Source organism: Quercus lobata, chromosome 12 (genome assembly GCF_001633185.2).
Source record: "Quercus lobata isolate SW786 chromosome 12, ValleyOak3.0 Primary Assembly, whole genome shotgun sequence".
Classification (NCBI taxonomy): Eukaryota; Viridiplantae; Streptophyta; class Magnoliopsida; order Fagales; family Fagaceae; genus Quercus; species Quercus lobata.
In genome coordinates this window covers 29,418,107-29,489,288 of record NC_044915.1, presented here as the reverse complement: position 1 = coordinate 29,489,288, position 71,182 = coordinate 29,418,107, and the positions used below count along the sequence as shown (strand labels likewise).

General features: G+C 35.6%; 6 protein-coding genes and 1 non-coding gene across 12 annotated transcripts in view; 3 read left to right on the top strand and 4 right to left on the bottom strand.

Annotated features, from left to right (window-relative positions):
* Positions 1-3,769, bottom strand: part of LOC115971648 (protein tesmin/TSO1-like CXC 5) — an 8,783-nt gene extending 5,014 nt beyond the window's left edge. Inside the window, exons 1-4 of the mRNA XM_031091646.1 lie at positions 3,521-3,769; positions 3,030-3,428; positions 1,705-1,812; positions 241-418 (exon numbers count right to left, since the gene is read on the bottom strand). Of these exons, the coding sequence (XP_030947506.1) occupies positions 241-418; positions 1,705-1,812; positions 3,030-3,415 (672 nt within the window). The 5' untranslated portion in view covers positions 3,416-3,428; positions 3,521-3,769. The remainder of the gene's footprint in view (positions 1-240; positions 419-1,704; positions 1,813-3,029; positions 3,429-3,520) is intronic.
* Positions 3,770-12,824: 9,055 nt separating this feature from the next.
* LOC115971115 (protein EMBRYONIC FLOWER 1) lies at positions 12,825-20,970 on the top strand. 4 transcript variants are annotated; one of them, XM_031090808.1, is made up of 7 exons: positions 12,825-13,097; positions 14,061-14,260; positions 14,930-15,354; positions 15,433-15,543; positions 15,628-17,081; positions 18,502-20,249; positions 20,359-20,970. In XM_031090808.1, the coding sequence occupies exons 2-6, from the start codon at positions 14,100-14,102 to the stop codon at positions 20,218-20,220; spliced, it is 3,870 nt and encodes a 1,289-aa protein (XP_030946668.1). In that variant the 5' UTR covers positions 12,825-13,097; positions 14,061-14,099; the 3' UTR covers positions 20,221-20,249; positions 20,359-20,970. The 4 variants fall into 4 exon arrangements, with proteins under 4 accessions (XP_030946668.1, XP_030946669.1, XP_030946670.1 ...); XM_031090809.1 differs by having other exon boundaries at positions 14,052-14,260; positions 20,362-20,970; XM_031090810.1 differs by having other exon boundaries at positions 14,052-14,260; positions 18,502-20,253; positions 20,362-20,970.
* A 7,375-nt stretch (positions 20,971-28,345) lies between these two features.
* LOC115969929 (L-gulonolactone oxidase 3) lies at positions 28,346-31,132 on the bottom strand. The gene is made up of 3 exons (XM_031089570.1): positions 30,185-31,132; positions 29,380-29,635; positions 28,346-29,264 (listed from the first exon to the last, which is right to left on the bottom strand). The coding sequence occupies exons 1-3, from the start codon at positions 30,872-30,874 to the stop codon at positions 28,426-28,428; spliced, it is 1,785 nt and encodes a 594-aa protein (XP_030945430.1). The 5' UTR covers positions 30,875-31,132; the 3' UTR covers positions 28,346-28,425.
* A 2,120-nt stretch (positions 31,133-33,252) lies between these two features.
* On the bottom strand, positions 33,253-35,129 carry LOC115970027 (E3 ubiquitin-protein ligase PUB23). Its single transcript, XM_031089684.1, has one exon. The coding sequence runs from the start codon at positions 34,606-34,608 to the stop codon at positions 33,559-33,561; it is 1,050 nt and encodes a 349-aa protein (XP_030945544.1). The 5' UTR covers positions 34,609-35,129; the 3' UTR covers positions 33,253-33,558.
* An 83-nt stretch (positions 35,130-35,212) lies between these two features.
* Positions 35,213-43,170, bottom strand: LOC115970026 (ER membrane protein complex subunit 1). The gene is made up of 12 exons (XM_031089683.1): positions 42,939-43,170; positions 42,605-42,732; positions 42,420-42,482; positions 41,728-41,849; positions 41,125-41,240; positions 40,225-41,032; positions 39,202-39,933; positions 38,240-38,461; positions 38,067-38,162; positions 37,767-37,961; positions 37,438-37,551; positions 35,213-35,772 (listed from the first exon to the last, which is right to left on the bottom strand). Exons 1-12 carry the CDS (start codon positions 43,037-43,039, stop codon positions 35,512-35,514), a joined length of 2,958 nt encoding a protein of 985 aa, XP_030945543.1. The 5' UTR covers positions 43,040-43,170; the 3' UTR covers positions 35,213-35,511.
* A 3,804-nt stretch (positions 43,171-46,974) lies between these two features.
* On the top strand, positions 46,975-51,434 carry LOC115971974 (probable beta-1,4-xylosyltransferase IRX9H). Of its 3 annotated transcripts, none has more exons than XM_031092102.1 (5): positions 46,975-47,269; positions 47,629-48,793; positions 49,485-49,734; positions 50,134-50,341; positions 50,896-51,434. In XM_031092102.1, the coding sequence occupies exons 2-4, from the start codon at positions 47,892-47,894 to the stop codon at positions 50,302-50,304; spliced, it is 1,323 nt and encodes a 440-aa protein (XP_030947962.1). In that variant the 5' UTR covers positions 46,975-47,269; positions 47,629-47,891; the 3' UTR covers positions 50,305-50,341; positions 50,896-51,434. The 3 variants fall into 3 exon arrangements, with proteins under 3 accessions (XP_030947962.1, XP_030947963.1, XP_030947964.1); XM_031092103.1 differs by having other exon boundaries at positions 50,134-50,345; XM_031092104.1 differs by having other exon boundaries at positions 50,134-50,345; positions 50,876-51,434.
* Positions 51,435-53,402: 1,968 nt separating this feature from the next.
* On the top strand, positions 53,403-53,484 carry TRNAS-CGA. Its single transcript has one exon. It is a non-coding gene; the product is annotated as a tRNA-Ser (tRNA).
* The last annotated feature ends 17,698 nt before the right edge of the window (positions 53,485-71,182 follow it).

Here is a 71,182-nt window from a genome sequence, read left to right as displayed (position 1 = left end):
TATGGTTGATGTACACTGAACTGTGTTCTATTTCTTTGCATTTGGAATGAAATCTTCTCATTCATCATAAAAATAAAAATAAAAGAGTAAAATCTCTGCACAAATCCACATAAATGATATTTCTTGTACATATCAAAATACTTAGAAAAGACACTCCCGTCAACATTTAATTCAGTTAAAGTCAATGCAAGAGCACTCATCATGCAATATTGTTGCACAAGTTGGAGTCAGATTATGTACCCTACTATCTCGAGGTTCATGTGGACTACTTGCTATCTTTGGCCTGAATGCATTTGGATTACGCTCTAAGGTCACTCCAACTGCCTCCTGCCTAGCAGCCTCATTCTCCACATTATTCTGACAATTTAAGCAGTTGCAATTATCACAATAAATCCCAGCTGCGAAGCACTCACAATACCTACAATTACATAACTTTGCTTCTTAATACTTTAGAATATGTGGGAAGAAAAGATGATGCACCACATACATAAAGGTTAAAGCTACCAGTAAACTATGATAAATCACTAAAAGACCAAGCAGTTGCACTCCTATTAAGTCATATAGAATTTGAAAATGGATTCAACAAATTAACCAATAATTTAACCAACCAAACCCATTCAAGATACATTTGGAAGAGACCTCTGTCATATTGAAGAGAAGAAACAGGGAGGACTTTATTACAACTCCAGGGATGTTATATGAGGATTACTTCATGTCTCATCGTGTGTCCTAAGAAGATTTGGCTTGTATCCTTTCATTTACATTTTAATGGACCACAAAAGGCTCAATTATAGTGAAGAGGAGAAAAAAAGCGTAATGAAGGAGAGAGAGAGAGAAGTGAAGATAGGGGAGATTAAGAGGGGAAAATCACTACAAAACTCGTTACTATCATGCATATGATACTTCCAGAATAGGAAACTTGTATAGCCATTATAAATTTCTCTAACCTATGTCATCCAATTATTGAGCAATTTGGCAGCTATCCCTCCTTGAGGAAACAAGTTATTAGAAAGAGGACAATTGGAGACCCCTACAGAAGATAGCTTTCAAAAGCCTTATGCTTAATGCAAATTGCATGACAAACCCATCAGTCGACTTCAAGTTGCACTCCTGCCCAAGTCTTGGTTTGTGAAGGGGAATTAGAAATGAGGATGCTGAACAAGGAAAATGGAAGCCTTATATTGTTCAACTCAAACTTGAAGATGATCTCCTATTTATATTTGGCAGCTTAAGCCTTGTTTGAACTCCAGTTGAAGAGGTGACTCAGCTGGAACATAGTTTTGCAGAAAAATCGCCTAGTCCTTCATGATCAAGTGTCAAGGTCAGAAGAAAATAATTCAAACAAAGAGATACACCAGATTAAAAGGAGCAAGTGGTGTTGCTTGTTCTTTATACTTGCAGCTTTACGGTCTAGTGGCAGGACCATTGTCTAGTTTATATGGTATAATAATATCTACAAGACATACGGGCCCAGAAATGGCTAAAGTTCTTTAGAAGCAAACATGAAAAGTAAAATAAAATCACCTGCCCCGTCTGGACGGGCGGTTAATTAATCCTCCTCATAAAGGCAAGGAATTGATGCCCTTGAGTTCAATCTAAAATAATTCCATGTAGGGAGGCAAGTTTTGCAAGAGCACAAAAGCATTGCTACAACCCAAGTGCATTTCATGCTAAAAATGTATGAAAAGGAGTCTATGCACTTACAGCTTCAAGCATCGGGAACTTCTGCAATTACATTGTTTTTGTTTCTTTGGAGTACTATCCTTTGCTTCAGCATTAGCCCGCGGTTTTGGTCTAGGGGACTCTTGCTTGCTGAAGAAAAATCACAAATGTGCAACAGTTAGAAGAACAAAACAATAGAACTGAATTCATAATTGTATAAAATGTTTCCAATTCCATGAAGAAGCAATGGCATATATAATTAAAAGCATGTATGCACAATATAAGCTTCTCAAAAGATATCTTCATTAAAGAATAAAGTAATAATTAGCAAAAGGTGAGACCGAGAAAGGAAAAAGAAGAAGAACAAGAAAGTCATATGGGTTAAGTTTTCTGCTAACAAAAATGTTAAGGATTGGGAAAATCGATTATCTTGAGCAACCCAAATATAAGAAACCCCTTGTAGCAGTGGTGAGAAGATCAGAAGACTTGCTCCAGCTGTTGCATCTATGTCCAATGAGAAGGGAGCAAAAAGAACATCTTCATGACAGGTAATACAGAAATTACCAGTCTACTGTGGAACAATGAAAGAGATATCAAGAGCAGGGTTGTTTCTTTCTCTAGATATATAGCCCCTTTACTGGATTTAGATGTTCAAAATGGGAAGCAGTTCTTAAAATTTTGTCCTGTAACTTTCCATGTGGACTATCCTGTAGCATTTTGTGGCGTAGCTTCTTGAGGAGTGTGTGTGGTCACGGTCATCCCTCGATTCTTCATTATGTTTCAAAATTATTCTGTTGACAAGCACGTAGATCACATATGACAACAACAACAACAAAGCCTTAGTTGCTAAGCTCTCTTCCTAATACAATTTCCATCCCATAACCCATCTCACATTCCAATCCCTTTTAAAAATTCCGATTATCCCAAAAGCTTGAGCCGTTAAAAAAATGGCAAATTTAATCATTTAACAATAATTCTAACACCCTTGAACGATAAACAGATTCATCATTACAATAAAGCCTCCTGAATTTAGTTTTATTTGTTGTACAACGCACATGATTGCTGTTTTACAATGTTTTTGAATGCTCAATCATGCTGCCTCTTTAAATATTCTTGAAATCCCATTAATTTATGCTCTTAATTCTACTATTCAAACATATCAAACCTATATTTGGAAAAAAAAAAAAAAAAAATCCATACCAAAAATGAATTAAAGTGAATCTTTTAACCAATATTTCTAAACTAAGACATATCTGATATCACCTCCCAAATCAAATCTTTTTCAAGAAATAAATTTTTTTTTTTTTTTAAAAAGCTTATATTAATTTGAAAGAAAGATGCTATAAAAGTAATGGAGCAAGACTCACGTCACTGCCGGTATTGGAAGTTTATGCACTGGATGAGAGCGGAGCACTGGCTGCTGCGACGGCCGCGGTTGCAATTGCGGCGACAAAGGCGGCAGCGGCGGTCGCACACGCCACTGCGGCGACATTGGTGGAGGCGGCGGCCGCGGTTGCAATTGCGGCAACATTGGCGCGTGCGGCCGTAACTGTGACTGTGACTGTAACTGTAATTGTAATTGTAATTGCAATTGTACCGGTGAGAGAGGCTGCGGCTGCGGCTGTGACGGTGACTGTGACTGTGATCTCATTTGCAATTGTGGCTGTGGCTGTGGCTTCTGCGGCGAGAAATCCAATTGCCTCGCCGATTTCTTGGGCGCCGAATCTGAATTCGTTTCGTCGTCCTTCTCCATTTTCAAGAAAAATCTTGAAACACAAACACAAACACAAAGTTCAGAACCAAATCTACATGATCGAATTCGAATACACAGAATATATTAAACAAACTGTTTCAAAACCTCAATAAATTTTTAGCGCAGTGACATTGAAACCGTGAAACGCCGCCGTCTCTTGGCCAAAATTGGCGCCAAAGAAATCCCCTCTCTCACACACTGACTGAGACGAAAACAGTGTCGTTTTGAGTCCGAAACACGACGACGATCGGAATCGGAAAACGTAGAATTGTACGGAGGAGATAAGCGTATCAGCTTATTATAGCTTAGCTTTAGCTTAGGATTTGTCTCAGTCTCTCTCTCTCTCTCTCTCTCCCTCTCGAGGTTTTGAAAAATTGAAATTGGATAAAATTTGACGGTTCGATGAGTGGACTAGGAGATCTTACGGATGAAATTGAAAGATTGTTTTGACGGCTGAGATTGGGTAATAAGTGGATTAGGAGTTTATAGCCGTTGGATTGAGAGATAAAGGGTTCTTTTTACCTGGGAAAGTGACGAGAGAGGAATTTGGCGCTAAGAAGTCTGAAACTGTTGTGAGTGTTTGTTTTTTGTACACGTGTACAGATATGTAGATTCTGACATCACCGCTATAAATGACCAACGATTTTTTTTTTTTTTTTTTTTTATCAAAATGAACGGACGATATTTGGAATCAAATATCCAAAAACTTTTTGATTAAAAAAAAAAATCCAACGGCTAAGGTTATGTTTGTTTCATTATAGAATATTTTTTAGATGTATAAGTAAAAATAATATTATTTTCAGTATTTGGTTATGTTTTTGAAAATACTTTGTAAATTATTTTCGGTATTTGGAACAACATAAAATAAATTAAAAAATTCCATAAAAAACAACTCATTCACTTGAACAAAAAGATAAGACTTGAACTCAAGCTTTAACAAAGAAAAATAATAATTAGAGATGATTGGTTTGATGCACTAGTATAGAGTAAATCGAGTGATAATTCTATTCAAAATTATGTCTAAGAAGCTAGTGTTTTGCATTCAAGGCCACTTGTCTCCAAGGTATATTTTACTAATTGCAGTGCACATCTAACAGGAGTCTATCACCTAAAGATTGCAGCCACTAATCAAATTAGTATGAGATGCTACACAATAAGCATTATGCTCTCAAACAATGATTACTAAGCATACTAAGTCTTCTTTCATAGCAATATCAACATCCAACTTTAAGCAATCTAAAATGGGAGAGTCGATTTTGGTACTAAATGGGTTGGTTGCCTTTAGAGATTGGTATTGAGTATGAGTTAAGTATGCAAGAGTTGATCTTACGTATGTTGCTATATACATTGAAATGAGCGATGTGTACACAAAATTAGGGTTTTTTCAAAATATTTTGACAATCTTTTGTTTTGTTTTGTTTGGCTAATACTTTCACTTCTTCTTTTTTTCATTGAGAACTAAGGGTTTAAACTGTGAGGGTATAAAATTAGGTGCCTACAACAAGTAAACTTTAACTATATAAAGTATGATTGTTTGTAAATTAAAAATTGACAAATCAAATTTGAGATAGATCAAACAAGTACAACATAACTGTTGACTGACCTCCCCCATCTCCCCCCCCCCCCTCTTTTCTGCTTATAAATGTGGCCTTAGAGTTAGGTTATTTGGTTGGACATGAAAATTCAACGTAATGTGTGAGTGACAAATGCTAAAATTTGTAATTAGATATAACATATAAAATGAAATTCAACATTATTAATTGATATAATAATATAAATCTTGATATTAATGGTGACTAGTTTAACTCATTTTCATTTCAATCTTTAGAATGATTTTTTTATTTGTTTATTCTAATTAAAAATAAATTAAATAAAAATGAGTTTGGGATTTTTTGGTTAACTTTATACTTTTTGTCTCACCCTTACCAAAAAGTAATTATATTTGTAAATCAAAAAGTAAAGTTTAAGAAGTTTTATGTATATAAACTAAAAAAAAAGCCACAAAATAAGGTGAGTCAAATGGACACTTTTTAAAACTTTATTAAAAACACTCACTAGCCTTTTATAATAAAGTGGGCTATATATATCTTTTCAAATAGACAATTGATGGCCTAATGCTAAATAATGGTTCATTGACAAATGTTAAGTACCCAAAAAGCATTTTTGAGTTTAGAAAATCAAGTTGAAATCAAAAGATTCAAAACACAAACACAACCTAACCCCTCACTGTTGCCCCATATCAAAAGTACTTGGCAGCCACCTCCACCAAACACAATTGTCATCACTCGATCGTCGCCAATACTAATTACAAAACACAACTATGTCCACAATCTGTATCACCAAGTAACTTATTCTCATCAACAACCAACAATACTCCAAACTTTTCCATACTTTATTCAAAATGGATCGAATCAAGACTGGCTATAATACCCAGCCAGCACCAATGTTGACTTGTAAGTATTTTCAAATTTTCATCGATGCCATCAAAATCCAACACAATAATGACATTAACACCAATACCTCAAACTCAACCTTAACAGAGCCACTGCCACATTAACCAGACCATCAATATGTAATCGCGTAGTACTACTAGTGCTGACACCATGTGCATAAATTGTCATGAATGATAATGTAATTTGAACTTATTCACCACAGGAAATAGGAAAGAGCATGTGCCCAGTGGTTGTACTAGTCACGTTAGTATACAGATATATGTCTAGTTATCTTAACATGTCTAGTACAATAATGTATTGGACACAAGCCCTGTCCTTCACCATCCCATTGCCTCCACTGCTTTTCTCACAAATCCCTATAGAAGGGAAATGAAGAAATTAAAAACCTTTATGAAAGGTTTTTTTTTTTTTTTTGGTAGAGAGAGTTTTAACTTATGGCATCTGCTCCTGATGATAGCTCTTTATCATCAGACTAAGACAACAATCAGTTTTTAGTATAAGCAGAGATTGAACCCCAGATCTCTTATTCAACCATCAAAGACTTTATCAGTTGAGCTAGTTGGAACTCACATAAAAGCTTAATAACCAGTACAAGCATAGGTGAAATTATGTACTAATTATTAGAAATGTCAGTTCTAATAGGAATTCATTAGGTATACATGCCATGATAATTAGCTAAGGAAGCATATATTTTGTATCAATATTGGGGAAGATACAAAATAAGATAAAACACTAAGGGAACTTTTTGCAATAGGATGGTCCACCCGGGGGTGGATGGGTTCTACCGAGGCTAGAGAGAGTTCTTAATGCTCATATAATAAAAAGGACCATTAATTAAGAAATAAGCAGTACTTTTAATCTATAGACGTACCAGTACTGGTAATTCAAGAATATTAGGAACATGATTCTCAAATAAATAAATAAATATATATATATATATATATAGATAGATATTAGGAACATTAATTAATTGGATATTTGCAGCTGATAATGGAAGAGAAGTTATTCTCAAAAAAAAAAAAAAAAATGGTAGAGAAGTGGGAGGATTTGTAAATTAAAACCAAATTTAACATTATAGGAAAAAGGGTGGCCAAAATAAATAAATAATTTGATATTTGCAGGTGCAAAAAAGAAGGCCAAACAGTTAGTGGTAGGTAAAAATAAATAAAAATGAAAAGACATTTCAAAAATTTTACATCTTGTATTAAATTAATTACAAAATATCATGCCTTGATAGATCAAATGGCGATATCAACAAGCTAGTTATCTAAAATAAATGTTGAATATTTGCAGCTGAAAAAATTAAAGGGCCAAACTGTTATTGGTTGACGCAAAAGAAGAAACAGTGACTTCAAAAATTTTAAATTATATATATGATATATTACAAAATATCAAACCCCAATAATAGAATCTATTGCTGACTTCAAAAAAATTAAATTAAATAAATAAAAATCAATAGCGATATTAACTAATTAATTCCAAAAGTCCAAACATGCAAACACATACAGAAGGGTCCAAAAATCTGAATCTCGATGGATGAGTTACCAACTTACAGTTATTACGTTATAATGATTCAATAAATAGCTAAAGGCCTTGACTGATATGGGTCCATCTCCTATTATTAATTTGAACCAATAACATGAAAAACATACGGTCAGTTGTGAACTTGTGTTTAATGCTAGATATGTATTATATTACATTGTCAGGAATTTTGTAGTTTAATTGGTCGGTTATTGATATATTTTGGTGTTTCATAGTAGTTTAATTGGTCGGTTATTGATATATTTTGGTGTTTTTAATGAAGATATATAAGTTTAAATTTTTTTTTGTCTCTACTATCGATATATGTATGAAAAAAATTAGACATATTAATGTATATTGACATTTGACAAGATCTTTTATATATATACTTCATGCATGCGTTACTGTTAGTGTTAGGTTTGCATAGATAATTAAGAAACAACATCTTGCTGCCTACTCACAATCAAACAGTTAGGTCTAAGCTGCCTAATATCATATATGCCATATGTGCACTATTTTCTTGTTGCTGGCTAGGTAGGTCAGTACTAATTTCCTTGGCTTTGTCAATACAAATTTCCCAAATTCTAATTTCACGGTAGATCATAATAAATGTAATTAATGAGACTCATTATTATATAAAAGTTGGAAGTGCCATAATGATATACTCTCAGAATATTGAATAATTATTCTTCATTGCATCCTTATTAGTTCTCTCTAAGGGATGACAATAGGTTGGATTTGGTGAACTTTTTGACCTAATATAACCCTAATAATAAGTGGTTTGAGATTTTTAAATAGGTTTAGGTTTGAGTTTGGCTTCACATTTTTTAAAATTTGAATTATGAGTTGGACTTTAAAAAAGACTTAATAATATATTTAAATTATTAAAATAATTTTATTTTTTTTAGAAACAAACACATACACCCCAAGGAAGAGAGAAGGGGATTCTAACATAAAAGTATATCACAACTCCACTAAAAAGTAATGGAAATAAATTTTTTAACAAAAACAAGAGTTTTATTTATAAGTAAATGTACCTTTCTTTATTTCTTAAAATTTTGTTTAACTTAGTGCAAAATTGCTCATATATTAATTCTTAAATGATGTCAAATAATTTTTTATATGTTTGATTTTAAATTAACTGAAGATGATTTGATATGTTTGGGGTCATGATAAGACAAACAAACGGATTTTCTTCTTCTTTTTTATTTTTTAATTTTAGGGAAACCATTCCTAGCTATTATCTTTAGCTTTAAGTCTCCTCACTTTTTATTTCATTAGTAAAATGTTGCTTAAAATATATGTCCCTCAAATTACTTTGCAAAGTGCTTTGAAAGTGGCAGGGCCACCTGATAGGCTGCTAGTCGTATCTGAAAATGTAAAACAAATGATAGTTAATGATTGCCATTTAAGCTATGGTTGCGAAATTTGCGAGATTAGTAAGATTGTTTTCTTTCTTTTTCCTCAAGTAGAGAAGTGATACTATTTTTGTTTTTAATTTTATGAGAGAATAGTGATACTGCTGTTGGTTCGTTGTGAAACATATGGTGAATTCTTATCTAATGCATTGCGTGTTTCGTCTTTTTAAAATGATTTTATCTATTTAACCCCAACGAAACGACAAAACTAATTTAATACATTTGAATATTTAAAATGAGAAGATTTGATAGAAAAAAAATTAATAAAACTTTAATTATAAGGAAAAATAAGTGCGAGACTGTTGCCCTTGCCCCTATGGAATTACATATAAGAATATATTCAAAATAAGTATTTAAAAAAAGGTACTATTATATCGTATATCCTCCCAATACGACAAATTATTAACTCTGATAAAATTGATTGAAAGTAACATAGAATAGAAAATAAAGTTCTATAACTATAGAACTTATCGTTTAAGGATTTAAACTTTGATTAAGCCACGCATTTGTGATCTAATTGGATAGGGTTAAAAAAATATTGAAGTCATCGGTAAAATTTTCATGATAATAAAACGGAGTATGCAATTTGATATTGTTAAGTACGCTTTAAGGAAAGAACAAAGAAAAGGGGTTAGCTAGTTTGACAAGCATGGAGACAACATAATTGATCTCAAAGGGTCCATCCCTAGAAACATGCTAAGAGGTACCTTTATCAAACTGACTATCATTTTATATATTCATTCTCAGTTTTGTTCAAAAAATACAGATTTTGGAGAGGAATATTATGCAAAAAAAAAAAAAAAAAAAACTTTATTAACAAAAACATGCAATATATATATATATATATATATGTATGTGTGTGTAATGTATTTCTCAATAATATGGGCCATATATCTATAATATGTACGTATGTACAATATTCTTCTTGGACACGTGTTTCTCGCCATTACTGTTTAACATGATAGCATCATTTCAACTTGGAAAAAAAGACAAGACGACAATTTGATTAAGCAAATTTTTTCAAGTTAATTAGAGCTGAATACGCACTTAGATAAGTAATGATCGATGTGGACTTATTTGGCAAATTAATTTAGTGATTTCGGCTGAGCTGATTGTACACAAACTTTGTGTAAGGAAAAGTACTTTTTGGGTGAACCTAAAAGAGTCGTAGAATTATAGAAAAGTTTAAAGTTGTTTCAGAAGTTCTAGGTTCTATCAATGACCTTGACTTCCATTAATTCTTTTAATTAATGTTGATTTTCTCCGAGTGCACACCCAGCATTACTGGGACAGAGTTTCACTTGGAATGTTCGACATAAAATAGGTTGATATTGTCGTACTGGTAATGGTTCCTCTTTATTGTCATAGGTCATTGTTTAAATAAATTACATTAATATGGAAAATATAAAAATGGTTCAAAAAAATAAATTAATTTTTTCTTTTCTTTTTTTTTTTTTGGTAAAAAAATTTCTTATAAACTATTGTACTTAAAGTATGTATCCGTATTTATAAAATATAAACGTATTTAAAAATGTACGAAATTTTAAAAAGTTGTACCTAAGAAATAAACAAATAAACGAATGGAAATATGTTTGAGCTAAACTCACCCCAACTCCTCTACAAAAAATTTGAACCATTAGCAAATTGTAATGATTTTGCATATGAAATGAGAGATACATCATAAAAAAAAAAACCCATATTAAGGCATGCATCACACATAAATCATCGTTAATTACACACTAACTACTTGGATAAAATAAACTAAATTCTCCTTTCTCCAAATTTATTCTCCATTAATACTTTTCAAATATTTTTGCCTAGCTAGTCATGATGGTAACATCGACCCTCCTTTTCGTGTACAGATAATTGTAAACATCAACTTTAGAAAATTTCCAGAGGCGACAAGGATCTAGGATCATGGAAGAAAATTCACTAACTACTTAACATTTCTTTGAATTTGATAGGATCTTTTGGACCTAGAATGCGCAATGACAGAGAAAAATATCAAAGGGGCCCTCTAGCTCCACAGGAAGAGTGAGGTACCCTTTCAATTTTAAGATATGTGTCTCATTTCATTATGAAATTCAACACAGATCACTGCTCTCCTAAAAAAAAAAAAAAACAAAGAAAAATCAACAAAGATCTCATTGGGTCAGTGACCCACGGATGTAGTAATGTAAAGTAAAAGTAGCTCTTAGAGAAGAAGAGAGACCCAAGTAAAACTTTCTAGGCTTTCACGTAATTATAAGCTGTAATGGCTTTTGTTTTATACAGCAAAAGGTAGATTTTGTTGTATCCATTTAATCTACTTAAATTGACTGTGGGGTGTGCTTTTTGTGGCCATTTTTGCTCTAGGGAAAAAATATATATGTCACGACACGCGTACATTGTGTAAATTACTATTTGTTTGCATATATATCATTACTTTTATCATATATTATAAGTATCAATTCTACAAATTACAGAGTTTGTACTAAAAACTAACATTAACTGTACAACCATTGTTCATTTCTATTTTATTTTCAAGTAAAATAATTTCCCCCCACATGTTAGTATCATTGTTTTTTTGGCTGAAAAGAAAAACAATGACATTTTGGTAAAAGGGAACCCATATATGGATTTGCATATCGCCCTTGGTTTTGTACAAAGTCCAAAGTAATCTGAACTGGCACTCCCATATATATAACTGTACACAAAGCTACTGTGCCTGACTAAAAAAAACACAGACTGATTTTTCCCCCATGGTAATAGCTAGGTAATTCTCACACAACCTTAACAATGGTAATGGAAAATAAAATAAAATAATAATATGAGGAAGAAAGGGAATGATTATTTTAAACCTTCATTGGTTGCAACTAAAAAATTGCTTTGTGCAAATAAATAGTTAACCCCTTAATTCTTATACCTCAATTTACTATTCACAATTCACAGCGTTAGGGTTAAATATTTTCTAAAGTGCTAGGGTTAGATACCATTCCATCCTCATTACTCTCAAGAGGAACCTAGGGTTTCAAACTTCGCTATCAACTACCACCCTCTGAAGTAGTACGTGTAATACACGCTCCAATCAGGAGCCGTTTATGTGCAAAGGCATGAGCATCTTTAGCCCTACTTGACACGACAGGCACAAATAAAAAAATGACCGTCCGCCTAACAGAGCGTGTAAACAACGCGTAGGGCTAGGAACACAACAGTAAAATGACTGGTACTTAACTTTTGTACTTACCTTATTCTTTTCTTTTCTTTTTATTTTAATTAATTAATATAGTAATTGATGTGCGTTTCAATCTTCATTATAAGCCACCTCTGTTATTTTTTTTCTTATTGTTTACGAGAGGGTCTTTTGCGAGTTTTCCACTTATATTATTTTACTTTTACTTTTTATTCCGCAACAAATTTTCATCAAAAAATTATATAGGTTATTCTCAAATAAACATTTATTATTATAATATACTCATTAACATACATCGTTTTTACATATCATCCATTCCATTATGTAGGTTAAATGTGATCGTATTTTAGAAGGTAAGAATTGGAGGGAAAGATAGGTCTATTATTCTTGGACATTGAATTTGTTGAAATTTGAACATATAACAGATGTTTGACACATTATGCATTCCAATGAATCTAATGTACAAAATCATTAGATCCAAATAGATTCTTACTAAAATATATGGACAACACGCGTAAAATTATAGACATTATGTGATTATATGGAAGACACATTGACTAGAATATTTTTTTCATAGTAATTTAAGTAGTTTTTTAACTGTTATACTCTAGGGTTTCCTTTCCTGTCTGTCTCACACACACCATAATGGTTTGTGATAAGAACCGCACCTTCCTGCCACTTGTCCCTCTTCTATTGGCCAACTCATCTCTCTCTCTTTCTCTATCTCTGTCTCTCTCCTCCCTATATTTACTTTTTGTTTATGTATGTGTATCCCTATGACATGGTCTATGATATATAGCATATGCCATAGATGATTTTTAATACAACAAAACCTCATTTCAAGGGCAATAGATAAAAACTCTCTCTCTCTCTCTCTCTCTCTCTCTCTGTGTGAAGAATCGAAAACCTCTCTCACACTTTTTCTCTCTCTAGGGTTTCTCCAAAGTTCGCACTCAAATTGTACTCAGCGAGGCTTCGAATCCCACCTCACAGCTGAGCCACTCGTTATCTCCTCCAACTTCTCTCTCTTTTAGTACCATTTCCTCGACTCGCCGTGGAGAATCGGAGCTAAAACAATAAGACGTCGTCTCTGGGCACTCGTCGATTGAGTTCACAAGGTGAATTTTGATGCTTCAATTACTTTCTGCTGATTTTGGTTTCCTGGTCCTTGTTTGGCTCGGTGTTGATCGCTCTCAGTTTTTTTTTTTTTTTTTTTTGGTTTTGGGTAACGCCAAGTTGGGTTCTTTAAGATATTTAGGTCATTTCACTGCGTTTAGTACGTCAAGTCCAGCCTTTACTTTGTGTTTTCCTATCTGGGTTTTGTTTTGGGGATGAATTTGAACGCTTTTGTACTATTTTCATGTGTTATTTGATTGATTTTTTGTACAACAAGCTGTTATAACTATTCAGTGGCTTTTGAATTGGTGAGCAATTAAATACTATAAAGTTTTATTTGTGAGTTTAATTAAGTTCATGCTTTTGTTATTTGATTTGAGAAACTAGAGGTCGGTTTGTGTTAATTAGTGTTATATATCTATTGGGACATTGACTCAACTTTTTCTCAATGTGTGGGGATATATCTAAGTTTTATAAGGACAAAACCCTAATGTGTGCCTTTTTATTTATATGGGTATTGATTTATGGGTTGCTTTGAACCTTGTGTGGATTGGTTTAGATACTTGATTTGTTGGATTGTTTGAGAATGGAATTAGAGGCTGCAAACATCTTTATGTTTGTTATTTTATGGAAAACTAGGGTTTTAAATTTATTACCCAAGTACTTTATGTACTTGTATATTGCTTGAGGGTTGTTATCTTATGTGTGAAATGACTTTATATAGAGTTTGTTTACCTTCTCAAGCATTCTATAACAATTTTGACAATAAAATTTTTGTCTTCACTTTTGATCTCTTTGTGGGTGTGCTAAACCCTAACATGTTTCTTTGGGACTTTGCTTAAGATATTGTGAATGACTATGGAAATTAAAATTGCGTTCAAGTCTATTGCTTTTATTACCAATAAATTGTAATTTTAGCACGAGATAATGATGCTACTGAGTTGCTTTTTTTTTAGGGGGTGCAGGAAATAGTGTATTTGCATGCTGTGGTATTATTTGCTAACATGGAGAGGAGTATTGTGGTGGAGGAGAATCATTGTAAGAGCAATGTTAATACTGTCTCCAAGTCAGATGGGCCGTTTATTCAGATTGACTCGATATCTATAGATCTTGTTAGTGCTAAGGATAAGAGTGATGCTGGAAAGTGTGAGCATTTTTCTATACGGTAAGCCTTTTCCCTAATCATGTAATAGTCTTTCTGATTTGTTTTAATTTTACAGATATGTGGCAATGATTCAATACCAGTTCTATTGTAATTGTATGTGTGGTGAGTTGTTGTTGGTTTTTTTTTTTTGAGTGGGGGGATTTTTTTCTTACAAGAATCATGTGGTTGGCATGGTTGTTATGCTACTGAGGTGTTGCTTCCTTGCTCATATAGAATGTTAAACTCACTTTTCTTTTAGCTCTTTAAAGAACTTATCAATGGCTATCTCAAGCTTCAATATGCAGTTTATGAGAACCAAATTTGAGAATCATGTAGGTCTTGTAATTGTCATCTCAATTGAACTATGTTATCATTTCTTGGAGAGAAAAATAAATAAATTTTTTTATTTTAATTAGTGGCATGGAGTATCATCAGGAACTTGATTGACAGACTACTAAGTTGCTAGTCCTACAGAAATGATATTTGAAAAAAATTTAAAGTCTTTTTTTTTTTTTTTTTTTGGGTTTTGTTGGGGAGGGGGGGTGGTTATCAGATGTATCCTATTTGTTATATATAGTGAATGATTATAATATATACACACACACATATTAAAAAAAAAAGTGTAGTAAAGGTTGGCTTCTGGATTTTCTTTACAAGTTTTCCTTATAAAATTCGTGCATTTGGATGTAGTGGGTATGTTGCTGAGATTCACAAAAAAGATTGGAAGAGATGTTATCCATTTTCTTTAGAGGGTGACCAGACTGAGTCTGAGGAGCAAACATCTTTTCTTCCCCCTTTAGATGTTCCAAAATTCAGATGGTGGCGTTGCCAAAATTGTCTACGTGAGGTTGCTAGTAAAGGTGCTGCAAAAGATGATGGAACAGTCTTGAATTGTTGTAGTACTAAATGTAGATCCAGTAGCACTTGTTCCCATGTATCATCCCTGGGCAGTGCTGCTGTGCTTCTCCCAGGTTTCCAGCAAGCTCCCAAGCTAGTTCTTGATGGAAGATCAGTTGATGCCAATACTTCTACCAAATTGAGCAATGACAACCATCTTTTATTAAGTAGTGATAAGAAAGAAAAGAAAGTTGAACTTGCAAACAACACTTTTATTGGTACACATCAATCCAGCTCAGTTCTATTGAAGTTTATATACTATTTAGTGTTTGGCTCATTTACTATGTTTTTTCCAGGGAATGACACTGGTACAGAAGATAATGTCAATAAGGAAATTCCCAAATTAACAAGTGCTGCACCAGAAGTTAATTCAAGAATGATACAAAGAGGCAATGCAAATGAAGCAGGTAATTTTACTATGAATTGCAAACCATGCGGTAAATATTTACATTACATATTTATCACAACAATAATGCTTCTTTCTGAAACAGTGGCTCCAAACTGCAATGGATCTATTGAATTTTATGAGCCAGGCTGTGGGAGTCATGTAGTCGCTGACATTGAGCTTGCTGATAGGAATCTCAAATGCATAGTTAATGATTCTGCTGAACATTGTCAGACAGGAACACAAACTTCTCCAGTTGATCAACACATAGAGCTAACAAAAGCTTGTCAGATTGTTGGGTTTGGCAGTATGGTTGATGAGGCACCTAATGCTGTCAAGAGTCATACAACAGGAAACCCTTCTCTGGACTTAGATGAGTGTGATTATGAAGCATCTGAAAATGCTGATACTATGGTTGGCGATGATCTTCCGGACCATCATCTAGATAAGTCAAGTGGTTTGCTCCGTAGAAAAACTCCAAAGGTGCGTCTGCTGACTGAATTGTTGGGTAAAAATAGTGATGCAAAGAGCGATCACATTGAGACAGATAATCCTCCATCCAATGGAATCCCCAATGCATCTGGAGGGTTAGATACACTTTCCATTCCCCAAGGGCATGTGGCAATCCAAGGAAATGTTAAAAGGGCTGTGATTCAGAATAGGAAAAGGAAGTTGGCTCAGGATGAAGAGTGGAGACCTCCAGAAATAACCTCTTCAAATAATTTGAATAAAAAAGCTCAGACATGGAAGGGAGATGCAGAGACAACTGATGCAATTGTGGGTAATGAATCTGAGGATGCATTTGCTGAAATAGGTTTAAAAACTGATCGAAATCTGACTGTAGGCAAGAAGAAGAATAAGAAGATGCAAGATGTTGGTGCTGATTTGTCATTAGCACTGCCCCAAGCAAATGTGCAAAAAGGAATTCAGGATAAAATTGGAAATACGAGTAAGAGCAATGCTATTGATACTGTTTCTTTCAGATTAGCCCATGATGCATTTGCAGGCAGAGAAATGGACACTTTTCCTTTTGTTCCTCTAAGAACGGAAAAGAAGCCTAAAATGTGCAAAAAGAAAAACAAGAACCCACAAGTGGATGGAGGTGAAGCTGCTCTTTTTCCTTTGACTGACAGCATGCTCAGAAATAGTCCAATTACACGGAAAAATATAGATATTATGCAAACTGGATCTATAACTCCATTTCAATCTGTGCAAGATTCATCCACTGAAAAAGGGCTACATCTTTCACTTAATAGCTTTTTGGATATACCAAGATATGAAACAGAATTTATTCGTCGGGTTGAAGGTGGGCCACCATTCTTGTCGCCTTGGCAAGAGGGCACTCCCAGAGTAGATCAGGTTTTGAGGAAACGTATGGAAATTAACAGTGTTGGAGAGTCAAGTGTTCCTTCTAAATCTCCTACAGATGCCTTTTCTGGAAAAGGAGTAAATTGTGAAGTCAAGAGCAAGATAACCACTTTTAGAATACCATTCCTGAATGAGATGCATAACTGCACCTATGGGGTTGAGGCTGGGGGATGTTCTCAAATTCACCAAATGGTACAAGTCTTTCTTTCTTCTCACTATTAGGATTGTTTCATTACAATGTGGGTGGGTTTTTGCTGTGATGTTGGTGTGTGTGTGTACACATAATTATCTCTCCCTTTTATTCGTACAATTCATTTCTCTGGTTGAGTCGTTTCTAGCTGCAATTGGGTCATGAATCAACTTCTTTTCTGGTCCACAATCACTTTCAAGTCTGAATATCTGGTCACCATTCTTTGGGAGTTTTGCGCTAATAATTAGTTTAGGCTTCTTGAGTCAGAAGATGTTCTTTTTACCTCCTATGAACATTTAGAAAAAGAAAATCAAGAATCCTGACTTGAGTATGGCATTATTTAAATGCAATGTAAAGAGCTTAGTTTGCTATTGGGGCCAGTCTTTCCATGAGTGAAGGCCCATCAAATTGATCTCAAGCATTGTCAAACCAACCCCTTGTCCCTCTATCCATCTATCTATCAAAAGAAACTTTCTCAGCTGTTGCAGCTGTTCTCTTCTGTTCAATGATTGAGCCATCTCTTGCTTAATTCAATAGAACCTTACAGGACTAAACTCAGCAACTCAGTCAATGAAGAGTTTTCAGCTCTCATTCTCGAGCAGGGACCAACTTTTTTCCTTGCCTCAAGAGCTTAAAAGAACCATTTGGGTAGTTGAAGTAGGCCTGCTACATATACTTCACCTCAAGAAGTTGAAAATGGGGTAGACCATAAATAAAGAAGAAATAAGTATAAATTCTAATATTGGTGTCTGTTTGGAAGTGTATTTGCTCATTGTCTTTGTAATCATACATAATTACTAATTAGTAACAAAGATATTTTATACCACATTATATGTTAGGAAAATACTTTTTCCCTTTTTCTTTTCCCTGTGAAGTGAAGGAAATTCACCTAATTGGAAACTCCTATGAGTTTCATACTTAACTAATCATAAAGAGAGAGCATCAATATTTTGTGTTCTGTTCTAATTGTCATTACCTCAGTTGAGTTTGGTCTTATATGTTGTAGTGGAGGTATTTAAATATGTTAGCTGAGTGCCAACCTCAATTTTTTCATTTATAAATTAGCATGTAGATCAGTCCATACATCTTTTAAGACTTTGCATGTTTTGGTTGTCTCCAAATACACACACACACACACACACATTATATTTCCATATCCACGCATAGATGGTTACCCATTCTCTTCTAGAGTTCATGATATGGCATATATAGCAATGTTTTTGGTTATATATAGGATCATTTTATGCAATAATTTTTTCCTGTAAATGGCCTATAAATCTCCTAATTATGTGGTTCGCATGGTTTTTCTCAGAAATGCTTCTCAAGTTTCTGGTCTTTCTGTTCATCTTTTTGTCTATAAATGATATGATGAAGTGCTTCAGAGTATACCTTGTTTGGAGAAAATAATTTTTCTTTTTACAGGGTTATTCTGGTGCAAGCAACATTTCCAAAACTAGTAAAGCTCAGGAACATTCAGCAGTTGATAAGAAACATAGTGACAAAAAAGCTGACAAGGTGTCTGAGCAGGGAACTCTAGATGACATACCCATGGAAATTGTTGAACTCATGGCAAAAAATCAATATGAGAGGTGTCTTCATGATGCTGACAATAAGAAACGCCTGTCAGAAACAACCAATAATACAGGAAATGGTCAGATGATGGATTCTGCTAATAATACTTATGGCAATGGGGAGTTGAGGTTACAGGAGGAACTTACTCACAAGCGAATATCACAGGCTAGAAATGCGAGGAATGGTGTAATCACAACAGACAAAAATGTGGGACCCCCCAAACAAAAGGCAGTTGATTACTTTTCTCCTATTGATAGAAACCACTTGAATGTGAGCCACCTGGATCAATTTCAGAACCCTAAAGAGTTTAGGACTTTTGCTCAGTCCCAAAAGAACCAATCCAGTGGAGTCCCATTTTCTGCTACCAGTTCTAGCACACATAGTCGTGGTCAGAATTGCAAATGGAATGGAGGTATGGTGGGGCATGGGCCTTCTCATGCTACTTTGCAAGCCTTGGGAGGATGTAATACACAACAGCAGACAGCTCCAAATCAGACTGAAGCAGCAGTTCATCTTTGGCCACCCATGATTCCTAATCAAATTCCCTTTGGATATAACATGCCTCAAAAGGGTGTAGCTCAGTCTACTAACATAGATATGCTTTCACAGTTTCCCAGTTCACTGCATAAGGGGAATATGAAAACATTGAAAAGTGATCATGATCTGAAGTTTTTGAATCTAAATGCTCCCAGCCTTGAGCACAATATGAGCTTTGGTTCTGAAACTTTTGGCAGGAATAATGCAGAGTACCCTTTAGCTTGCAAACACAATGGAATTGGGCTTCCCCAAAATTTGATGGGGTCGTTAGATATATATTCTAATGAAACCATACCAGCCATGCATTTGCTCAGCCTCATGGATGCAGGGATGCGATCAGGTCCTACCTTCAATATGGGTGGAACATCAAAGTTCCCAAAGAGACCTTCCTTTCCTCATGATCATAATTCTAAGGAGTTTTCCAGAATTGAGATTGGTGCATATAAGACCATGGATTCCATAAAACACGCATCATCTGACTATTGCAGTAAAAATCACTTTTCAGAGAAGTCCCATGGTTGTTTTCATTGCACTCCAACAGTTGGTGCATCTACTTCATTTCAGAATGATAAGGGTTTCCAAAGGGCTACTAATTTTACAGGTCAAGTTGCCTTGAAGACTCAAAACAAAGACAAAAGAAAATTTTCTAAATCACCCACACAGAGCAGAGGTCGTAGATCAGAAAATTTGGTATTTCCCAACGCTAGTTTAGGCACAGATCTTGGAGCTATTCCTGTTGCTAGTGTGCAGAAAAGAGTCCTTGGTGCATCCGATTCTACAGTTTTTACCAAGCAATATCATGGGATGGAAAATTCAACCCAACATCCAAAAAGGTCTGAAATTTGTGGTATCAATCAAAATCCAGCTGATTTTAGCAAACCAGTGCCAGGAAATCGATACATGATTAGAGGTGAGGACCTAAAATTTGAAAAGGCGACTCCTCAAAGCAGGCATTCTGTATATAATTTGGTTGGGCGCAAGAGACATAGGAATCCTAAGCAGACTACTATCAAAGAACGTGTACAACATTGAATTCTGTGACAGTTCCTGAAATTCATACTGTTAGTAATACTTCAGAACCTCTTATTATATATTTCTCTTCATTAAATAGTTTGTCTAAACATTAATGATTGTAGTTTCTTTTTTAACTTTCTAATATTTAAATTCCAGCAGGTGAAGTCTTAAATTTCCTGCCAGCTGCTGCAAATTGAGAATATCTTTTGAGGATCAGACTGCAAATGCCACTCATGCTTTTTGCAGCAGTTGAGAGTTTTGATTTAGGAACTCTGATACTTTGACTTAAGGTTGTCTTTGGCATTTTCTATGTCCAAATCAGAGCTGCAAAATCCATGCTGGTGCAAGTTAAGGCCTGTATATACGTACATATACCCACATTCTCTGCAAGTTCATCACTGTATCAGATGTTTTATGCTGGTTTCATGGTCACAAGGTTATGTATAATCATCAAAATCGCCCTTTTAGATTTAGGAGGGGCTCATATGCATTTTTGTTTCAACCCATGCCCTGTCAATGACCAAGAAGTAGTAGTGGAAACAAAGAACAGGGCATTAGATAGTGTAGTACTTGGATGTGTGTATCAGGATAACCCCAAGGGGGTGTCATCACTCATCAATAAGTTCTTGTTGCGTTGTTATTACTTTCTGTTGTAATTTATATAGCGCGAAAACTAAGTTGAAAGAGAATGTGTTGCTTTTATTGGAGTGAGTTGGGAATACGACTTTATAAGATATCACAAACAAGATTGTCTTGTGTATACTTTAATGTGATTCTTCTATGTTTACTGAAACTTGTATATTTAGCTCCTTTCAACCGTCAGCATGCTGTGTTTGAAGATAGTTTTGTGATAAGAAAAGTACAATTTTAATGGATATATGATCATTTTATTTGATATCAATTTTGTTCATACTTGAGATTTCTGTATATAGAATAGAGTTAAATGGTAAAAAAATATAGCCTATGCTTTACCTATTTTCCTAGTTTGCGGACACGGGAAAGAGACCCAATTTGATCCTATACTTTCTGCTTGAGTAGCCACTGAAACCAAGACTACCAAGGTTTTGACTTTGTTATTGCCTTGCCTACGGACACACAATTTTCATCAACTCTTGCATGTATATTAAGTGGTGATTGGATTAGTTTTTACTAAATACCAATGGTAGATTTATGGATAATTGATGTAATCCAATTATAAGTTGACACGTATAAGTTGTGGCAAAGTGTAATTGCAGTATAATTGGATCATATATAGCAGTGATATTGTGGTTGCTATTGTTTTCTTTATTGCCATTATTACGGTGTTTGCAGTTACTAAAAATTAATATTGGATGGATATTTACACATTGCCATAATTTAGGTAACCATTTTAAAAATTAATATTCCATTTACTTTAAGAGACAGACAATTGCTACCTTATCAAGAGTCTTGTACCTGATCAATTCATACTCCCTGATGTTTCTAACAAAAACATTTATAGTTCAAATTTTCTCTCTCCTAACTATCAAATTATAAAAAAATAAAAATTAATTCTTGATATTCTCTCAAATTTTCATACAGTTAATGAACTTAGCACGGTTACTATACAAGATTCATCTGATTTATCCAAAAAAACTGTACAAGATTCATCTCATAAAGAGTTCAATTGGGTTCAAATTAAATTTAATACCGCAGACTTCTTTTTTTCCCTTGTCGTTATGCTTTCAAACAAACAAACTAGTTTGTCTTTCTACATGTTTAAATATGAGAAATTTAAAATTGTCTAAGATGGTAGTGGCGGCCACTTTTGTTCAGGAAAGAAAAGGTAAAAAATATGAATTGAACATTTTAAAATTGTCCCATCGCTGTAGTGTGTGTGGCCACTTCTGTTCAGGAAAGAATTCCAAGAAAAGGTAGAAAAAAAAAAAAAAGAGAAGATAAACAGTGGCACCATCCCTTAACTTTTCCCTTCAAATGCTTTGAAATTTCACTCCACAGATTCTATTTGCACGGGAAGTCCAAAAGTGCCTGAAGGGAATAAGATAAAGGAAATATATATATATATAAGAGAGAATGAAATAAATTGGTTCTCAAGAACTATATGGAGCTATATAATTGCGTGCATTTTTTTTTTTCAAAAAACATGTTAAAACTTCCAAAGTCAAACCGGTTTGGTCATAAGGACATGAATTAATATATTTACTATTATATTTTATATTTCTGATTACAACAATTTGGCTTGTTAAGTGTATGTAGTTCTAGAAGATCTTTATCTTTTAGTTTTTTAGTTTATTTATTTATGTATAATTTTTATAAAAATCTCACTTTGAATTTTTTTTTAGTTACTACTTACAAGTTACAACTATGCATTAACCACCTTTCAATAAATGAATTTTCAAAAGAAAAAGATACATCAAAACCCACTCTAGATGCTGTAATAGGACCATGTTGCTTTTTTGTCTTCCTTTTTGCACATTCTCTTCATTTATGTTTGTTTTGTCCATGATTTCAACTTGGATTTGAATCAGTCTTTTCTGGATTATTTCACTTTTCCATGTTTGTACTTTGTAGACAATTAAATTGTGTTGCCCATTTGGTAGCAAAATGGATTCTCTCTTGTAACCAGGTTGGAGTCATCCCCATCTCAGATATCCTCGCTTTTGTTCTAGCGGAACCTGAAGATGAAGATGGATCCTCCCTTTTGTGCAATAACATTTGAAGTATTAACTAGAAGAGGGGAAAATAAAAACAAAAAAACTTGGGTTTTATTCATCTTTCGTATATATATAGAAGTATGCTATTTAGTCTCACACTTAATTAGTATATATATAAAATATCCATAATATATATATATTATACGTATGTTTGTATTGTTTCTAAACTCTTGTTTATCATACAAATAAAAATGCACATCTTCCAAACTATATTTTACAAATAAACTTCAACTATTGACAAATTTTAATGTTCTTATTGGCAATACAATTTTTTATTTGCCAATGTCTGTTAATATGAGTGATAATAAAATTATTAAAATTGTTCTTTTTAATTAGTTTCAAGTTCTACTATTTATTATTAACACTAACACTTTCTTCTTCTTCTTCTTTTTATTATAATTCTGAATCGTTTCTTTGATCTATTAAGATTTTTCTATAATTCGGATGAGTATATCTTGATATCATATACTATGTAAATATATGTTATATTTTATAACAAAAATCAAATCATTTGAACCATTTAAATTATATATATGAGACAATAAAGAACTTTACTTGTTATTTTCCTCTTCTTTTTAACCAAGTGAATGAAGGAGAATATAATCAATATCTTCTCCTTCATTTACTTGAAATGGTAAATTAAATATATTACTAACTATGGCCTCTCATATTTTGGTTGAAAAATTTGGACTGTCTTGTAGTTTCCTGTCCCAGGTAAGCTTATACGTCCAAATAGTGATCTGAAAACTTCATGTTTTAAATATACATGAAATTGAAACCAACCCATTGATTTTTGAAAACAAATATAAACCTCAGACTTTTCATTTGCATTTGTTAATATAAGATATTAAAGAACAATTCAACATACTTGACAATCCCACAGATCATTCTGGTTTTTGTAAACCTGGACCTGCAGAAAAGGTCGAACCATTATATATAACCAGTCAAGCTGGCAAAGTTAATTTAGGTTTAATCTCCCTTATTGGGTAGAGAGCTCTGCACACTTAGCCATGTGAAACTAAAGCCATATAATAAGGTATATATCCAAAATACACTCGAGCACATCATCATTCTATCATTTCTGTGTATAAGAACTCAATAACTATTGTAATCGTCCTCAACATTAGTTAAATACAAATAGATTGAATATTTAATAGTAATCCTTTCTTTTGGCTTTTTGTGAGGACACTTTTTTTAAATTCAGGTGCATTGATTTTGTAAGGGCAAACCGCAAACCCACAGATCTACCATAAAAAGATAGAAAGGAGAACATTCACCAAACACAGTAAAAGATAGTTAGCTTTCTTTGAATTTCCTCCCTATTGCATGTTAGAAACAACCTCAGCAATCAATTCCAATCCCTATCATTCAGTACCCAAATGTGCTAAAATCTATATCCATACCCTAGCAGATTCTCCAGCTGCAGCTGAATTGCTCCCATATTGACACTTCTGTCTCTTTAATTATTATTAATAACCTACAGAGAAACACTTCATAACCAAGTGGTATCTTGTACAATGAATAGGTACAATATCACACTCTCAATAAATATGAATCACACATATATAGAGAGTTAATATTACATATATATATATATATATATCTTTTAGTACATAGTACATATATAGGATACCTATCGCTTCATAATAACATGACCCTCAAGCCAGTAGGGGTATATGCCACCCTCTTCACAATTCACCATACTTTCTTGTAATAAATTTAACAAATATGTCGATTACATAAAGACCCTTAAGTTTTTTTTTTTTTTTTTTTTTTTTTTTTTTTTTTTTAAATACTACCATCATTTAAATGATTAACATGTCATTTCTCACTTTTTGCTACAATCATTTAAATGACAATGTGTACCTTAATAATAATAAATAAAAAGTACTTTTAAAGAATATGCTTTTTATTAGATAAGTTTAGCTAAACAACTTATTTCACAACTTACTAACATGTTATAGTGATGAAAAATAAAAATAATATCAATGATGAATTCATACATATAAGAGCGATTGCCTACTATTCACAATTTTTTATTTTAATAAATTGTGGAACAAGTTATGTTTATATAGCAAAATTGTTTAAAAATAGATAATAAATGTCTTTAACAAAGGTTCATCTTTTTTTTTTTTTTACAAAAACAAATGCCCTCTTTTATTTTGCATTCAAAGAAGTAAAGAGAAGTAAGGATGTAAAGATGTTTGGAGTTCTTGTCCTTTTGCCAAAAGAAGATGCTAAGGTTTTCCTGTAGAGTTTGGGACCTCTATTATTTTGTCATCCATTACCCAAAAAAATAGCTTTACTTCAAGCTTTTATTATTGTGCTTTTTCCCCTCTTCTATATTGGCTTGTATATATTTGGGCACAGAAAATTGATATTTATTACTTAAATGAGCTAACATTAACTTATGTATTATATGTATCGTAACTTCTAAAAAATATATTTATAATATTATGCAATCTATAATTTATTTGAAAACAGAAAGTATTGATTTAAGATCTTCAAAAGATATTAATTATGATCAATATAATTAAAAGATAAGTTTTTTTTTTTTGGTAGAAATTAAAAGATAAGTTGTTTTATAAATATTTATCCTTAATATAAATATATATTCTTAATATATGTAGAACTATATATATTGAAAGCATATTTAATTTTAAAGAATAACCTATTATATTTATAGGGTACCCATGTCATATATATGTATATGAAATAGGTTACTGTCTCTAGAAATGGCTAGCTAGTTTCTTCCATCCTCATCAGTAATAGGAAAAGTTACTGACTCTCCTGCGGGCGGCTCAAATGCTGCTGTAACTGTTATTGAAACATGCTTCATTTGACAACACAGCCAGATTGATCATTGATCAAGCAAGCACAAGAATGACAAGATTAAACATAAACTCACTATTCTCTAACCCCGTGGCCTTTTCACCTACATGACCATAGATATATCCACGTACGTACTAGCTAGCCACTTCCTAATAATTAACCTGCTTTCCTCATATGCCACCTCCAGAGACCACCCTAATAAACCAGCTAGCATCGTGCACCAAGAGATATGCTATGGTTACATCCAACACCGGCAAAAACTATAACTACCCCGAAAACGTCACGAAGTTTGGTGGATTCAACTTGGGAGACCGAATTTATGACACATTTTTCAAGTTAATTGAATTGTCAGTGTTTAGGAAGGGACAGCTAGCTCCAACTAAATATACTCAATTTGCTGCTAATTGTGATAGTTAATCTATACGTGCCCCCACACGTAGACCATACTGTGCTCTGGGTTTTCTGGTGGTGGGGCACTGATTTTTCTGGCTAAATTGAGCTGACAAGTACAGCGTATGGACAGTACTGTTGGTTCTGGTTCCTTTACTGTGCCGCAAGAGTTAGGTTTGCTTAATTGCTCCTATACGTAACATCAAAGTAATGAGAAGTGGGGTTGAGGAGGGAGGCTAGTTTACAAGGATCAACAGTCTCTAGAGTACTTAAGAATCAGGCCAAGATTGACCCTTTTTTTTATATTAAAGTTTTGCTCCTATTTTAATTCCCATGTTCATCTTAGAGCATCTTGGTTAATTGACCCTTTGGGCTGTTTTTCTTGGTTCTATCGGAGGCCTCGTTAAATTGGGATTTTGTAAAATTATTGACCCAGTTCTCTTTTATTTATTTATTTATTTTTCCCATTAAATGACAAATAACTATCAAATTATCAATTATTCCAAAAATAATAATAATAATAATAACCTATGGGGTTTAGAGAATTTTCTTTTTGTTCTATTTAATTCTACGTGCGAAATGTCAAATAAAAAAATATATAAAGTTGATTCTACCAAGATTTACCGAAATTTATGAGTGATGACTACTAATATTTACTCCATAAGCTTATCTTGATAGTTTAAGACCGACGAGACTCATGATATCTATGTTCCTTTCAGAGGTGACGTGAGGCAATATAGCTACAACTGAAAGTGAAACCCATGTAAGCACTCATCAGGATACATATATATAACTCGATTTCTCATTGGTAAATCATAAATGAGAGATGAGAGAGGAAAGAAACTTGCTCCAATTCATGCCATATGATTGGAACTTGGAATTGGAAGTGTGCAAAATATTTTGAAAAAAAAAAATCATAATCAAACACTTAAATGTTTATATATTTTTAAGTAAAGATTGGACCCAAGATGTCTTGTTAATCTTTATATACATAACCCTCTGTTGAATTACATAATTTCTAAATTCTCATCATATTTGTGAAATATCCAAATAATTGAAGAACAACAACCACCTCATCCAAAAAAAAATAAAAAATTTATAGTTTTTTAATGTTTTATAAATATACTAAATAATTAATTTTTCAAATTGGATAGTTAACAATATCAAATTGAAACAAAAATTAGCCTAATTGATAAGCATACAAAGGATAAATTATTGAATCGTGAACTTGATTAACAAATTATTAGTAATTAAAAGTTATTGAGTTGTATAATATTTTAAAGAATTACAACTTTTTGTAATTTTGAACTCAACTCAACAAAAGTACATTGCATAACAAAACTTTGTAATCGACTTACAAACTGCAACATACTAAATATATAATAGGGTAAAGTATGAAAATGTGCACATTAATTAAAGAAGTCAATTCTAATTATATATAATAATAGGTATTTTAAAAATATATTTCAGTGCAGTGGATCGATTATCACTACTTGTAAATACTGACAAAGAAAACATGGAAGTAAAATTTATGGACTAAATTTTACATATGAAATGGTCTCCCACTCTACCCATGCTTTGGGAGGCTAGAGATTCAACCTAAAGATAGTGGAGTATTTAGACCCCAGGAAGGCCACCAATTTGCTACTTTTACAGAATATTTATATGGTTATATATTAATCATATTAAGAATCTAACTTATAATAATGGATGCCGCCTATGTTGTTTAGACTACTTTATCAAACTTTTAAGCCAATCTATAAATGGCGGCGATTTAATAATATAGAGCCCTAATAATCTTTAAAGCCCAAAAAAAAAAAAAAAAAAAAAAAAAAAAGTTACCTGAAGCGTACGTAATATGATGTCCCAAAACCTTGTTTACTATTGACATAGATTTATAAACATGTTAAATGTTTACAGATCGATCAAGATAATAGTTACAAATTAAAGACTAAATCACCAAATTTTAGCATGAGCAGAAGCAGCAACCATAGATTTATTCACCAACAAAGCAAAATAAGCTAGCGCTATAAAATTGTCAGTGGATAACTATTAGCTTGCTCATGACACAGATATGGCATTTTTTATGTTATTTTTGTTTTTCCTTAATGCTAGTGATTTATAGTGATGAGTGAACTAATTTCTTTTTCGAAGCTTCTCGATTGGATTGTTAATGGAACAATGGTTTGTTATCAGTGATCCATTGAACACAAAAATAGGTGCTAGAAATCAAACTTGCTTTTCATATTAATCGTGCAGACTAAGTTTATTTTATTGAGAGGGGAGGGGTTACAAAAAATGAAATTGTTTAATATCGAATTCCGTAGAAATATTCATTATCACTTAAGGAATGTGAATACCTACAAACTCTAGCTTCTTTGTAAACAAGACCTTGTTTGCAGAAATATCCATTTTCTGGGCTGCAATGCCGGTCTTCGGAACATATGCACTGTCCCTCTAAGGCACACCCATCACCTTTATTTGCAGCTTCCTTCCCAAATAGTATCTCATCTGACCATTCACTTGAAAACATGTTTTGAGGGTCCAATTGTTTTCTTGCAGCAATAAACCTATTAAAATTTGGATACTTGTGCTGCACGTCTAAGAATGCTAGGTTCCTATTTTTAGCCCAGTGTGGCTTAGCCCCATACTTAAAGAATGCCATTTGCTCCACTTCTTCCCAAACATCTTGGTTTAGTCTTGGTGTTGAAGCCTCACTAGCACGATAATAATTGAAATCAACCACAACAGAATCCTCAGATTGGCCAAGATATGCCCCAGAAGCCTTAATGAAACGTATTAGAAATCCATTATAGACATCCACCCCACAAAAATTCTCTGGGTTTAGGTCTCTCAATTTTTTCACATCACGGATAAAGTCTCCAAACTTTGGAGCTGCGAATATTGCTGTTGTCTCATAAAAGAAGAGCCCATTAATTCTTGGGTCCCAAGCACATGTACTAAACGAGCTTGATGAATAGAAACATGAACCTGAGGTTTGTATTTTTCCCTGTTGACCTATTACTGGATAACCAGTGAAGATTAGGCCATTCTTTAACCCATTACTCACTAATTTCTTGGCAGCCACAGTAGTAGTTGCTAGAGTGCATTTACCTTTCACGTCCCTGGTATTCTCAAATGTTTTCTCTGCATTTTTACAACTTAGTCTATATTTTTATTATGTACAACTATGTAGATATGCGGACAAAAATTTATGATATAAACCATGATATAGACTGTGAAGTAAAAGAGATCAAATTACCTGTTGCTCTAATTGATTTGGAGATCATTATTAAATTGGACTGAAACCCAATGAAGTCATAAACCCCATCTCCAGAAACGTTTAAGGGAACTCTTTCATCATATCTGTACACTGCAGTTTTCTTTGATGGATACCAAGTTATATCTGCGAATTCATACTTCTTTGCATGGTCCATGAATACGTCTTCAAAATGATCATCGTTCGTGAAATTATAGGTTACGCTTCTTTTGAATCCTCTCTCTAGTGAGAGCTTCACCTGTTATTGATCATTATCAAATTTTGATTCAATAAAATTTGTAGGGTTCAGCATGAACACATTGCTTAGTATAATTCTTATGAAAGGAAAAAAAAAAAAAAATATATATATATATATATATATATATGAGCACTGACATGGTCACGTTTCATGAGTACAACTGGTTGGTGGATTTATACCCGCGTCTTTAATAAAATTTTGATCCAATTTTTTTATTATTTTCAGATGATATAACCGATGTCTTTAAAATCATGATTTTGACATATAGATAATTATTTCAAGCTTTGCTCCAAAGAAATAAAATACATTCATATACATACATATACATATATATACACACACATTAAAAATAAAAATAAAAATAAATTTAAAAATTTAAAAATAAAAAAATTAAAAAAAAATTAAAAAAAAAAAACTCCAAAGGAATTTTCATGATATACATGGGATCTAAATTTGAGGACTATCTCCAATATATATAAGAATAAAATATATTTCACAGAATAAGATCCAGATCCAGATCCAAATGATAGGATGTATATTGGTTCTTACCTTAGAGATAACTCCCAACAATCCCAATGATACTTTAGCTGCATTAAGGAGTGGATCTTGTGCTTCTAATCTGATAATTTTGGAATATCCTTCAGATGGTCTAGCAGGAACAATAAGACTAAGGCCAATAACATAATCATGAACAGCCCCTCCCTTTCCCCACCATGAGCTTCCATGTGCCCCAGTGCTAATAAGTCCTCCCACACTCACACCCTCCCAATACGGGGCCGCCACTAAACTCAGTCCAGCTTCTTCCACTTTATCAATCATTTCACGTAATCCTACTCCGGCATCAACCGTGACAACCAAATTGTCCTTGTCAACTACTATGTTGGAGTTATATTTTTCAGTACTGACAAGTAATGATGCTTCGGAATTTGATGTGGGGCAGGCCAATTTTGGTATGGTATGTGAAAACTTGGTCACAACTTTCACCTTGAGTTTATTTTGATTGGCATAGGCCACGACTGACCGGAGCTCTTGTTCGGTTGTTGGGTATGTGACATTTGGGGCATGGCAATCCTTTCTGTCTCCCCATACACCATAGGAATTGTAGAGGGTGCAGCCACCAGTTGTGCTGCATTGAACTGGGGATTGTGGTGGCATGGCATAGATGGTTAGGAGGGTTGAACTTGAACCCCATGTGACAAGGTGAAGAACACCAAGGAACCAGTTCCAAGTGGTGTACATCTTGTCTTGATTGTCCTAGCTGTAGTGTATTAATGGAGGTTTTGGTGTTTGGTAAGGGATTATATATGGGGATGATAAAGATAAAGGCAATGCTTTGAAGGGAGGTGAACAAAGTAGTTACTTGGAGCACAATGGAGCTACACCAGTGGGGTGTACTGTGTACATCAAGGTTTTGTTTGCCTACAAGTGTAATGGAGGTTTTTGTGTTAGGTAAAGGGATTAAGATGCGGCTGAAAAGCTAGAGGAGGCAATGCTTTGGAAGGAAATGCACAAATAACTAGTTACTTCATTTGTACATAACATATATATACATTCGGATGTAATTACGCCGAGCAATTAACCCCCCACCCTCTCACAACATTTTTTTTTTTTTTTTACTTTTACTTATTTTTTATATTTAATAGTTGAGATTTAAAGTTGCAAAAAGCAACTTTAAATCTTAACCATTCATATCAATTACCAATTACATTAGGTATTGCACTTTATCTTAATCTTAGACACACTTGAATATTCTAAAACTATATATCAAAAGTTATTTTATTTTAACTATTTGCAGCCTTAAAAAAAATATAAATTAAAAATTTTAAAAAAAAAAAAAAAAAAAAAAAGAGTAGGGCTAGGGCAGTAAAACTCCCTCATCATTTTTCCCCTTTTTTATGCCATAATAAAACCGGTATCTAAATTAACTTCATTCAAATGTTTGGTAAGGTGAGCAAGAGATTCAGATTTCACTATCACTAATCAAATTAATATTGTGATGATTCCACCACATGTCCTTTATATATTTAAGTTAGCACTAAATTTTATGTCAATAAGATATGGTTTTGTAATAAATCCATTCATATACTCTGAAAATTTCTAAATAATAATATATAAACAAACAAACAAAAAAACAAAATTTCGAATCTTTTATAGTAAAATAGTTCCTAATCTTCCATTATTTTGATATTTACGGAGCCTATAAATTATTTTAAAAAATATGTGATCTAGACGTGTTTATTAAATACTCATCTCAATAAAAAGGTTTTAAAAAGTGTAATAACAACCAAAGTTATACAGTATTAGCGTAATTTCAACCTTTTTGATTTGGATGTTGCGATGTGATCTTTGAGTTCATTAAATTGTCCGTTAAAGAGTCTACAGGGTAATAAAGCATGTCGATTTGTGTCTTTTAATATTATTGCTATATATATATATATATATGGTGAAATATTAGATAAGGATGCATATTTGGACTTAGGCCGAATGTAAAAAATTAAAAATAAGACCCTTGTCTTGGACCAGGTGGATGCATAGAACATTGAATAATTTTTTAGTTATTTGTCTTTTTTATGTTTGGTAAATTACTATTTTGGTCTCTTAGGGTCATTTTCGATTTGTTTCTCACTTTTTCTAGTTAGTCAATTTAGTTAATATTATTTTTATTGTCAAATTAGTCCATACCATCAACTCGTTTACAAAAAACACTTACATGGCACACTTTTTGTATTGTTAGCATATCTAATATTAAAAGATTAAATAAAGATGATGCATGTCTAAGTTTTAGTAGGCACGTCAACACTTAGATGGCAAAAAAAGCTACATCAACTTTGAAAAATGTTTTTCTTTTTCTTTTTTACTAAAATTTTCCTTTTCCTTTATTTTTTTTCTTTTAATTTTCTTCCAATTTCTTAGTAATTAAAACAAAAAATTCAACTTTATTTTCTTTTTTACTTTCCTACAATCGATGAAACCCCAAAGCCTCTCCTTTGTAGCGGCAATCTCAATCGACAATCCTCATGATCCCAATAGACTTTAATCCTCTACTCTCGCTCTTACCATATACCAATCTTTGAAACCCTAACGCCCCCAAGAGTAATTTAAAGGGGGGGGAAAAAATCATTGCTATTGTTTTCTAGTCATTTTATTATATAATTTTTTATATTTTAAAGATTTTTTTAATTATTTCTTAAAAATTAAGATGTTTAATTGATACAGCATAACTAAAATGACTTGTCATAATTGTTTATTATTATTATTATTTATTTGAGAAGAACGTGTCATAATTTCATTGACCTAGATAGCTCATGCAATCGTCTTAGATGACATTTAACAAACAATTAGGCCCACTACATTAGACAGAAGAAAACAAATCCAAACAATATCTAACATTCAAGGAAAACATATCAAAATAGCTCATGCAATCGTCTTAGATGACATTTAACAAACAATTAGGCCCACTACATAGACAGAAGAAAACAAATCCAAACAATATCTAACATTCAAGGAAAACATATCAAAATTATGAAATTCTAGGAAACAAAATAAAAACAACCTCAAATATAAGGGTATAATTTGCAACTTAGATGAGCCTAAAACAAGTTGGCACATATGGGAAATGAAAATTATGGAAGGCAGAATTTAGGATCACACAACTAGGATACAATCTATTCACGTTCACTTTCCAACACTAACATTTAGTTGGTATTATAGTATACATACGACATAGGAAAATAGTGTTCCCCTCTCTTACATTCACAATAGACTTTATTATGAATTTAACAAGTGAACCCCATTGTAAATGTAAGAAAAATGATCACTATTCTCCATGCTATGAGATTTGCTCCGAGATTACCGGCTAATTACTCCAACACTTAGACCAACTCGACTGTACTCTCCCAGTTCAAGCTACCACAACAGACAAATCAGTTCTCATTCTCTTCACCTTCACCTTCTTCATCTTTTTCTTCATCATCTTGTTGTTCTTGAAGCACTTTCAACAGTTGGCCCCCTTTTCTCCTTCCCCTAGCACTACAATTCCCTTGCAATGCCAACGCCACCGCACGCGCCACCTCCTCTACCGGCGGAGCCCCCTGGTCCTCTAACGCACCTCCACCGTACATCACAGACAGAACACTGATAGCGTACTCCTTTGCACGCGCCGCCATTCTCCCCATCGTCGCCACCATCACCGGCACTGCCAGAGCGTGTGCTCTCAGCTCCGCCGCACCCTCCGCCACCGTGCACATTAGCTCTAAAGCCGCCAACGCACGCTCGGCCGCCGCGTCGTCCAGCTCCGCCGCTATCTCAATCACTGCTCCCACCGCACCTGCCTCCACCGCCACGTGGCGGTTCCCCTCCGCTAAGCAAAGCGCTAACAGTATCTTCGTTGCGGGCTTTGCTCCAGCTTTGGTTTTCAAATTCCTCACTACCCCGCGCATCAGTTCGGGCGGACACTCCGGGTCGGATGGCGGGTTTGGGACGAGTGACCGCTCCAAGAGTTGCAGCGCCGCGAGTTGGTCCGGATCCGACCCGGTGCTGAGTTGGAGCTCCGCAACGTGGAATAGTTCCTGGAGTTCTGTGGATGAAATGGGTGGAGGTGGTGGCCCGTAATGGGTAATGGGTTGGGGTACCGGGTCGAATCCGTGTGGTTGATTCGGGTTGGGAAGGATGGGTGAATGTGGGAGTGGGAACTTCCACTGGGTGAAGCTTTGGGAGGTTGAGGAGGATGAGGATGATGAAGAGGAGTCGGGTTGCGAGGGTCGGTGAAGTGGCGGTGGTGGCAGGGGAAGCGTGTCGAGTTGTTGTGGCGGTGGCGGCGGTGGTGATGGGAGAATTGGGTCAGATTGTGAGAGAGGAAAAGTTGGGGGGTGAGGGGTACTACTGCCTGTTGGGCTGACAACAGTTTGAGTACAATGGCGGAAAAACCCACAAGAGAAGAGGTGGGTCTTAAGCTTTGGTTGATTAGTTTTCATGGTGCCAAGGTACTATATGGGGTGGAGAGGGATAGGAGAAACTAGAAAGATGGTGCAAGTAAAAATGGGGTGGAGAGGGATGGGAGAGTTGGACAATGAACACTACTGCAACTGCAGAACCTGCAGGATGTGGCATCTTTCTTGCTGATATTTTTTTTAACATTTTTTGTTGTCAGGTAAGGAGGTCTGCCTTGAATAGTTTAAAGCTGCACATTTCACCTTCACACTAAAAGCCAAGTCTGACACGGTTCAGTAGCAATTATCTTTGTGGACTTCAATCATGGCTGTGGTCTTTGCTTGCTGACGATAAGATTGTAGGATTGAAAGAGATGTTTTAATTACAAACTCCGCCGTGGTTGGCACAAACTCAGATCAGTCAATTCTTACAAATTAACATCATTCTATTTCCAAGTTTTCAACCCAAATAATTGTTTACTCTTATTATTCAGATAGCGCAGAGATTGTTTGCATGACATTAATTAATAGGATAAGAAGATCCAGCTCCAACTTTGATTACTCCAGACTCAAGTTTAAAGGATCAGAGTGAGAGTCCCCGCTGTGTTTTTAGCTAGGAGTTTATTGATGTTAAACAAAGCACCGCATGTAGAGGAAACTGGTCAGTGCTAATTTCCAATTGACAAAAAACCATAGAAGTCATTAACTTATAATGTAACTTGCCTCCAGAATAATGTAATTATCCTCCTGCATTTCTAGATTTACAACATGAAGGCACTAAATTTAGTCAAATTATCTAAATCCCCAAAAATTGAAAACAAAAAATCTTTATGGAATTTTACAACAAAAATGCCATTAAAGGAAGGCTTGACCTCCTCACCTAATGTAAAAACTAAAAGTGGCTTAAGGACAAAGTATTTGTTAGGAATGGGACAAGCCGAAATGAAATCACCTCCACTTATCTTGTAGTTCTTTCCTCTCCGACAAAACCCAGGTCACAAAGATTGCTGCAATGAGGGCAACAATTGTGATCAGCAGCAAAGCATAGCTGAAATCTTCTGTGAGTGAATCATATGTCCTTGAGGGTGCCATTCGAGTGAGAAAGAGATCCACTCCATATGCAAAGGCAAGAGTTGTGGACTCCAACTTGGCAGGTACCGTAACAATGCCTCGGAGATTTTCCACTTTAAGAGCATGCGTCACATAAGACTGTACATACAATGCTGAGATCAGTATAGAAGAATTATCCATAAACACCAAAACAGAAGCATGTAGCTAAAGTTTCTAAAGATGGAGCTAGCTCAAGTTGGCTAAATCACACTTGATCCTAGCATAGAACTCATGCTGAACCTATGACTCAAGGTATGGATGGGAATGGTTCATTTAAAAGTCACCGTAATATACAAAGAATTAAAGATGCACACAATTGCAAACCATAAGGTGAATATGTTTCTAATCATAGTGGAAAAGATGTTAAATTTCAGAGCTCATGTCTCAAGTTCTAACCATACCCTCTGCATCTATTGTCAAGAGCTTTGTAGCTTAACTGGCATGTATTTCAGGCAAAGACGTCCAAGGTTCAAATCCTCCCTTCCCATTATAACTATCGATTTATAAAATAAAATAAAATAAAAAATCTCATGGTCTACCTCCTTGATAAGGAGCCATACAACCTCCTGAAAGGAAAAACCAATGACTTTAAACTAGAACCAAATCTATGGCATGGAACCTTATCACAAAGCCAAATATGGATCATCGCTATCTAGCAAAATTTAATTGCTTCTTTCCAAACTTGGATCTATAACGTCTAGCACTAATTATGCATGTGTATTCATAAGTCCCATATTGCTTTTCTTGATAGATTGATAATTGGGGATGGGGCCATGGGAGGGTTTAAACCCCAGATGTCTACATTGGAAACAGCAGGAAGTGCCAACCAATTGAGCTACAAGGCTCTTGGCCACAAGTCCAATATTGCTAGGATCCAGGAACTCAGCAAAGTGTCTGCCTAGCAAGAATCGATGGTCTACTAAGTATTAAACAGTTGAATTATGAACTGAACAAGACCCTCAACCTTGACAGAAACAAATTACTATTATTGTCTTCTCTAGAAAATTTTGAATTAAAGAAAGCTTTTGCACTTGCCACCAAACCTATTCTATCAGTAATTCTTAATTATTTTTAATAATATTCTAAAAAACAAACAGACCGACAGCCAGTTTCAATTGGCTTATAAAATGTGCCGGGTTCAAGTTAGGATATAATGCAAAACTTGTCCAAATGTATACATGCAAATCAGGATCACTGATTTGATGTAATCAAAGGATGAACAAATAAAAAGCACCTTATTAAAAAGAAATTGAATTTTACGAGGCAGAAAAAATGTATAATTGTCTTAAATACCAGAAATTAAAAAGGAATATGTACAATTATTCTTGTAAAGAGGATCATAGCCAAGATCAACACTCTTGATCCAACAGAAATTTTTAGTAAGAAACTTTTTGTTAAGTAATTTTTAGTAACATAATTGAACCTCTAAAAGCAAAACCAACCCACAAAAACACAGCTGATAGTCAACTTTACATATGCATATTCAAAATTTACTTACCAAAAAGACAAAACACATGCATATCCAAACTATAAGATTATTAAATGAAAATGGTAAGAGGATAAAAGTTTGCAAAACTTCATCTTATTGTTGAAAACTTGAGGTATTCCTACATAACAGTGCAAACAAAAACAACATCTCAACCAAAATTTTATGCTTTCTTCAGAAATAACAGTAGTACTAATGCCAACAATAACCTTTATATATAACAACAATCACAACAGTAATGATAAGATGTTAATAATTGTTATATATAGCCAACCCACCTGAGGAATGATTGGCAAAGAATCTGTAAGAGGTATAATGCCTTCTTCTCTCTCAGCTTGTGTAGGGTTGATAGATCGACGAGGATCTAAATAACGCTTATCAAGAGCCAAAACCTGGAAAAAATTTACTGTGATTCAGTGCACATAATAAAAGAAAACAAGCTCCATCTCAAGCATGTCCATACAACCCCCCCCCCTTTCTTTTTTTCCAAAAAAAAATAATAATTAGCAAATAGAAAACAAATGTAATTCTGACATTAAGTTAATAAATAAATAAATACAACCCACCACCAACAACAACTCAGGATGTTCAAATATTTTAAACCTACCTGATCACCAATTGTACCAATAAGAAGTTGCTTTGAAGTTATACCCTTGGCTGTTGATGTCACTGCTATTGTTTTCACAGAATGGGTGAAATAGTAAGACTGTGATTTTACGATGACCTCTGGCCGAGAAAACAAGGAAATTGGTGAAGTAAGATTATGCTTTCCAAAAACTAGCTTCCAGACATCCTTGTTGTCCTGTGAATCATTGTTCAATTTTTTTTTTTTTTTTTAAATTATATATAAATTTTATGAAATGAAAACACAAAGCAGAAAATTAAGGATTTGAGTTCACTGGCATACCGCCCGAGACTGATCGTAGATCTCAATAACTGACATCTCATATCGGTGTGCTCTAAGATTGAAGTAGTGGTACACAACCCAGTTCTCACTAAAAACCTACAAAATGCATAAATGCATGAGGGAATGTCTTACATTCATGAACACAACAGGGACAAGTAATTTACAGAACTTACAGCATGAACAGGACCCTGTGAACCATAATGAGCCATCCGGTGCAATATACGACCAGTTACAGTATCAATGAGGTATACAACCAATGATGCCTCCTCCGGGGTGGCTGTTCCAATTTCACCACTGGCTTTTGGTGTAGCAGTTGCCACAAAGAGTAGATTTTTTGATATATATTTATACGTCACATCTTGGTCGGCTACAACCTTTGCTTGAGTATGAACCACCTAGAGAAAGCAATATAAAAAATACTATTATAACATTATGTGTGTGTACACAGCAACAAAGCATGGGTAAAATCTCACAAAAACCAACCAGAGGAACCATCATGGCATCACCCATCTTTTTAGTTACAGGCTTACAGCATTGGGCATAATAATGACATTCCTATAGGAAAACTCATTTATTATTTGATTTATTACACAACTGTTTGACACCAAAAGAATATGGATATCAATCACTTCAAGTCATGATGCCACTATAGAGACCCCATATGCACCAGAAACCAAAATTATAAAATGACAATTGTCATTGTCGTCATTTTATATGCTCAATGAGACTACAATTGTATCTCAGAATTTGAAGCAACAAAAAATAGCAACCTATCAAAAAAATCTAAAACAAATAAGTATGGCTGGGGAATGGTAGAAGCTCAACAGTAAAAGGGTACTATGCATCATAGAATACAACAGAAGATTATTCATAAGAAAAAAAAAAAAAAGTTCGGAAAAATTGGAATTCATAGGATAATCACTCAAATTAAGATTCTATGCAAGCTTTACAATTATGCATTTCATTAATACGCATTATGTATCTCTAGTTAATCAAACAAATTAAGTTTTTACACACAATCAATAAAATGCAAGAATGTCTTAGAAGTTCATTGTGAAGCATTACCATAATAAAACACAAAGAGAAGAATTGACAGTTATCAACAAGTACATTATTCAGACGGGGAAAAAGGTACCTCATTCAATTTTCTTGTGACAGTTGCAATGATCTTTTCTGATTCAGATGGAAATACAATTGACCACAACTCCCTCGAATCAAAGCAGAATTCATCTACTACTTCACCAATGCAATTTCTATTCAAAACGTGCCCTCTGATGATGCCATTATCAGCCTCAACTGAGTACCAGTATATGTTTGAAAACTCACGTTGGAAAATATCAATAGCCTCAGAAGTTCTAGGGTATAAATGTGCATGCTTGTCAGTGTCTACAAGAAGATGAAGACGCTGTTCTGTTGAATCCGTAAATGGCAGTGGAATAATTTGTGCAACAGAATGAACAAGACCTAAAGAGTTAAGCTCCTTTCCTGTGTAAGTATCAACAAAAGAAAGAACAGCAGATGCATCCGAATTTGGTCCACACCGACCAACAACAAGGACAGAAGGATTCTCGTCCATGGCATGATGATGGGGCACTTGCCACTGATAAACACTAAGCCCAGTTGGATGTTCACATGATCCTGATTTACGTAGAGAGGGCAGTAAGAGAGACCAGACAACCCGCCCATCTCCAGTGTGCAAGGCATAAAGTTTTCCCGCTCTAGTAAGAACTATTAGCAGCTTCCGGAAACCATTGTGGTCGCGTGTCATTTTGCTTTTCTCAGAACTTTTCAATCTCATTCCTTGTATGGCTGCTATATCCTCAGAGCTTGCAAGCATCAAAGTTCCCTTAAGTTTCAGGATGTGTCCCTTCAATAATAGAAACATCATATCAAAAACATGTTAGAAGGGAACCAGTCCAGTAGAGGCTTCAAACAAAACGTATCAACATTTTCTATCCAAATCCTTGGTGCAAAACTACAAAAAAAAAAGTAAAGAAGAGAAGGGAAAAATATATTTGCAAATAAAACCACACCTCCACACAATCCAAATAAAGTAGAAGAATACAGGCATTGAATCATGAAATTTGCACATATCTGATGCCTTTTAACATTGAACTCATTTCTAAATGTACTTTATGCGTTTACAGAATATCCATACCTTAAGCCACTCAAAGAGGTTCTGCTCCACTTTCGCTACCGATACACCTGCCTTTTCGACAGGTAGTTCCGATACTGTTACATCGACAATCGAGGCTAAGCCTTCCTCCCTAGACCAGACAGTTGCACCTTGTTGCAGTAACAACAATGAATGATCTTCCATGACAATCAAGGCCCTGAACCCATAAGATCTGTCTGTGCGGATATAATTGTTTATAAAAACCTTGTGCACTAGCCCCCTCTGATGGCCCACCTCAACGCTCTCCTTGAGCAAATCATTATTCCAGTCATGACTATACTTCAATGTGAGGAGAACCTTACCATCCACATGTTCAACTAGTGCAAAAGCTTGTTGACCCTCTGAAAATGAGAGAGCATCACTAACAGCAGCTGCATTATTAATTTTGTCGACAACCTCCAAAACACCTTCAGCTGTCACTCTTATGAATACTAAAAGTGTATTGATCTTTACAGCAAAAACTCCTGAGAGCTTTGAAGGTAATATGTCTGCAATCCCAGAATGGTCCTCAACAAAATCTGAAATATGGGTCTTTTTAAAGCTGATTTCTCCATTCTGAAAGTTAATTGTTACTAAAATTGACTTAGTGCTATCCAACGATACAAGCATGTCACTTGAAACTGATAATACTTCCCCAGAAAAACCATCAGGAAAGGCAGCACTTGTGTGCTTGATCAACTCTCCATTCTTAGCATTTATCTGATAAACATCAAACTGGGAAGAACCAACAAAACCTACAATGTAGATTTTATCATTTCCAAGAGGCTGAATAATCTGTTGAACCTCTATGCTGCAGAAAAGTTAACCAAGCTAACATTAATGAAATGGTGATGTTTGAAAAGAAAAAACAATGTTAGATACATTGAAGTTAAATTTTTAAACCTTTCAGCTGAAAAATCCTTCTTCCAGAGAACCATGCCATCAATGCTAGAAACAGCATGAAGACATCCCTTACCGAAAACAAGAATCACATTGTCCTTGTCAACTGTCAAATTTATCTGCACAATACTAGACTAATTAAATATATATTCATTATAAAAAATAAAACAAAAAAAAAATCTAATAGCGCATTGTCTACTAGAACCTCAACATGTCTACCAACCACCCAGTGCAGGCTGGCGAGAACCAAAAAAAAACTCCAGAAGGATGCCAGTTTGGCTGATGAAAAAGGAGCAAAATCCATATGCTCAACAGAAAGGAGGAGAACCCCCCCCCCCCACCCCCACCCCCAAAAAAAAAAAAAATGCAATATATGACTTGCAGTCAAGAATATTAATTTGGGAAAAAAAATGTTGATAATTGGATTAAGGACTGTTATCTGAAATATAAGTTTGATGCAAAATGACAAAGAAATTCCATACATTCTGGTCTATGAAGAGAAATTTATAGACAACATGAAAAAGATGTTCACTGGATAAAGATTTTAGAAAAAGGTAAAAGGCTTCATACAAATTACTAAGAATAACATCAAAGACATTCACTAACCGGTACAGACAATAGTGATTTAGAGGGCTTTGAACCCTGAAGAAAAGATTCCCACACCATCTGCCCATCTGGAAGGCTCCATGCACGTAAAATGCTTCCCTCCGATGAAAGGGTAATGACATCTGAAAATGTTAAAATGGAATATCTAAGCATTTGATCAACAATATAAGTTGTACGATCAGGACTCTGGTAGGTGATGCCAAAAGGAAGAAGCAAATTTACAAAGAAATAATAGAAAGAGCAAAAAACTCAAAGCACAATAAAATGCTAAACTTTTCTTAAAATTAGCAATCAAATCCAGTAATATGCATAACTACATGATATAAGCACGGTAGATGGCGTTGAGCATACTTTTTCTTTTCTTTTTCTTTTTTTTGTGGTTGCTTCTACACTTGTACTAAAATCAAGGCATTGCTATAGCAATTTATGTTTATTGACAGAAATAGATACTGATGAACACAACAAAAAAAGTAGTCGACTCAATCGCTCAATGGTGAAGAGATATTAATATAGATAATTCCCGTTATACAAAGAAACCCGAGTTACAAATTTGCTGAAGAACATTAAAAGCAAACCTCCTAGCATGCAAATCAAAATTTCTTTACGACCAAAGTAACAAATAACAACTAAACAATGCATTACCAAGGCATATGGTTTTAAATAAATGAGCTGAAAATAAGGGGTATCATTACATTTTCCCAGCACAATATCAACTCCATCGATGGCATCATTGGCCCCAAGAACGCGTCTCCAAACTGCACAAAACCCGAGCATAAATTAACATATCACATAAAAATGAAAGTTTTCCAATGTAAAATCATTGGAGCTAACAAAAGCCAATTCGGCAAAGATTTCAAATACTAAAATCCCCACGTACAAATCTGCCCGTGGCGAAGATCAAGCGAAGCGAGGACATTCTCTTCAGTAGACACCACAACACGCTTTTTCCCAGTCTTTTGAGTGTGGAACACTGCGTGCTTCACTTTCCCTATGTACTGTTGGTGCCTGTGATTCACGATTATTTCAAATTTAAATTTAATTAATAAAAAACAAAACCTAATTTTCAATCAAATCCATATTCAAACACACAATCAATCAGCTAAAGGAAATCGAAGCTCAGTTTGGATTACAAAAACGAATGAGAGAAAATGATTTGGTTTTGAAATCAAAAATTGCATACAAATCAATCAAAGACAATAAAAAATTTATACCAGTCCATGAGGCCAGCTTGATCTTCGTAAAGCGAAAAGCTGTGATCAGCGAGTGAAAAGAACAATAGAGAAAGAAGAAAAACCCTAATCGCCATGGCCATCGCTTCTCTCTCTCTCTCTCTCTCTGTGTTTAGAGAGAAAAAAAGAAAAGAAAAGACAGATCTGAGAAGAAAGAGAAGTGAGCTGAGTTCTACTGAGTTTGCATCCCAGTCGAAGCCGGCTTCTCGTGTTTTTTTTTTTTTTTTTTTTTTTTTAATTATTATTTTTAATATTTTACTTTTTAGAAATTAATAATATGCTTAAGTTTTAACGAATAACGAGACGACACCTGGTTCGAATCAGCAACCTGTAAAAGTGTGTTACACTTCCTGACGATAACACTGTTTTAACTCACTTTGAACTTTGAACAAAGTCAACCACTATTGTTTGTGGAGTAGTAATATTTTGCTTAATTTTTTACTTTAAAAAATGTGTTATCTTAAAAAAATAAAATAAAATAACGGTTCAAAAGGATTTGAATATTTCTTATATATAATAAAGTATAAAGTAAATAAATAAATAATAATAATATTTGCTATTGAAGTGTAAAAGAATTCGTTAGTAAGGTCTTTATTTTGGTCTAAAATATTTTCAAAAATGTGATATTTACAATACTTTTACAATATTTTCACAATAAAACTTAAGTGATAGGTTGTTATTGATAAAGTAAAAAAGTAATTTTATTAGTAGATTTAAATTAGAACTAATAATAACTAATTATCTATAATTTATTGAGAAAATTTTGTATACTTTTCGTTTAGAAAATACTTTGTCATTTTTGGTGTTTTATTTGCTATTGAACCATGGTATGGACCACAGTCCAGTTTCGACCCACTACTCTAATCAAGATTCCTCCTGATTGTTAGTGAGGCAGTTTAATCCAGCACTTGAAAAACAGGCCCAAACATAAGGGACCAAAAAAAAAAAAAAAAAAAAAAAAAAGAAGCAAGCCCAGCCTCATAAAGTCATGCAGATATGCTTACTAAATTGTGGGTAGTAACTTCCCCTTTTAAAGAAAAGTTTCTAACTTTTTTTTTTTTTTTTTTTGGAGAAAAAAGTTTCCTACTTTTGAAAGCCTTCATTTTTCATATCATTATTCTAATCTATATATTTTTAATTGAGCTTAAATTCTACAATAATTCTTTGTAAAACCTACTGTATTTACATCATCCATTAAAATATTATGAAAATATATTTTATTTAAATAGATAGTTCAACCGACAAACATAGTCACAATAAATATCTATTATTAATTGTGGGGTCGGGGAGCTTACGATCCGGCCCACGCTCTATCCGGGCCTGGGGCCCGTGCCGAGGAGGTCATGTGCCGAGAACAAATGATCGAAGGCCGAGGTGTCAAGAGGAACAGCTGAGGACGACCCTATTCTCGGCACTCCAGGACTTCAATGGAAGGAGCAACGTCTCAATGAAAACTATTCCCAAACAGCCCCCTGAAGGGGATGTGAGTGGAATGGGGCCCACGTGGAGGTATGGTGCAAAATTGGTTCAAGGAAAATACGTCCCCTCCGCATTAAATGCACCCGTCAACGTCCTAATCATGTTAATGAGAAAAGACGCTTGGGCGGTGTAACTTCGATCATCGCAATTAACAGAAAGTAAGAGGGGACAGCTGATAGGACGGGTACAGAAGTAAGCACCTGCCTAACCAACAAGTAGAGGGTTAAGATCAACCAAGAAGAACTATATAATGCAAAAGCTAGTGCACCAAAGAAGGGGCTGGGAAAGATGGCCAAAAACCAGAGCCTCCCAGCTCGTCTCCAGGAGAAAGACTCCTAGGGCGAAAACGACCTAACCATGTATGTATACCACGAAAAACCCACCGTCTGGTGACTGGGACTTAGCCTTTCAAACCCACGCTCTACAAATGATATTGTTTGGACAATTTTACTTATGAACCCAACACTGTTACGGGTCGTTACGAATCGTGTCCTTACATTAACTATCTTAATTATCAAATTTTATATTTATTGGGACAAAATCAATTAGAGAAAGATCATAAAATTGCTTATGTAAAAGTTAGCCATTTTAAGACTTCTAATTGCAGGTTTTTCTTTTTAGTACAACTATACTAGCCACTTCTATGAATCTCTCAACTTGAACATCTCTATCAGTTTTAAGGTATCATATTAATGTTTGCTAATGAGATGTTCAAACAAAAATATATCATGGAAAAATTATAAATTTAAAGTACAAATTGTAGTAGGTCTATGTGTGAGATGATAAGCTAATTTGGAAATGTTATGAAATTATTATAAATTTATGTAGCATTCATAGTTTTATTGCTATCAAAATAGTGCCTAATAGTAAGACTAATTTATTGGTGCATATTGTGCTCTTGGTGTGGGATCCACCATTTTTTGTTTTTAAATTCAGAAAATGTTTTTAAATACTACTACCAAAGAGGCTCGAAGTACTTTATTTTCAGTATTTGAATTCACTTTAGTTTTAGAGTTCCCACAAACAAAAAAAAAAAAAAGTTTTAGAGGATTTAAAAAGACACAAATCTTACAATATAAATTCACAATTACAATTTTTTTTTTTTTTTTTTGTAAACAGTAATACTTATTAGAACACGCATGAAATTAGTAATATTAATGTTTTAAACTGGGTTTATAATACATTACATAATCAGGGTACAACTATAAAATGGCTTAAAAAAATAATTTTAATTCTCTTTTTCCTACCCTTGTCTTGTTATTATGGACCATGGTAAGACTAAATTTGTAGACACATTTGATATGATAATAAATATAAAAAAGTATAATGCTAAAGCAGCTAAACAAAACTATGTTAGGAGAAGGCTAAAAAAGTAACCAACTATTAGCATAGAAAGATGAATCTATATCTCTATGGCATAACATGACTATGTGGAAAGTTATTAAAGGGAAGCTTATTGTCGTCAACAATAAGTCTAAGGGCATACTCAATTCTACATCTAATTAATGTGTCTACTTGTGATTGGTACTAAATTGTGTTAGCGATAGATTATATGCTTTGATTTAGTCAAATTGTTTTATGCATGCCTTTTTTTTTTTAGACTTTGATTTAGTCAAATTGTTTTATGCATGCCTTGATTCTAAAAAAATAATAACAATAATAATAACTTGTGCATGTCCTCTCATATCAATACTACTAGCTTGTAATTTTATGCGTATGCATAAATACAATTAAAGATATACAATAAAATGTATAATATAATTTAAATACTATTGATAGTCATTTATATATTTTGTTAACTCTTTGAAAAAATTTGTAAGAATATTATTAGGTATAAAATGTAAATTTTCAATTTAAAAAAAAAATATTGTGAAGCACTTTTTTTTTTTTACGATTTATTTATTCTAAATTATTTAGTTTTTGTACTTAATAAATCATTTGGATAAATATTTATGTGATCCCACATTTGATTCTAAGATTAAGAAATAAAAATCTTTAAAAATAAATAATTTAGAACATATGGCGCAAAATTGAAACTCTAATTTGGAATATAGGTTTCAGTTAACTCAACTGGTAAAATCTCTAATGGTTATATAAGAGATCTGAAATTCAATTCCCGCCTACACCAAAAACTGATTAGTGTCTTGGTCTGATAATAAAGAAGTTGAAACTCTCTAAAAAAAAAAAAAACTCTAATTTGAAATTCTAATTTGAGTTTCTCTCAACTTTACCTATTATTATTATATATATATAGGTATGAGTTATTATTTATAACATGGATAAATAACTTTATTTTTTTTATAAATAAACGAATAAATAGTTTTCAAATGGTATGATATCGATAAAAAATATTAACATTAGAAGAATATTAACATTGTCATTCTTACTGTTGGTAATGAAAGATAAAACAACATAAAAAACTAATATTATTGAAAAACATCAGGTTTGAATGCGGGCCATGTATGAGTTGTACAATTTTTCGATCCAATTACATAAAATGCATCACGTATGGATCACACAATGCAATGAAAATATTTTCTTGTGTCGGAATCTTTATATTTGGGAGAGAGAAGAGAGTTGTCTAACTGAACTCTAAAGGAAAGCATCACTTTCTTTTTTAGTCCCAACTCTCAAAGACACTAATTACTCTTAAACTGTTAATACAGATTCCCAATCACTTTCTAGTCTCAGCACGCTTTCTGTTTGACCAAGAAGCATAAAAAAGTTTCTCTTTAGAGTCAAGAGCGTGAGTAGTACAAGGCGGAGACTGCTGGTTTTCTCTCTCTCCGGTATCATTTGGTCAGAAAGATCGAAGACCCATTTGTCACTGAAAGGTAACATGGTTACCCTTTTCGTTTCAGTATGTATTTTATTGCATTTCTGTCTGAAATCTCACTGTTTCAAGTCTAAAGCTGAAATCTTGGTTATTTTCTGGTTTGATTTTTCTGTATGTATTTTGTTTGGGAAGTTCATAGTAGATCAAGAACTTAATTTGGACTTCATATATTCTTAGGACATTGGTAAGATTGGGACATGAGTTTGCATTTTGAACTGTTTTTGGTGTTTATCTGCTTAATTAAGGATGTCTCTGTGAAGTGGGGAATGGGTTGAAATTTTGTGTGATATGTTATCTGGACTCGCTATTGATGTTTCAATAGTAATTTGGATATCACTCACTTGTGATAATTGGCAGGTTTAAATGGACTTTGGTCTCCTATGAAATGCTTGCTGAATGAAGCTGGATCTCAGTATTGTACTCTTAAAACTGAGCTGGCTCAATCTCAATTTGTTCAACGGATTTAAAGATGAATTGTGACATCCATAGCTAGCAAACTGTTAAAATGAGGCTTGACTTTTGTATGTTTATCATGTTTAGTGGGCGGTTATTGTGACTTTGGATAGCTCTTTTAAGAGCTACTAGTCTGAAGTTATTGAGATTGATTTTGATTCCTCTTGATGGCTTCTATTAGAAGAGCATTGTCTCCTGTGCCTCGACCTGGAACTATACGTAATGGAGAAGCGTGTTCAGTTGCTTCTCCCTTGTCCAAGTCCTCATCATCTCCTCAGCCCTATCAACCATCTGGTGGATTGTTATCTTCGTTGTTGGGTTCATTGTACTCTCAAGGTTTTGTTCTTAGTGTACTTACGCCACGATCTTCAAGGCCTCTTGAGAGGTCAAAACCAAAGGTGCAATTTTGGAGGAGATCTCTTTTCCATTTTTTGATTAGTTTCATGGTCGGGGTTTTCATTGGACTTACCCCTTTTACCTCAATGAATTTATCCACGAATCTCATGTCAAAGCATCAAGCTTTCTCATTTGAGGTAACATCTACTGTTGGGAATTTTCAGTCTTATGACAATGTGACCAGAACTTTGACGCCATTAGACAGTGGGGACATAAAGCATAATGCCACGTTAGAGTCAGAAGTGAAGGAAGTGAAACTGACGGAGGAGATTCATGGTGATAAATTTGATAGCCAACTACTCAACGAAAATTCAAATTTGGTGTCCCGGAAGCTTTTGATAATAGTGACACCAACATATGCTCGGCCATTTCAAGCCTATTATCTGATACGTTTAGCTCATACATTGAAGCTTGTCCCACCTCCTCTGTTATGGATTGTAGTGGAGATGACCTCCCAATCTGCAGAAACGGCTGATATCTTGAGGAGAACTGGGGTTGTGTACAGGCATCTTGTTTGCAATAAAAATCTGTCTGACATAAAAGATAAATACATTCATCAAAGAAATGTGGCACTGTCACACATAGAAACTCACCGTCTTGATGGAATTGTTTACTTTGCTGATGATGCTAATTTTTACTTGGCTGAACTTTTTGAGGAAATGAGGCAGATCAGGTATGTTATTTCTTACTTCTTTGTTTTTTTATGCAAATGTAGCTTTGTCCGCTGAATTATGAGCTACCCAGAAAGAGGAAAAAAAAAGGTTAGATTTAAGTGCGATCATATAGGAAGTTCTTGTGGGGAAGAACACTTGAAATGGTTATAATTTGCTACATTTTCTAGGACTACTCATTGTTGGTTGTCTCTTTCCCAATGTGCTATATGCCTGTCTTTAGCAAAAAGTTTCTAAAATGTGGTTTCTAGCTTTTTAAAACTGTAATTAACTTATATCAAAGCATAATATCTACCCAGAACGTAGGCATAGTGTCCCCTTTAACCACAAACATTAGTTGGAGTTTATTCCTTCCATGATTTACGGTTATCGTGCAAGACGTGTAATTTTTTGAAAGTAACTGGATGCTTGTGCTTGCCTTTCGAAGTTTGCTAAGTAGGTATTTTGGTAACCATTCCAATACCTTTTGGTATATATATAAGGTTGTATGTACTGCTGTAAATGTAAACTAGTGAGACATTTTGTCTGTTTGAATCATCCCAGATCATCGTTGAGGTTTTATTGCAATTATAAAATAGACCTCTTTCTATTCTTTCACAAATGTGCTTATTACAAGTATATATATATATATATATATATATACCTTTGTGCATTTTGTTGTGACAACCCATGAATTTCTATTTTAATCTGCAGGCGATTTGGAACATGGATGGTGGCCAAACTAGCAGGGAATGGAAGCAAAAATATGTTGGAGGGGCCCATCTGTAATGGATCTCAAGTAACTGGATGGCACATAAATGGATCAAATGGGAGATTCCAGAGATTCCATGCTGAAATGTCTGGGTTTGCTTTCAATAGCACTATACTATGGGATCCAAAGAGGTGGCACCGACCCACTCTTGAACCTATTAGGCAACTTGACACAGTCAACAATGACTTCCAAGTTAGTCTGTCTTGCTTCTTCTTTGGTTATCCTGTAGTCCGCAATAATACTTCATGTTGCAATATGATTTGCCATTGCTGCTGTTTATGTGAAGCAGCCAAAATGATCATTTTTTCATTTTTCAAAAGAACTTGTATTTTTGGAAATGTGACTGGTCTTCCTAACATGATTGGTGTGTCCTCTTATTCCTAATGGAATGAATCTAAGCTTTGCCGTCCACAAAGGCAATCATAGAGATGAATTTACTTAAACCATATTCAAGTGCACCCATGGATGTTTAATCCCTTTTTATTGGAGAGAAATTCACACTTTAGCCACCATAATATCCTGAGATGCCTTTATCAGAAAGCTAGAACAGTCTTGGCTTCATTTGCTAACCTAACTGATTTGCATATGTAGGTGAGCACATTTATTGAACAGCTTGTGGAAGATGAAAGCCAGATGGAAGCCTTACTGCAGGACTGCTCAAGGATCATGGTTTGGAATAATTACCTTGGATCATCTAATTCCTTCTATCCCAGCACATGGTTAATGAAGAATAATCTAGATGTCATTCTTCCACTTACATGAAGTTCTCGGTGTGAGAGGAGTCTATTTGGATAGCAAAGTAAGTGAGTTCTTTGAGACCTACAGTTCAATTTGCCATTTTCTTTTCCTCTTGTTATATTTTCAGATGCCACACGAAGAGGATGTAATTTTTCATTTATTTGATACATAATTCCTTGAAAAGAAAAAGACCGATACAGAGATTCTCAAACATCCCATAAATCCAATGAGAGACCATCCTCTTTTGCTCCCCTATTCCTTAAGATTTCCTAGTCTAGATCCTACTAAAAGATTGATGCAGAGATTCACAAACCTAAAGTTTCTTGAAGCAGGACCTACCAATTATAAGGCCACTTCTGGACTTGATCCCCTACTGACCAACAATAGTTTGAGGAAAGAATCATTTTTGGCTACAACTACAAGGGCCAGTATCAATTAACTTAAGTAACATGCAAAAGCATTTCACATGCTATACAAAACAAAAAAAAATGACTTCTAGCTCATGGTGTCAAACATGTCTCAGCTGATTAATTCTGTTATGTTGGGTTGTATTCTGAAAACCAATTTTATATTATTCTCTCTCCCTTATTTTCAGATTAATTATCTGTATTGTAGGAAAGATCGTCAAGAATCATAGATCATCCTGCCAATGGTTATTGGAAGTTTAGAGTGCCAATCCTTTAAGGCTGGCTGATGCAGTTCCTCCATGAGAACATGGTTTTTGCAGGCACATTTTCTGCTCATTTTAGCCTTAAAATTAATGTTAGCTTCAATTATTTTCAAGGAAAAAAATAGCTTTGTACAGTTGTATGAGTTGTGTATTATCTGCCTTGGCTGCTCAATCTCTTAAAACAGTGAAATTCAGCACAACCAGTTAGGAAGAAATAGCAAGATTGCAAACAGTCATCATCTGCAGAGAGATGCATGATCCGGCTATTTCAGTTTATGTTGCGATTCCTTTTTCCATGTAAAAAACTACAAGCAATTTTGATTTTTGTAATATTTAGTTGGTCATTCAGCCAAAAATAGAAAAAAGAAAAGAGAGAGTATTTAGTTGGTGCTCTGGCCATTTTAGTACATTGACATGATAGGCCACTGCATGTGATCCTTTAAATTTATAAGTGGTGTCAACTGTCAAGCTTGTTGCTTCACAATGATATTATTAATAGTTTGTTTGGATTAAGGGGGAGTAGAGTGGAATAGGTTCAAAATTAGCCAATTTTTAGCCTTTACTCTACTCCCCTCCACTCTCCCTCCTTCCTCCTTCAATCCAAATGAGCCATAAGGGTGTCAATGAGTATCATATAGGTTTGGGAATGTTTAGTAGTTTTTTTTTATTTTTTTTTTTATTTTATTTTATTTTATATTTTGCTTTTTTGTTTTTTGGGATAAACGTGGGATTTTTTTTTTTTATAAGAGATGTTATGTTTATAATATTTTTACAACGTTTTTACAACAAATCACAGGCGGTTAGTTGTTATTAGTTCAAATTTGAACCTAACACTAAGATTACTTCTTTGCCCCAACAATAATAACCAATAACAACCCGTCACTTAGGATTTGTTGTAAAAATATTGTAGACATATCATTTCTCTTTTTTTATAGAAAAAAAAAAGGTATATTTGCTTTGAAGAAGTGGATTAGTGGAAGAGTGTTCCTATTTTGTAGGGAATGTTTTAGTGCAAGTTAAATATGTATTTTTACTAGACTATGCTTTAGTTTTGTCTCTACTTAAATCTAGGGGTGTAGGGGTATTTTGGAACAAAAAAAATCCGGTCCAAACAGGAGAAGCCCTTAAATAGTAGTATAGATAACATTCAAATTAAAGAAGTAACAAAGAGCATGATTTTAGATGGAATAGAATAGAGGGAAAAAAAAGTGACAAAATCCTAACTAGTTTGTTGTAAATTCACAACTGACCCTAAATATTTGGGACTACGGCTTTATTATTGCAGTTGTATTTATTGACAAAATAGTTAACTAATTGAGTTAATTAAAATACAAACAAATTATATTTTTTACCTTTATAATATTATGAAAATCAAAAGTTTGATTCAAATTGAATGGGGCAAAATTTAGTTAACAGAATAATTGAAGTTTGAAGTTTCATTCTAATTTTTTTTAGTAATCCAAATCTTGTAATGCTTAAGTTAAGACAATGAGACAAAAATATATTTTATATATTTAAAAGCTAATAAAAAAAAATGTTTAATATTAATGCTCATATGTTGTGTAACATGATGCATGTAACATCCTCTTATATGGGGTAGATCTCATAAGTGTAACTTATCCTTATGTGAAAGTGAAAGTCATACAACATGATACATGTGATACTAGTTTACCAAAAAAAAAACAAAAAGATACATGTGATACTCCTTCTCTTTCCCGTGATTTAGTCTCATTTCACCCACCCAAAAAAAAAAAAAAAAAAAATCTAACAATGATTATCATTAAATCTTAAGGCTATTGGCGGTGGGACAATGATAGAGTGTATTGTGTCTCAAAAGTCAAAATACTCATACAGTGTAACCCTACCCTAACTTATACAAATTGATGCTTTAAGATATCTATGTTCAACAATATCTTATATTAACCTCAATTAAAACCTGCAAAAGAAAAAAAAAATTTGATGATCAAATTGTCATGATTTCCCAAAAGCTCCCAAAAAAGAATGGGAAAAAAAAATCAAGAATAAAGCTCCCAGGTTGATGCCTTTCTCTTGGATTAAAAAATTTTCGCTATATTTGTTTTCATTTCTTTAATTTTATAGGGATGAATTTTTATTTATTTTTTACGTATTATGATAATTCCGATAATAAAGTTTCATTTCTTGGACTCGTAAAAGTAGTAAAAACATTTTCATTTTCTAACTAATGCAGTATATCATTGAATTTATCAAATGAGTTGTATTATTATTTTGGCAATTAAAATTTGGATGAATCCATAGGCCTTTTTCAAAACCAACCCCCACCCATGATTTCAAGTAGTGGCAATTTGCTTCATTATTCAACTAACAAATTGTCAATTATAGATTTCTTTCTTTGGTCATGGTGATGGAACTCGAATTCTCTTTGTATTTGTATTAGTGAATAACCATAATATTGGAATCTTTGTAACAAAGCGTCGATATGTCCGAGTGGTTAAGGAGACAGACTCGAAATCTGTTGGGCTTTGCCTGCGCAGGTTCGAATCCTGCTGTCGACGTTTTCTTTTTTCTCCTGAAATCAAAAGCCTTGAAAAAAGGCAAAGATCCAAGCACCGTCTGATCACAGATCAATGGCTGACGCTTTTCCTCTTCTTTATTTATTTATTTTTTTCCCATTTTCTTTTGGCTCAAATGAAAGGTAGTAGTAGCCATTGTTCCCAAGGGATCAAGGAACATTTGCTTCTGCAAGTTATTCTAAAGATAAAAATTTAACATTTTTCCTTTGCTTAAATAGAGACAATATTCTTCTACATGGCATTATATTAATTGGATATAAAAATTACCAAATGATGTAAATACTAGTAAATGTTACGCTTAACTTTTTATTGTTGATTCTCAAAAAAAACTTTTTATTGTTATAATAAAGTAATATACTCAACTGGAAAGCACTCGTGTTGCAAGCAATTGTAATTAGTAATGCTTTTGTGGTCCTTAATTTTGTAAAACAGAAAAAAGTTAGATACTAATATTTTTCTTCGTCGCCTATTTTTTTTTTCATTTTTGCACGAATGGAATAGAGTGCTAGTCACTTCATTCTTCATTCTTCACCATTGCACTTAATTTCTGGCTTCTAAAAACCATTTTACCTCCCAACATTTTTCTTACTTTCTTTCAAGAATTCTTAGTGATTAATAATTTAATATTACTCGCAGATGATACCCAACTTAGACCTAATCCTCGTTGCATTTATGCATGGTTCATTCATCGCTTGCGTTCTTCTTGTAGTTATCTCTGTTATTTTGATTGGCCTCTTATTTTCATTCTCTCTAACGCTATTCTCAATTGTTATCATCGATTTATATGATGTTTTCTCTATGTGTTCTATGCATTATGTTACACTAAAGGCTAATCTTGAACTGGGTTTGGTTCTAATTCTCTATATGGTAATGCAGCACGCAGTTTCTTTGGTTTTGGCATTGAAACCTTCGGTTATAAATAAGATTTTCCAATCCAACGAGAAGGCACGGCATGTCATGAAGCACGTAGACGCTTAAAAATCTAGCCAAAACTCAGAGATTGTCGTCTTCCATTTTGCTTTGCATATGTTGAGGCGAGGCTATCTTTCACAATGTCACAAGGTCCACCATCCTTGATTAAATTTGTACACAAATATAAAGTAAAAGCTTCCATGTGAATTAATTTTTTTTTTCTCCTTGTGTCGTTTTCTAATGTTTATGTAAATATGTTGTCCCTGCCTGTTTGCATATCCTTTGTGAAGAAGAAGAAGAAGCAAATCCGATGGATCTAAAATTTCTTTGTAATTAATCGTAATATACACTATATTACTAGCTAGTTCAAATCCTGCCAAGGTTTTAAATCCTGTTGTTTGAGAAATAATGACGTGCTTTGAGTCTTCCATGCATTTGCCCAAATTATCTCGAACCACATTGAGCATGTATCACCATTTACAAATCTTCCAACTGTATTCAGGCTTACTTTTCTGTGGTTGTTTTATACAATTGTCGCATGTGTTCGTTGGATTGAATAATTTTGACTTCAGATGGTGAGTTTAACTATAACGGACACACTTGATCAAGGTGTTCAAGAATCAAGGATTCAATATCGTATTAAATAGCTTGTAATCTGTGCTTATGTATAAAAAAGTTGAACAATTAATAGTGAAAAAAAGAATGTTAATATTTTTATATCAAATTAAATGTGACTACATTATATGTGAAGAATGACATGTACAATTACTAACATGATGCAATCTCACATTTGTTGTATTAGATTCTACAAAGTGATCCTAGGCCTTTTGTTAAGCATTTGTATTAGAGAGTTAATAATTTTGGGATCATTGCAATCATTTTCTTAATTACGTGAAACATAATTTATCATGTTTTTGACCTCATTATCTATATCAAATATATTAAGTGGAGCAAATTTTGTATGTGCCGGAATTTTTTATTTATTAAAAAAAAAAAAAATCAGTCCACTTTGGTCTATTTCGCTCCAATTTGGTCTATTTCAGTCATTTGGTTCCACTTCAATCCATTCGATTCACTTCAGTCCGTTTTCGTCCATTCGGTTTACTTTAGTTATTTTCAATTTATTTTGGTCCATTTTGGTCAATTCGATCCATTTTAGTCCAAAATAAAAGTGACTTGCAGGTGAATAGATCAAGACTTGATCTAAGCCAAAAGGATTGAGAAAGTAAGAAATAGATAAAGATTAACATAAAATTATTTATGACTATAAGACTATATATATATATATATAGAGAGAGAGAGAGAGAGAGAGAGAGAGAGAGAGAGAGATGGATTCAAGTTACACCTGATGTAACTTTACAAAAATTACACTATTTTTAGACTGTAGATTTCTATGAGATCTAACAATTAAAAAATGCCAACTATTTATGTCATCATTAAGCATTTATTGTTTGCCACACTAGCTAACCAAATTAATTTTAGAGAATATTATATTATTTTTTCTACTTTCTATCTCTCTCTCTAATTAATGAATTTGATTCGAGAGAGAAATGAGTTTAAGTTTACAATTGATGTAACTTGAAAAAAAGTTTACACTTGTAGCCTCTAGTGAAATTGTGGCACCACCAATGACGGACAGAAAGCACCGACCATGGAAGGTGTAGGGGCACAATTTAGTAACCAAATTCTTACTGTTACAAGTCTTGGTCCAAAAAGCCCAACACAATAAATTCTTGTAGAGTATGGATTGAAGAATTCGGTTTAAGTAAGTTAAACGGAATATTGCATGGGGTAAGGGAACACACGAACAAGAACAAATGTCATTATATCGAAAGATCACCCAGAATGATAGGGCTAAAACTTGATTTATGGATACAGATTAGTGCAATAGGATTCCTTTGCATGCTACAGTACCTTCCTCTCTCTCCTCCTTTTTTCTTTTTTTCTCCCTCCCCCTTTTTTATGGGGACTTCTACACATCATATAGGCCTTTTCCTGTCATCTGGACTTTATACTTGTTGATCATCTAAACCCCCACTTGAGCACCTGTCCTGTCAGACACTTCTCTCAGTTCTTTGTGAGTTGCAGTAGCCAAGGTAGCACTGTTCAGGAGTCTTCTCCACATTAATGCGGCCATGAGAGTAGCTGTAATGCATTTAATGTGCTGGTGGCAGCCTTTGCTTAGATATTTCGGGTTTCCTTCCTTTCCACGTATTTAGGAGATGGGCTTTAGTGGCTGGAATGTACTTTTACTCCGGATTTTCAGTGTCCGAGGAGAAATTCCTCCTCGGACATGTTTCCTTTGCCCTAGTGGTGTTTGAATACGGATTGCTTGAGTCACGTTGACTCCTTGGATGGGCTAGTGTCCTCGGATGGGTCCAAGGCCTAACCTATTATTTTGGGCCATAGTCCCCACAATAGCCCCTCAAAACTCCAGTTTTTATCTCCTTCCGAGGAGAAAAGCGGAGTTTTGACCTTTCAATGGATAATCATCAATTAATTTATGGTTCACACGTGTGGGGGCAGTTGCTTTTGACGCGCTACAATTCACGAGGCGCGACTATTTACTCCAGGCGGCTTTATGTCTCCCTTATCTAACGGTGGGGCGCAGATTTAACGGCTGACGTTCTTCCCAGAATTTTGAGCGGGAGCGATCTCCTTTTTTCCCTTTGTTATATAAAGCCTTAAGGAGACTTGTTTTTCTTTTTGTTTACTAGCATATAAGAAGTCCAAAGAACTCCAGAGAACTCCAGCGCCCAGACATTCACGAACACTCCCGACCTTTGAATTTCTGTAGCTATTTCTACGAGGCGTCCTTCCCTGAAGAGATTTCTAAGTGTTTTAGAGATTGTCGTAGGGACACTCGTAAGTTCTACTTCCTCATTGTAGCCTCAATTTTCATCTCAGCCCTCGATTTTCTCCTCGACCTTCCTTCTCGGCCAAACGGTTTGACTAGATGGGTAGATTCAAGTATCTGGTAGATACTCCGGCCGCCATGGAGGCCTTTAGGGCAAAATATCGCATCCCACAGGGGGTGGTTTTGCAGTACTGTCCTCCGGAAGGAGTGCTAACTGATAGGGACGTGGGTCAAGTCGTCATTCTCATGATCGCTTTTATAGAAGGAGGAATGGTACTTCCCATGCGTAGGATTACTCGGGACTACTTGTTTAACCATAGGTTGACACCGCATCAGTGCGTTCCCAACATGTTTAGGGTCTTAGGCAGCATAGATGTCCTAAACGAGCGGATGGGTCTAGGCCTTACATGGCATTACGTAGTTCACATGTACGAATGCCACCACCTTGACAAGGCGGGATACTATCTTAAATCTTGGTCCGAGATCGTTAGGCTGATCTCCTGTCTTCCTAAATCTAATAAGGGTATGAAAGATGACTACCTTATTGCCTCAGGAGAGTGGAGCGACGGTTTTCATTGTCCAACTCGAGCAGGAGATCCAGGTGTGGTGTCTTTAGGATCAATCCTCTGGGAAAGAGGGGGGGTTTAGCCCTTTAGTTTTACTGTCTTTTGGTCGGAAGTTCAAAATTTTGTAACCTAACCAAAATTTTCTTCTCGGCTATTTTGCAGATAGAGCACACGTCGCCCCTCGGCTCAGCCACGTGAATGTTCAGGCCTTAAACTACCTTTTGAGGTCAGAGATCTACGTCAACGAGGACGGACAATTGCGAGCGGCTTATCCGGTTTTAGGTTATGAACCTTTGTCCCGCACTTTTCAAGATATCGACCAGTCCATAAGAGCCGGTAGTCCAAGGTTGGCTAGGATCGACATGTCAAAGCCAAGGTTTTTAGCTAGAGACGATCTCAGGCCGGTTGTTTTGCCTGCAGTTCAAAATCCTCCACCAGCTGCGCAACTACCCCCACAAGACAATCCTAAAGTTGCAGCATAGCATGAAGAAGAGGCTGAATCATCTCGTCTTTCTCTTGAGAAGGAGATAGACGAGTTTTACTTCGAGGAGGATATTCCAAAAGCTCCTCTGATCGAGCTTTCAGATCCTGAAGGGGAACAGGACAGAAATTCGGTGGTCGGCGTGCCACTTGTTATTGCCTGCTCGGATGACTCTTCCGACGAGGAGGTGGACAATATGGCCTCCAACAAAGGAAAGAGCCTACGAGAGCTGATGTCCTCCCGAGGTAAAGGGCAATCATTAAAAGTGCCCTCCAAGTCCCAGGCACCTATCCATCCTCCCATTGCTCCACAACTCCCTTCCGACCTTGGTTTAAAAATTAACCCGGACTTGAAGAAGAAAAGGCCGGTCGAGTCCCTTGAGGAAGGCGAGGTGGGCCCTCGCCAGGGTAAACAGCAAAAGACAACCCGGAACAGAGGGACAAAAGGGCTCCATCTGTAGAGAGCCAAGAAGAGACGGAGCGGGCTGAAATGCACGTTAATCCACGTACTTGGAGCCCGAAACTCGAAGTGGATGGAGTCGCCATTCCATATACCGCTTCGGTCCGAGAATACAATAGGGGCTGAGTAGGGTATATAGTTGAGGCCTTGGAACAGCCCATGCTCCTTCCCAGGGACATGGAGGCTTACAAGCGATTTTCACAGCCCGAGCTCTTTTTATCCCTAAAGAGAGACCTTGCGATGGTAAGGCAGTTCATCTTTCTCTTGGTAAAATCATTGGATCTTATCGCGTTCTAATATATCGTTTTGTCATTTTTTGGGCAGATAACTCAACAAGTGTTTGTGGCCGAGGAGTATTGCCGCAACAATCGCAAGTTGGCTAACATTGAGGCTCTTTCTCATGCCAAGGTGGAGAAAGCTTTAGGGACCCTCAAGCAGGAGCAATTTGAGCTGTCTGAGAAGCTCAAAGGGGCTGAGAAAAATCGCAGGAGCGCCGAGGCTGGCTTGAAGAACGCTGAGAGTCAAGCCGAGGACCAACACCAAAAACTATACGTGACTGAGACCAACCTTGCCACTGAAAAGCAAACTGTGTTGGATCTCAAGGCCGCGTTATAGAAAGCCAAGAAGAAGGCCCGACTGGCCAAGGAAGAGGCTCAGCTAGTCAAGGAAGCAGCCAAGGCTGAAAAGAAGGCTTCTTATCAGCTTGGGGCGGAGGAGACTAAAGCCAGGCTTTCCGAGGAGCTGCCAGAGGTATGCAGGGATTACTGCCGCATTTCATGGGCTCATACTCTCAATGCTATAGGGGTCCCTGCAGACTTGGCTTTGAGGTTACCTGAGAAGGTCTTTTTCCCTCCTAAGATCCGAGAGATCCCTGATGACGCCGCTGAAGCTTCTGAGCAGGCTACGGTTGTTCCTGATGCCATCCCCCTAGTTTACACTGCTGGGGGCTCTGGTTAAGTAGCCGTCCAGGCCAAGGATGCGGAAATGGAGAAGAACAAGGGCATGGGCAAGGGAAAAAGAACCTCCTCTAAGGCCAAGGATCCTGCTAAGGAGTCAGTCACTGAGGATCTTGGGGCAGATTCCCAAGCTAAGGATGTTCCTCCTCCTCAACTAGAGCAAAAAGAGAATCCTCCTGTTGAGACTTAGCTCCTAGGGTTTTTATTACTGTGTATTATTTTTTATTTTTTATTTTTATTTCAAACAGGAGTTGTCCTACATTTTTTTCTTTTACAAAGACTTCCCTTTGTATTATTTTTGGCCTATTAATATAGAATGCTCTTTCTTTCATTTTTCTTTTATCTTTATGACTGATGTTGATAGAATTCCCTTATTTTGTTCAAAGTTAATGCTACTGTTTCTTTAGTTGATGTTTGCAACAATCCTATCGATATAAACAAATGAGAAGGGGTAGTGCCATGCGATGAACTTAGAACAATAGATGCTATCATACGAGACTATGAACGTACCTTAAAATTGCACAAGAGTCCTGAGTTGTTAATTTCCCCTAAGTCTGTGGTCCGAGGAGCCATGCAGGACTTAGGTTCTGTTTAAAACTTGGATCGATGCCTTAAGTTGTTAATTTCCCCTAAGTCTGTGGTCAGAGGAGTCATGCAAGACTTAGGTTCTGTTTAACACTCGAAGAGATGCCTAAGTTGTTAATTTCCCCTAAGTCTGTGGTCCGAGGAGCCATGCAGGACTTAGGTTCTGTTTAAAACTTGGATAGATGCCTTAAGTTGTTAATTTCCCCTAAGTTTATGGTCCGAGGAGCCATGTAGGACTTAGGTTCTGTTTAAAACTTGGATAGATGCCTTAAGTTGTTAATTTCCCCCAAGTCTGTGGTTCGAGGAGCCATATAGGATTTAGGTTCTGTTTAACACTCGAAGAGATATCTAAGTTGTTAATTTCCCCCAAGTCAGTGGTCCGAGGAGCCATGTAGGACTTAGGTTCTGTTCAAAACTTGGATAGATGCCTTAAGTTGTTAATTTCCCATAAGTCTGTGATCTGAGGAGCCATGCAGGACTTAGGTTCTGTTTAACACTCGAAGAGATGCCTAAGTTGTTAACTTCCCCCAAGTCTGTGGTCCGAGGAGCCATGTAGGACTTAGGTTCTATTTAAAACTTGGATAGATGCCTTAAGTTGTTAATTTCCCCCAAGTCTGTGGTCCGAGGAGCCATGCAGGACTTAGGTTCTGTTTAACACTCGAAGAGATGCCTAAGTTGTTAATTTCCCCCAAGTCTATGGTCCAAGGAGCCATGCAGGACTTAGGTTCTGTTTAAAACTTGAAGAGATGCCTAAGTTGTTAGTTTCCCCTAAGTCTGTGGTCCGAGGAGTCATGCAGGACTTAGGTTCTGTTTAAAACTTGGATAGATAGAAGTGAGCCGATGAATACGCGACAATCATGAGACAAAACAAAGGCACATCTGTTTTCATTAATAATAATATCTTCTTAGATTGTTTACATTCCATGGGCAAGGTACAGTTTTCTCATCTAGGTCCTTCAGATAATATGCACCTATTCCTGCCACAGAGGTGATGCGATATGGTCCTTCCCAGTTGGGTCCCAGCTTGGCCCAGGAAGGGTTCTTGGCGCTGCCAAAATTTTTTCTCATCACAAGGTCTCCTGGCCCTAGGGGTCGCAGCCTTACATCAATATCGTATCCCTGTTTTAACTTTTGGTGGTAATAGGCCATTTGGATCATGGCTTTTTCTCTTTTCTCCTGAGCTAGGTCTAGACTTCTCCCTAGTAATTCATCATTACTTCTTGGGGTAAAGGTGCTGGATTTCAGCGTGGGGAAGCTTGCTTCAAGGGGGAGCACGACCTCAGCCCCGTAAGTCATTGAAAAAGGAGTTCCTCCCGTTGACCGTCGCGGCGTAATTCGGTAGGTCCATAAGACGTGCGGTAGCTCTTCCACCCATCTTCCTTTTGCATCATCCAAACTCTTTTTCAACCCGCTCACTATGACTTTGTTCACGGCCTCGGCTTGCCCATTTCCTTGAGGGTAGGCAGGAGTGGAATATCGGTTCGTGATCCCGAAGTCGCAACAGTATTTCCTGAAGGTCTTACTATCAAATTGAAGACCGTTGTCCGAGATGAGGGTGTGAGGGGTTCCAAAGTGCATAATGATGTTCTTCAAAACAAATTTCTTCTCATCCACGTCCCTGATATTGGCCAAAGGTTCAGCTTCTACCCATTTGGTGAAATAATCAGTGCCGACTATTAAGTATCGCTTATTCTCTGCTGCTTTCAGGAAAGGGCCAACAATATCAAGGCCTCACTGAGCAAACGACCAAGGACTGGAGAGTGGGTTAAGGACTCCCCCCAGCTGGTGGATATTTAGGGTGAATCTTTGGCATTGATCACAATTCCTTGCATATTCTTCGGCCTCCCTCTACATGTTCGGCCACCAGTACCCTTGAGTGAGTGCTCTGTGTGCTAGCGATCTTCCTCCCGTATGACTTCCACAAATTCCCTCATGTAGTTCTTCAAGCCAGGATTCGAATTCCTCTGGGTGTATACATAGTAGATATGGCCCAGAGTAGGAGCGCTTGTAAAGCTTGTGGTCCTCCGACAACCAAAACCGAGGAGCATTCCTACGTATTTTCTCTGCCTCCAATTTTCCTTCGGGTAATACATCATCTTTGAGGAAGTTCACTATAAGATCCATCCAGCTCGGATTCCTTCTGATTTGATGGATTCGAACGGTATCCCTTTCGATGGTACCTACTTTGTATAGATCCTCAACAAGGATCGTTCGTGGTAGATCCTGCGCCGAAGACGTGGCAAGGGTGGCCAGTGAATCTGCATGTGTGTTCCCACTTCTAGAAACATGCGTCAGATTAAAAGATTCAAAACCTGATTGCAGGCGCCTGACTTGACCAAGGTACTCCTGCATTCTCGCATCTCTAGCTTCCAACTTACCCATCACTTGGCCTACTACAAGTCTAGAGTCCAAGAACGCTTCTATTGCCCTTCCACCCATCTTTTGCACCATGATCATTCCTTGGAGCAAGGCCTCGTACTCGGCTTCATTGTTCATAGCAGAAAACCCAAGTCTTAATGACTTTTCAATGGTAATCCTTTCGGGCGATATTAGAACTAGCTCTATCCCAGATCCTTTTTGGTTGGCTGCACCGTCCACATAGACTTTCCATGGCGAGGTTGCTTGTGCCAAGATTGCGCCAATCGTTTCATCCATGATTTCCTCCTCGGCTACTACTTCTACAGAGGGCTTAGCGAATTCAACGACTAGATCCGCGAGGACTTGACCCTTGACAGAGGTTCTAGGCATGTATTTAATATCGAAAGCCCCTAGAAGCGTACTCCACATGGTGATTCTTCCTGTGTAGTCGGTGCTTCGGAGCACCGACCGAAGGGGAAGTTGGGTTAGGACAATGATCGTGTGTGCCTGAAAGTAATGGGGAAGTTTCCGCGTGGCATGCACTACTACAAGAATCGCTTTTTCCAATGGCAAGTAGCGCACTTCGGTCTCATGCAACGATTCACTTACGTAGTATATTGGTCGCTGTATCCCATTATCAACCCGTATCAGTACCAAGCTTACGGCATGAGAGGCTACTGCTATGTATGCGAACAGAACCTCGTCGGCCTTAGGGCTAGACATGATGGATGGTCGTGACAAATATTCTTTGAGTTGCTGGAAAGCTTGAACACAGTCCTCCGACCATTCAAACCATTTCCACTTATTCATCAAGAGGTAGAAAGGTCAGCATCGGTCCGCAGATCGTGAGATAAACCGATTCAACGCTGCGATCATATCCGTGAGTTTCTGCACTTCTTTTGGGTTCTGAGGAGCTTGTAAGCTATTAATCGCTTTGATTTGGTCCGGGCTCACCTCTATTCCTCTATGAGTTACCATGTAGCCTAGGAATTTTCCGGACCCGACCCCAAACGAACACTTGGAAGCGGTGAGGCGCAGCTTGTGTTCCCTTAAGATGCTAAAAATGACTTCAAAGTCTTTCACGTGCTCGGACGCCACTTTACTTTTTACTATCATATCGTCTATGTAGACCTCAATAACCTTGCCTAGCTGGGGTTCGAACATTCTAGTCATCATCTTTTGGTAAGTTGATCCTGCATTCTTTAATTCGAAAGGCATCACCTTATAGTGGTAGTTTCCGACAGGTATCATAAACGCCGTTTTCTCCTGATCCTCTAATGCCAGCGGTATCTGATGATAACCCTGGAAGGCATCCAAGAAGCTTATTCGGGGGTGGCCTACAGTCGCATCCACCAGTCGGTCTATTCGAGGCAACGGGAACAGGTCTTTCGGGCACGCCTTGTTTAAGTCTGTGAAGTCTACGTAGACCCGCCACTTCCCCGTCTTCTTTCTCACCACCACCGTATTTGCCAGCCATTCGGGGTAAAAGACTTCTTTGATAGCCCCTGCCTTTTTAAGCTTCATCACTTCATCCCTAACAGCACCAACATGTTCTTTCGAAGGGCGCCGGGGTGGCTGCTTCTTTGGAATAGAAGATGGGTTAACATTTAGGTAGTGACAAATGAGACTAGGGTCAACCCCCGGGGCATCGTAGGCGTCCCATGCAAATATATCAACATTCTTCCTCAGAAACTTAACCAGCTCCTCTTTTTCTTGAAGAGGTAACTCCAAACCGACTTGGAAAAATCTTTCTGGGTTGTCGTCAACGGTAAACCTTTCTAAACTTTCACATTTTATCTCCTCGGCTGGTCCGTTGACTTGAGCTGCCAAGGTGGTTGATTGCTATAAATTCTCAGAAGCTGAGGATTTAGCATTGGACCGACGTGAGATGGCGGCCACCATGCATTGCCTAGCCATGGCTTGATCTCCATGAATTTCTTCCACTTGGCTTCCGGATGGGTATTTTACCTTTTGTTGAAGTGTAGAAGATACGGCCTCCAGGGCATGAAGCCACGGTCTGGCCACTATTGTCGTGTAAGGCGAGTAGGCATCGACCACAATAAAATCCACCTCCACCACCTCTGATCCGGTCTGTATAAGTAATCTGATTTGCCCTTTTGGTACAACAGTCTTCCCTTCGAAACTTATAAGGGGAGAGTCATAAGCCGTTAAATCTTCAGGCCTTAGGTTCAGCCCCTTGTACAGGTCAGGATACATTACTTCCATTGCACTACCCGGATCCACTAGTACCCTCTTCACGTCGAAACCTCCGATCCTCAGCGTAACCACTAAAGCATTGTCGTGGGGTTGGGTAGTTCCCTTCTTATCCTCGTTCGAGAACCCTAATATCAATGAGTATCCCTTTTTGGATCTTTTAGACTCCCTTTCCCTGTCCTCGGCGGGAAGCCAAGCCACGAACAGCACCCTGGAAGGAAAAAAACTGGTTCTTCCTGGGGCGGCCAGGATGACATGTATCGTTCCTATGGGAGGTCTTAGAGATACGTCCTTTCGAGGCTCTTGTACTGCTTGGCCCAAATAACCGCTAGAGGGGTGTAAAAGATGACGTAACTTTCCTTCTCGAACCAGCTGATCTAGGTGATTCCATAGATTCCTGCAATCCTCAGTGGTATGCCCGTGGTCTTGATGATAATAACAATACAGGTTCTGGTTGCGCTTCGAGGGGTCTCCAGCCATTTTACCTGGCCATCTGAAGAAAAGCTCGTTCTTGACTTTCTCCAGAACTTGTTGTACTGGTTCTCTGAATATGGCATTAACCGTTTGCATGTTGGTTTGTCCAGCTTGTCTCGAAAAATCCCTCATCGGATGGTTATTGTTGTATCGTTCCGACCTATAATCATTCCCTTTGGGGGGAACGATCTTCTCATTTCCTTTCCCTTGTAGCTGGTCTTCTTCCACCCTTTTGTACTTGTCAATCCTATCCATCAATTGATGAACGCTGGTGACGGGCTTACCAGTCAGAGATTTCCTCAAGCCGTGCTCGGTGGGGAGACCACTTTTGAACTTGCTGATGGCGACATCATCGTGGTTTTCGTCCATCTCGTTATACATCTCCCAATACCTATCCAAATACGCCTTTAGGGTTTCTCCCTCGTGCATAGATAAGGATAACAACGAACTTAGGGGCCGAGGAACTCGGCTATTCGTGATAAAACGAGAGCAAAAGGCCTGAGTGAGCTGCTTGTAGGAACCTATGGAATTTGTCTTCAAGCTATTGAACCATCTCATCGCCACTAGCCCCAGGCTAGACGGAAAAACTTTGCACATCAGAGCCTCATTCCGAGAGTGAATAGCCATTATCTGGTTAAACTGGCTCACGTGCTCCACAGGGTCTGCTCGGCCGTTGTAAATGGCAAAGGTAGGTTGATTGAAGAGCCGGGGTAATTTAGCCCCCTCTATCCGATGTACGAAGGGTGACCTGGAGATCTGATCCAATGCCTTGTTCATGGCATCATTACCCAAACCCTTACTAGATGGGCTCTCATACCTCCGTTCAGGGCGCAACTCCCTTTCGCAAGAAAAGGTTTCGCTTGGGGGAGTTCTTGACCTCCGTCTGTAACTGACATCTTCCTCTTCGTTAGAGGACGTATCTGAGTTGGAGGGGGATCGCCTTTGCTGTGCATGGCGCAACTTTCTTTTTAGGTCATCTATCTCTCGCTGCATGGTCTGATAGTTGTTTCGCCTTTGAGATATGTGACTTCCTATTTGGGTGTGGCTTTGGCTTGTCTGGGCAGTATGTACGCTTCCCTCATGATTTCTTCCGTTAACTGGATTTGTTCCAGGGTTGGGAAGGTTGTTTTGCCGTTGAGACGCAATAGGTTCTGTCTGCTGAGGGTCAACTTGGTGGAGATTCTCTTGATGTGGACCTGATCCCGCCATACCTAACCGTCGTACTTACTAACACTTAAGTTCTCCCCACAGACGGTGCCAATTGTAGGGGCACAATTTAGTAACCAAATTCTTACTGTTACAAGTCTTGGTCCAAAAAGCCTAACACAATGAATTCTTGTAGAGTATGGATTGAAGAACTCGGTTTAAGTAAGTTAAACGGAATATTGCATGGGGTAAGGGAACACACGAACAAGAACAAATGCCATTATATCGAAAGATCACCCGGAATCATAGGGCTAAAACTTGATTTATGGATACAGATTAGTGCAATAGGATTCCTTTGCATGCTATAGTACCTTCCTCTCTCTCCTCCTTTTTTCCTTTTTTCTCCCTCCCCTTTTTTTATGGGGACTTCTACACATCATATAGGCCTTTTCTTGTCATCTAGGCTTTACACTTGTTGATCATCTAAACCCCCACTTGAGCACCTGTCCCATCAGACACTTCTCTCAGTTCTTTATGAGTTGCGGTAGCCAAGGTAGCACTATTCAGGGGTCTTCTCCACATTAATGCGGCCAGGATAGTAGCTGTAATGCATTTAATGTGGTGGTGGTAGTCTTTGCTTAGATATTTCGGGTTTCCTTCCTTTTCACATATTTAGGAGATGGGCTTTAGTGGCTGGAATGTACTTTTGCTTCGGATTTTCAGTGTCCGAGGAGAAATTCCTCCTCGGACATGTTTCCTTTGCCCCAGTGGTTTGAATACGGATTGCTTGAGTCACATTGACTCCTCGGATGGGCTGGTGTCCTCGGACGGGTCCAAGGCCCAACCTGTTATTTTGGGCCATAGTCCCCACAGAAGGCATTACCATATGAAAGAAAGCAACTTCTAATTATAAAATTGTTAAATTGTATACCCAACTAAGATCTAAGGGCAAATCGCTAGCTCTACAACAAGAAACACAAAGTTGTCAAGCTAGCCCCAAAGTTCAATGGATTTTTTTAATTTAGTAAATCAATCACCATGCCAACCATAAAGCTAGATTATACATGCTACCTTTAAGAGCTTTTATCTAATTAAAATCAAATTTCAGATTTGTGATTCAAGGTCAAGATATGTTACATTAATTATTTTATAAGAACTGAAACCGAACGAGAGTCTTTATATCTATAAGAAGGGGAGTAGGAAGGGAAGAACAGATATAATATAATGATCAACAAAAATTCTTGTTCCACTCCGTCATTGGTACATGGAAGCCATAGCCCCATCAAAGATCGAACAGCTTCACTGGTGGCAGCAAATGAGTGAAGCAATACTCCTAATCTCAAATTAAAAAAAAAAAAAAAAACTTTCATTTGTTCCTGAATTTGCCCCTAATTTCCATTAATTGTTGAGGGTGAAAGTACATAGAACACGAGACCATTTGAGAGGGGGAGAGAGGATGAAGATGATGATGGAGAGTAGAGAGTTAATGCTGTTTTTTTATTTTTCTATTTTTAATAAGAAGAGTTAATGACTTAATTACTAAAATTGGTAAAGAAAGCGAGTATTAAGGGTTTGCTTTAATTATTTCTTTAGCTAATTACTTACTTTTGAGTTTTGGCCAAATGCAAAATAAACCAATAAAATTATGGATCTCATCGTTGTTACGTTGCATAAGAAACCAACAAATTCTACACCGCGCGAATCTTTCGTGATTGAATTGAAGTCGTTGTTTTCATGCCAGAGCCAATTTTGTAATCTCGCGCAATTTCAATCCATATGTTTAAATTGATTGGGTTGAAAGGACAAAATTTGGCTACAAACTTAGTTGTAGCATAAGATTACAATTTCACCAAAAATATGAACATAGCTACATATATTGAAAATATATCCATAGAATTGTATATTCTTTATATTCTTAACACATATGTAAAATTCATACTATTTGATCAATAAACTTCTTTTTTATTTATAATTTTATATTACAAAAACTTGTAATTTGGACATTTCATTGATGACAAATTTACTGATCTTTGATCTTTTGAAAATTTCGCAAACATAGAGGATACAAGAAGAAAATGTAATCCAATATTGAGTTTGTCAAAATTTACATTTAATAAAAAGATATTAAGTGGAATTGTAGTCTTAGGCTATAACCATATTTGTTGCCAAACTTTATCTAGGTTGAAATATCATTAATGCAACCCCAAGAGGTTGGCTTAATGGTTCCTAAGGCCTCATGATATCTATGAGATTCTGAGTTCGAAACTTCTTGCCAACATCTTGGGGGCACCCCCATGAGATTTCTTCTTGTAATAATTTGGTGCATGTGGGATGGGAGGACTACATACACCTAATGGAATAGTCAAATACTCAAAAAGATGTGGACACACTCGTTTAACATATATATCATTAATGCATAATGGAGGGACTAAAACTAAGATAGATGAATGAGAAGTGAGAAATAAATTTGGACGAAAAGTAATCAAAAGTCGTTGAGGTCGGGTGTTCAAAGCATTTGACAAGATTTTAAGTCAGGCACAAAAAAATTATCCATGCATAACCATAAAAAGAAGAGTGTTCGAGTGTTGGAGGACCTCAACAAGTTGTTACATCTTGATATTTTTAACAAAGACATGTAGGATTCAAATCCCCCACCCTCAACCATCAAATTATCGAAAAAAAAAAAAACCCTTGATTCATAATTCTCTTTCCTATGAAAGAAATCAATTATATTATTCAAAACTCAATTTTTGTGAGAAATCTATTTTTATTTTTTTGAGTTCCTACTTAGGATATTAGGAAAATTGTGTAAATTATAATTTTTACAAACTACATAGGAATGTAATATTGATTTTTTAACTTAATTGATCATATAAAATTAATTAGATAAAAGTATTGAGAATCATTAAATTGATTGATTTTGTATCCTTTTGGGTTGCTTTATGTGTAGAATATGTTACTTTGGAGTTTTCAAGTTACTCTCATAACAATTTAAGTAATTAATAGATAATAAATTCTTGCCTAATTTTGAAATCTATGAATTTATATATATACCAGTAAAATTGGCATTGGCTAGTCCCTAGATGAAAATCAATAAAAGATTGACCACATTAATATTTTGTAAAAATATTGTAAAATAGTTTGTGGTTGTAACATTACTCATTAGCACAAGAGTTTAGATATTTTATCAGATGTTGCGTAATCTATTAATTAGTTGAGATTATTGTGGACTTTGAGTGTGTGTGTATATATATTCTAAAACCATTAATTGCAATTTCTAATTGTGATTGTGTTGATTATATACGTTATACAATATAGTGGGAGACGTTTAGATACACATGATTCCTTGGTGACTATGTCAATGTAATGGACATGCTTAGGAGTATAGAACCATAACAAATCTTTGTATTTTCTTTCTTGCCATGCTATTTTTTACCCACTTTGTTTACAAAGTTGCACTTGACAATGGTTTCAGATTCAATTAGATAAATGCCAACATTGGAGGAAGAGAAAGACCCGCTATATGGAAATTTCCTAGTGCCTCTTGTCTTAATTATCAACTTTTTTTATTATTAAACATATATTATTCAAGGATCGCATTACCTGAATTCATGCTATGGTATATTTGAATTTCAAAACTATTCTGGTTGTGGCGTTTGGGCCCCAAGCTCATGTCGTGTTGGATAATTTCTAAAAAGTTGTCGTATATATTGTACTTTGATGTTTTATGTAAGCCAATATGCTTGGGCTATGTGAAGAAGAAATGTTGAAGAATGATTATGGGTTGAACATCCTTTTGGATTCTAGATATAACATCTTGATTTTCCATTATGTCTCATTTAAGATTAAAAATAAAATAAAATAAAATAACTTAACTCCCCCAACCAACCGCAAAGTGAGAATATAGGAAAATAATTAGACACTTGTACATTTTATGTGCAACCTCCAATATTTTTCTACCCATTATGCAATGCTAAATATGAGTGAAAGACCAAAATACAACCCAAAAAGAATGTGGTTGCCGTGAATACAGTAATGTTAACTTTAATGTTCTAGGAGGGGGAACTGCTACATTTAATTTTATTTTCCAACAAAAGACATATTCGTACATTAAAATTCATTTTAAGCAAAAAGTTAACTATTTAACATTATTCCAAAATCAAATTAAATAAGCATTTTTATGCATGAATTAACACAAATAAATATGATAATGCTTTCTGATAGTGATATAATTATGCAAAATTAATCTATTATAAAAAAGAATGAACCTTATTGTAGATACATTTTATGCAAGAACACCAAGAATGGGTTCAATGTAATGACAAAAATCATGAAAAAGGAAAATTTAATGTTACAATGTTTGCATGGTTGTGAAGGTCTGGAAGGCCTATATATAGCCTTCCACACCTCATTAAGATACTTATACACGAGGCCACTTGCCAACAATATGGACATTACAAATACAATAATGTTTTGAACAGTTAATATCACAATAAGTTCATTTACTTGATAGCAAAGCCTGTTTACTTTATGTGTAAGATGCAATATTACTTTTGAGCTCTTATATTCATTCAGCAACAAGACTATATATGAAGTATAGATGTCTTGCTTCATAGTTGTGCTTGCTATTCTTTCATTTTCGTTTCAAAGAGACGTATTTGGACTGGCAAGA

Excerpts from the sequence above, each read along its gene's own strand:
- LOC115970026 (XM_031089683.1), bottom strand. The coding sequence starts at position 43,039 with ATGGCCATGGCGATTAGGGTTTTTCTTCTTTCTCTATTGTTCTTTTCA. Across the intron at positions 39,934-40,224 it reads ACCTCTTTGAGTGGCTTAAG|GGACACATCCTGAAACTTAA; the intron begins GTATGGATATTC and ends CTATTATTGAAG. Across the intron at positions 38,163-38,239 it reads CACAGGGTCCTGTTCATGCT|GTTTTTAGTGAGAACTGGGT; the intron begins GTAAGTTCTGTA and ends TGCATTTTGTAG.
- LOC115969929 (XM_031089570.1), bottom strand. The coding sequence starts at position 30,874 with ATGTACACCACTTGGAACTGGTTCCTTGGTGTTCTTCACCTTGTCACA. Across the intron at positions 29,636-30,184 it reads TGTTGGGAGTTATCTCTAAG|GTGAAGCTCTCACTAGAGAG; the intron begins GTAAGAACCAAT and ends GATCAATAACAG. Across the intron at positions 29,265-29,379 it reads CAAATCAATTAGAGCAACAG|AGAAAACATTTGAGAATACC; the intron begins GTAATTTGATCT and ends GTAAAAATGCAG.
- LOC115971974 (XM_031092102.1), top strand. The coding sequence starts at position 47,892 with ATGGCTTCTATTAGAAGAGCATTGTCTCCTGTGCCTCGACCTGGAACT. Across the intron at positions 48,794-49,484 it reads GAGGAAATGAGGCAGATCAG|GCGATTTGGAACATGGATGG; the intron begins GTATGTTATTTC and ends TTTAATCTGCAG. Across the intron at positions 49,735-50,133 it reads CAGTCAACAATGACTTCCAA|GTGAGCACATTTATTGAACA; the intron begins GTTAGTCTGTCT and ends TTGCATATGTAG.
- LOC115971115 (XM_031090808.1), top strand. The coding sequence starts at position 14,100 with ATGGAGAGGAGTATTGTGGTGGAGGAGAATCATTGTAAGAGCAATGTT. Across the intron at positions 15,355-15,432 it reads TGCAAACAACACTTTTATTG|GGAATGACACTGGTACAGAA; the intron begins GTACACATCAAT and ends TGTTTTTTCCAG. Across the intron at positions 17,082-18,501 it reads GTTCTCAAATTCACCAAATG|GGTTATTCTGGTGCAAGCAA; the intron begins GTACAAGTCTTT and ends TTCTTTTTACAG.
- LOC115970027 (XM_031089684.1), bottom strand. The coding sequence starts at position 34,608 with ATGAAAACTAATCAACCAAAGCTTAAGACCCACCTCTTCTCTTGTGGG.